The 72,089-nt window shown below is 35.0% G+C and overlaps 3 protein-coding genes across 11 annotated transcripts; 1 reads left to right on the top strand and 2 right to left on the bottom strand.

Annotated features, from left to right (window-relative positions):
• The first annotated feature begins 48,240 nt into the window (after positions 1–48,240).
• On the top strand, positions 48,241–50,531 carry LOC103485669 (magnesium dechelatase SGRL, chloroplastic). 2 transcript variants are annotated; one of them, XM_051082519.1, is made up of 5 exons: positions 48,241–48,532; positions 49,174–49,347; positions 49,430–49,588; positions 49,874–50,020; positions 50,127–50,531. In XM_051082519.1, exons 1-5 carry the CDS (start codon positions 48,392–48,394, stop codon positions 50,238–50,240), a joined length of 735 nt encoding a protein of 244 aa, XP_050938476.1. In that variant the 5' UTR covers positions 48,241–48,391; the 3' UTR covers positions 50,241–50,531. The 2 variants fall into 2 exon arrangements, with proteins under 2 accessions (XP_050938476.1, XP_050938478.1); XM_051082521.1 differs by having other exon boundaries at positions 48,252–48,532; positions 49,451–49,588.
• Positions 50,532–53,290: 2,759 nt separating this feature from the next.
• Positions 53,291–57,516, bottom strand: LOC103485668 (TOM1-like protein 4). 8 transcript variants are annotated; one of them, XM_051081917.1, is made up of 10 exons: positions 57,057–57,516; positions 56,348–56,519; positions 55,933–56,011; positions 55,600–55,698; positions 55,360–55,476; positions 55,113–55,261; positions 54,822–54,903; positions 54,465–54,550; positions 54,198–54,389; positions 53,291–54,121 (listed from the first exon to the last, which is right to left on the bottom strand). In XM_051081917.1, the coding sequence occupies exons 2-10, from the start codon at positions 56,455–56,457 to the stop codon at positions 53,578–53,580; spliced, it is 1,458 nt and encodes a 485-aa protein (XP_050937874.1). In that variant the 5' UTR covers positions 56,458–56,519; positions 57,057–57,516; the 3' UTR covers positions 53,291–53,577. The 8 variants fall into 8 exon arrangements, with proteins under 8 accessions (XP_050937874.1, XP_050937869.1, XP_050937873.1 ...); XM_051081912.1 differs by having other exon boundaries at positions 55,360–55,479; positions 56,348–56,505; positions 57,057–57,509; XM_051081916.1 differs by having other exon boundaries at positions 56,348–56,505; positions 57,057–57,470.
• Positions 57,517–59,573: 2,057 nt separating this feature from the next.
• LOC103485667 (uncharacterized) lies at positions 59,574–60,960 on the bottom strand. The gene is made up of 2 exons (XM_008443362.3): positions 60,041–60,960; positions 59,574–59,766 (listed from the first exon to the last, which is right to left on the bottom strand). Exons 1-2 carry the CDS (start codon positions 60,787–60,789, stop codon positions 59,700–59,702), a joined length of 816 nt encoding a protein of 271 aa, XP_008441584.1. The 5' UTR covers positions 60,790–60,960; the 3' UTR covers positions 59,574–59,699.
• Between the last annotated feature and the right edge of the window lie 11,129 nt (positions 60,961–72,089).

The following is a 72,089-nucleotide window of genomic DNA, read 5'->3' as shown; positions in this document are numbered from 1 at the left end:
AGACGCGTCCATATGGCCTTCACGCATCCTTCCTGCCCCTCGTCGGTCTGCCCCTCGCTGTACCCCTACCTGAAAAGTTAAAGAAGAAAAAGGGTGAGTATAAACATACCCAGTAAGGGACCCACTACTGGGCCCGTTAGGGAACAACAGTTAACTTCCTATTCGGGGGTACCCTACATAACAGTCTAGTGGTTCCGTAGAACGCACATATCAGTCTAGTGCTCCCGAAGGATGCACATATCAGTCTAGTGCTCCCGAAGGATGCACATATCAGTCTAGTGCTCCCGAAGGATGCACATATCAGTCTAGTGCCCCCGAAGGATGCACATATCAGTCTAGTGCTCCCGAAGGATGCACATATCAGTCTAGTGCTCCCGAAGGACGCACATATCCGTAAGGCACACTACCCCATAGATGAAGCTAACCGTTACCCCTCAGTCCAAATTAAACTGTCTACATCAGTCACATCTCAACGACATTCATATTACAGTCCCGCCATAGGCTTTGTCAGTCAGATAGTATAGGATTAAACATCTACACCCACAGTTGCTTTATGCATTACCGATTCGCACACCAATAGGGAAACCCTAGGTCCAATCGACTAACCAACCAAAACCGGACTCGCGGTCCTTCCCCGTCCAAACTCCATGAACCACATCCAGACCAGTGTTTAGTACATACTAAACCGTAACTTTAAGGTCCATCAACATATAATTTCAATCCACAGATAGCAGTCACAGTATATTTTCATCAGACAAAAATATAATATCAGTACTTAACAGTCAACACGCATACAGATATTCAGTACCGTATATCAGTACTTAACAGTCAACACGCATACAGATATTCAGTACCGTCACTAACATGTAATCCCCTGTGGATTACTACGGCTTTAGCCTGGACTCGGGGTCCAGTAGTAGGAAAACCCTTACCTGAAACTCGGTTATGCCCCTCGATCGAAATCTACGCTCAATAGATCCACCTAACGAAACACGAGGTTTTAGTTGATGACTTTAGTAGCAGTTGTTTTAAAAAGGTCATCCGTTGACTTACCCCAGGAAAGGAAGCTATCTCCAACCAGGTCTGCCGCGGAACCCGAGAACTTAAGCGTCAACTCTGCACTACCTTCAAGGGAGAAAAGTAGGGCCATAACTTAAATCAACATTCAAACTCGAATCGGACGAGGTAACGTTAGGGAATTCATCAGAACAATCCTTACCGAAGACTCACCGTGAACCGAATTTAAGGAAGGAAGGCTTAGGTGGCTCGGCTCGGCTCGGCTTGGACTCGGCTCGGCTCGGCTCGGCTCGGCTTGGTTCTCGGCTCGACTCGGCTCGGCTCGGCTTGGCTCGACTTGGCTCGGCTCGGCTCGGCTTGGTTCGGCTCGCGGCTCGGCTCACTCGGCTCGTTCGGCTCGCTCGGCTCGGCTCACTCGGCTCGGCTGGCTCGAATCGGATCCGTGGCTCGGGTCGGGTTGCTCGAATCGGATCCGTGGCTCGGGTCGGTTTTCTTCCCTTTTCCTTTGCTCCGCCCGACAACGCTCGAGTGAGAGACGTCGACGGCGGACGTGGGTGGCTCTCCTCGGCGTTCAGTGCTACGTCGGGAACACCGATTGAAGCGAAGCCGTCGACGGTGACAGAAACGGAGGAAGAAGAAGAGATGACGGCTGCCGGCGGTTGGGGGCGAAGCGAAAACGGATGGAGGCCGCGGCGGACGGACGTCTGCTGTCGTCGGTGGGGGCTGTAAGGAAGAAGAAGGAGAAGAGAAGGAGAGATGGTGGCGCTGCGGTCGGAAGGAGAAGAGAAACCGGGCGGCGGCGCTGGCGGAACGGAGAAGAAGAAGAAAAATTTTCGGGGGGAAAGAGAGGAGAGACGGCGCGCGAGGTAGGGTTTTTTTTTTAAAAAAAAAAAATTTTATTATATATATATATATATATATATATATATATAATTCTTAATAATTTATAATATTAATAATTTAAATTAAATAATAATATATATATTAAATATAAATAATAATGATAATAATAAAGTAATAATAATAATATATTAATAATATTAATATTAATAATTAATAATTTATTTTATTGTTTTATAAATAACAATATTTCTATAATATTAATTTATAATAATATTTATAATATTAATATTATAACAATTAAAATAAATATTAATAATAATAATATTTATAATATTAATATTATAACCAATAAAATAAACATTAATAATAATAATATAATTAATATTATATTGTTATTATATCGACTTGCATTTTACATAAAACGAGAAAAATTTTACCTTAAATTTTCGGGGCGTTACACATGCATTGTATCGTCTTTCTTCTTTTCTTTTTTAAATAGATGGTGTATAAAGAATCTTGAAAAAAATTAGTTAGACATTTAAATTAGAGTAACCAAAACTAAAAGATTGTGTATAAAGAATATTGAGAAAAAAAAATCGTCTTTCTTCTTTTTCTTTTGTAGGCAGATGGTGTATAAAGAATCTTGAAAAATTTGGTTAGGTATTTAAATTAGAGTAACAAAAGCTAAAACGTCGTGTATAAAGAATAATAAATAAAATCGTTCATACCAAATTTTGAAAAAAAAAATCGTTTAGATTTGGGGGTAGCACAATCTAAACGATCGTGTGGGCAGATCTAAACGATCGTGAAGCCAAATCTAAACGATCGTATACCAAATTTTGGATTTTTTTTTTTTAGATTTGGAACCCCAAATGTAAACGATCGTGTATGCACATGTAAATGATCGAGTAGGCAGATCTAAACGATCGTATACCAAATTTTGGAAAAAAAAAATTAGATTTGGAACCCCAAATGTAAACGATCGTGTATGCACATGCAAATGATCGAGTAGGCAGATCTAAACGATCGTATACCAAATTTTGGAAAAAAAAAATTAGATTTGGAACCTCAAATGTAAATGATCAAATGTAAACGATCGTGTAGCCAAATCTAAACAATCGTGTACCCAATTAATTACGTTACCAAATATATTACCCGCATTGTTGACGGGATATTTTTGTTATTTTACACGGTGGGCTTCTAAGTTTTTTTTTTTTTTTTGTTCAGAATTGTTCTATACAATGTAAATACTTAATCGTTTTTTTATATTTATTAAAAGATCCTTTTATTAATTTCAAATTACTCTAAAAGAATTTAGTGGAACAGAGGGTTGGATTTAACTAACAATTCTTGGAGATGTGGTCGAAAGTTGTCCGATGGACGTCATAGAAAGTAGTGGTTGGAGAGGTTGGCCCACGACGTGTCAATGTGTCATTGTAGAATATGCTTGCAAAAGGTGGTGGCTAAACTTTTTTCATACAAAGAAGGGAAGATTAACTATTAAAATAGTCGAAATTCATTTTCTTTAATTGGTTTCTTTTTAGCATAAACCAATTTATTTTATAAAGTGATTTTATTTAAATGCATTTTAGGTGGTTGTCTAAGTGGTTGTCTAACCTATCAATTTTATTCTAAAGAACATTTAATTTCTAGAAAATATCCCAAATAAAGCACACATTTTACTTCATGGGTAAAAGTCTATATTTTTAAGCATAAGCATGAAATGAGAATCATACCGCTCACAAGGTAATTTTTTCTTAATATTGACTATGATGTAATTCATTGACTTTAAACTTTTTGAATTAAGTAGGGATTAAAAAATGAGAAAATTTACAACAAGGTCAAGCTATTGGCTTATGTACTTAATATTATTGGTTGATCAATTGTGACACATTTTCAGATATAAATGAATACACGGAAAGATAGAATGATTGTGAATACGAGCAATTGCGTATTAGTGCTAATAAGTATATAGGCGATGGAAAAAAGGGAGAAAACGATGCAATCCAACCAATAAGGCCTTCGTTCAATACATCGTCGGTGTGTTTATTTTATTATTTATCATCTCTTTGTTACAAAAATATAATTTGTTGCTCAAATTAAATACAGGATGTACAATAGGGTTAACAGTTTTAGTGATCGGGTGTACATTGTTATGCTTTTGTTATGCAAAGTGGACAGCCATCCACCAACCGAACAATTTTTTCAAGAAAAACAAAGGCTTAGTTCTTGTACAACATATATCTTTCTACGTGTTAATCACCAATGGAGATGTTCAAAATCTTCACCCAAGAAGAGTTGAAGAAGGCTACTAACAGATATAATGATAGAGTTGTGGGTAAAGGTGGGTACGGAACCTTTGTCTTTAGACGATGCTTTGTTAGTTGCAATTAAGATATCAAAATTAGTTGACCATGGTAACGACCCAACTATTTATACTAAGTTGAGGTCATTAAATAAAATTTTCTTAAATCAATATGAAAAATAAAATAAATATAGATAATCACAACCTTAAGTACTCATTAAAAACCATAAATAAATCAAAGTAAGTAGAAATAAATCTCAAAATAAAATCCTAGGTCGGCCCTATCTAGTTTTTAAAATGTTATAATGAAAATGCATAAATAATGAAATCAAACTAAATACATAAAGGCGGAAGCAAAATGTTTCCCTATGGCACGCCATGGTCACTTATTGTCATTTGTCAGCTTTCCTCTGCTTTTACCTCTATCCTACCTGAAAAATTAAACATTAAAGAGTGAGTATAAAAATATATTCAGTAAGGGACCTACTAGTAGTCCCACTAGATGTTTATTAATTTTCTATTAGAGTTCTGTAAAGTGGTACCCCTAAACTGGCACGTTCCCAGACACGCGCAATCTGTGATCCCGTAAGAACATCTTGTAACGCCCCGAAAATTCGAGGTAAAAATTTTCTCGTTTTATGTAAATTTTTCGGAAATCTAAAATGTTGGTGTAAGTTGATATAATAATAATATAATATTAATTATATTATTATTATTAATATTTATTTTATTTATTATAATATTAATATTATAATTATTATTATTATTTAATATTATAGTAATATTATTATTTTAGAACAATAACATTATTATTACCTAATATTAATTTATTTTTATTTAATATTAATATTATTATATATTATTATTTTTACTTTATATTATTATTATTATTATTATATAAGTATTAAAAGTTATATATATATATATATATATATATATAATAATAATAATTATTTTTTTAAACCTAACCCTAAACCGCGCGAGCCCCCCCCCCCATCCATTTTTTCCTTCGTTTTTCTTCACCGCGCGCCGCCTCATCTCTTCCTCTTCATTCTCTTCTCCTTCCGATCGTGTCCGCCACCACCTCTCTTCCATCCTCTCCGTCTCCGTCCTCTGTCCCTATCTCCATGTCCGTCGGCGTTCTTAGCTTCGCCGGTCGTTCGCCGCAGCCACCATCCGCAAGTCGCGCCGCCTGCCGTCCACCTACAGCCGACGTTTCTCTCTCTCTCTCTCTTCGTTTCTGCCACCGCCGGCAGCCTCTCCGTTCTCATCTCGTGTTTCCGACGCCGACAGAACACAGAGGGGAGCGCCGTCGTCGCCGGAAGGAGGAAGGAATACACGAGCCGTGAAGTGAAGCCGACCCGAGAACCCGTTTCCAAGCTGACCCGACACGAGACCCATTTCCAACCGAGCCGCGAGCCACAAGCAAATCCAGCCGAGCCGAGTAGCGATCCGAGCCAAGCCGCGAGCCGCAAGCCGAGCCGTGAGCCGAGGCAAGCCAAAGACCAAGCCGAGTCAAGCCGCGAGCCGAGCCGCGAGCCGAGACAAGCCGAGGACCGAGCCGAGGCCCAGCCGAGCCGAGCCGAGTTGAGCCGAGCTGTGAGCCGAAGCCAAGCCGAGCCGAGCCGAGAGTTGAGCCGAGCCGAGCCGAGGCCAAGCCGAGCCGAGCCGAGTTGAGCCGAGCTGTGAGCCGAGGCCAAGCCGAGCCGAGCCGAGAGTGAGCCGAGCCGTGAGCCGAGGCCAAGCCGAGCCGTGCCGAGAGTGAGCCGAGCCGAGCCGAGCCACCTAAGCCTTCCTTCCTCCACTTCGGGTCGCGGTGAGTCTTCGGTAAGGATTGTTTTGATGAATTCCCTAATGTTGCTACATCCAATTCGAGTTTGAATATTGGAATAAGATATGGCCCTACTTTTCTCCCTTGAAGGTAGTAAGGAGTTGACGCTTAAGTTCTCGGGTCCCGCGGCAGGCTTGTTTGGAGATAGCTTTCCTTTCCTTGGGTAAGTCAACGGGTGTCGTTTCGGACCTTTCAAAACGACTTCTACTAGAGTCATCAACTAAAACCTTTGTGTTTTCGTTTAGGTTGATCCGTTGAGCGTGGATTCGATCGAGGGGCATAACCGAGTATCAGGTAAGGGTTTTCCTACTACTGGACCTCGGATCGAGGCTGAAAACATAGTAATCCACAGGGGATTACACGTTAGTGACTGTACTGAATAACTGTATATGTGTTGACTGTTAAGCACTGTTATTATATTTTGTCTGATGTAAAGGTACTGTGACTGCTAATTGTAGATTGGGATTTTATGTTGATGGACCTTGAAGTTACGGTTCAGTATGTAGTAATCATTGGTCTGGATGTTGATCATGGAGTTTGGACGGGGAAGGACAGTGAGTCCGGTTTTGGTTGGTTAGTTGATTGGGTATAGGGTTTTCCCTAATGGTGTGCGAATTGGTGATGCGTATAGCAACTGAGGGTGTAGTTGTTTAAACCTATACTACCTGACTGACAAAGCCTATGGCGGAATTGTAATATGAATGTCGTTGGGGTGTGACTGTTGTAGACGGTTTAGTATGGACTGAGGGGTAACGGTTAGCTTCATCTATGGGGTAGTGTGCCTTACGGATATGTGCATCCTTCGGGAGCACTAGACTGATGTGTGCATCCTTCGGGAGCACTAGACTGATGTGTGCATCCTTCGGGAGCACTAGACTGATATGTGCATCCTTAGGGAGCACAAGACTGATATGTGCATCTTTCGGGAGCACTAGACTGATATGTGCATCCTTCGGGAGCACTACACTGATATGTGCGTTCTACGGAACCATTAGACTGTTATGTAGGGTACCCCCGAATAGGAAGTTAACTGTTGTCCCCTAACGGGCCCAGTAGTGGGTCCCTTACTGGGTATGTTTATACTCACCCTTTTCTCTTATTTAACTTTTCAGGTAAGGGCACAGCGAGGGGCAGACCGACGAGAGGCAGGAAGGACGCGTGAAGGCCATATGGACGCGTCTGGTTTTCTTATCGCTTCCGCTATGTATTTTGTCAGAATATTTGACTTGTGATTTTGAACTGATGACTTGAGTTTTTATTTGAGACTTTTTATGATTGATTTAAAATAGGGCCCGAAACTGTCTTTTTGTAATGTTTCTAAAGTTTTTAATGAATCGTAACTGGTCCGTTTTAAATTTTATGTTGAATGGTCGACTTTTGGTATTTGGTAGTGACCTCAGCTTAGTCCGGAAAGTTAGGTCTTTACACATCTCTAGTCCTCGGTGAACCCAAAGGAACACCTAGGACAATATTGATCTTCGATGAACACAAGGAACACCTAGGACAAAACTAGTATTTAGTGAACCCGAAAGAAACACTAAGACAATCGGGCTGCGAGTGATCCCGTGTCGGACCACTCATATACATATCATCTCATACGGGACTGGTGATCCCGTTGGACTACTAAGTCATAAAAATGTTGTGATCCTAAGGGACACCCATGTGGGTACGACTCTAATAGATAAAGCTAATAGTACACCAAATCCATAGCATGTAGCATAACATTACATCATAAGCATGACATGAATATTAATCATAGCATTCTTAATCATGAGACTAATATTTCATGCATAAACATCAACATCATCAAATATCATCATCAACATATCTCAATCATAACTATCAGTCATCATAAACATAAACTCATTATGCATTGATGTAGCTAAGATGCATAATGGAAAATTACATGCAAGCTCTCACTTCAGTTCGAAGGTCTAGTAAGAGAATCTCTTACTTGGAGATTTGTTAATCCAAAGATATAATCCCAACAGTAAGGTCAAGCTTCCCAAGAAAAGTCCTAAACAGTAAGGGTAAATTAAAATACTAAGTTCATTAACTTAATTAAAAGTTGATTAAGGATCCAACAATCTAGTTAATTCAACTTACCCAAAGTTAAGGTTGAATCCAACTCAACTGTAATTTAGAAAAAAATTCCACAGTACCAACTCTCAATTGATCTAACCAATTCTTTAAGAAAAAACAGTTCAATTTATTACCAAATTAAATTATTTAAGGTCCAAAATTAGTCTTTGTGGGGCATTAAACAAAAACATAATCAAGCTTACCAAAAACAGGTGAAAAATACCCAAAAAATAACCTTCCAGCTCAAAATAGCTTGGATAATGAGGAAATCGATTTAGCTACGACAAGAAACGGCTGGCACGCTCGGCTAAAGGGGAGAGGTGGCTTGCGGCTTGGGGAGGGTGAACCGACTTCGGCGCGGCTTGGAAAAACAGGGAGTGTCTCGCTTCCTTGCTCATGTGGCTCGCGTTCATAGCTGGAGAAGAAGTAGCTCGCACACATACGAGTCGGATGACGAATCGGCTTGGATCAACGACGACCTTCGACGCGGGCTGGATGGAACTTCGACGATGGGTGCACGCGACGATGGACGGAGCCAAACAACGTGGAGGCGTGGCGAACACGAAGCGAAAATGGGGAAAGTTTGGTGGCGCTACTTGAAGCATGTGATGATCGGCAATCGATGAGGGAGGTCGGGGCTTCGAACGGACGAACGACGTACACACAGCGACCAACGAAGAAGATGCGGCGGTGGTCAGAGATCGTAGCGGTTAGGGTTTGCACTAGGATTTTGTCGTGATGAGGAAGAAGAAGATGAATAGAGGTGCACGAAAACGAAAGCCCTATTTACATAAAAATAATAATATTAAAATTATTATTATCTTCTTTTCCTTTTTTCTTATTTTTTTTCCAAATAAAACAACTTATTCTCTCTCTTCATTTAAAACCAACCAAAATCCCTCTTAAAACTCAAATATTCTCTATCTCCAATAACTCCTCCTATCAAATCTTCTTTTTATCTTCCCCAATTAATATATCCTTAAATAATTATATTATCTTCATAATATAATTATTTTCACTTCAAATTCAATTAATTATATAATCGTATATATAATTAATCATAATTCCCTCAAATACAATTCCACCAACCACAATTCACTTACAACAAACAATTTCAACAATTAAATCAAATAACACCAAAGAGTTTCAACTTTAGTCAAAATTAAACTTAAGATAATTAAGATTAAAATTACGTTAACTTAGGGCGTTACAGACCAATCACAAACTGACGAGTTCATTAACGAACTTAGTGTTTTGACCCAAGTCAACCATGGCAACGTGGTCAAATTACTCAGATGTTGTTGTTTGAAGAAAAAGGTTCCTTTGTTGGTGTACGAGTATAAAACAAATGACACTTTTTCAACACATCCATAATAAAACCAACCGTGCTCCACTTTCTTGGGAATCTCGATTAGAGATAACTTCATAAATTGCTAGCATTCTCTCATATTTGCACTCTTCCACTTTTACTCCAATCATCCATAGACCTATCAAGTCCATTAATACACTTTTAGACCATGATTATACTGTAAAGTTATCTGATTTTGGAGCTTCAAAATTGGTTATATTGGATCATATTCAACCATTGCACGATGGTTCAAGGGACTTGGATATTTTAGATCTCGAGTACTTGTTGACAAGCGAGTTAACAGAGAAAAGTGATGTGTACAACTTTGTAATTTTTACTTTTTGAGCTTATTACAAGAAAGAAGTGTTGATTTATAAACTTGATTTTGGGTTAAAAATATTTGGACCTAGCCCAATTTCTAGAAAGTAATTAATTACTACAATATTTAGAGAAATCAATTGTAAGAGATATTTATAGAAGATTGAAGAAATATCTAGAAAATAGGAGAAATGAGTGTAACTGTAAAAAATATTCTAGGGAGTAATTTGTAACCATTGGATGAAGAATGCGTTGGCAAAATCCTAGTCATACATTTAGGGGTGTCTATTCCACCACTTGTATCAAGCCAAAAAAATTAGAAATGTCTAATAACACAAGAAGCCTTTTTCCTCAATTCTCTCGTCCAGATTTCCTCTAACCTCCAAAATTCCATTCCAACAAAGTGGTATTAGAGTTTAAAGATCCTTTTCAAGAAGATGGCAAACAATAACATGATTCCATTCCAAGTTTTAATGCTCAATAAGAGCAAATATGATAATTGGAGTATATCAAGATGAAGGCTCTCCTTTGGCTCACTGGATGTGTGGGAGATTCTATAGAAAGGATACGTCGAACTAGAGAATGATTGCGGTTTTTCTCAAGCACAAAAAGATACTTTAAGAGATTCAAGAAAGAGGGACAATAAGGCTTTCTATTTAATCTATCAAGAATTAGATGATGATGCATTTGAGAAAGTTTCAAAAGCAAAGACAGCAAAAGCAGTATGGGAGAAGCTTCAAACATTGTACAAAGGAGTGGATCCCGTAAAAAAAGGTACGTCTTGAAAATCTAAGAGCTAAGTTTAAAACTTTGCATATGAAAGAAGGGGAAGTCATCTCATACTATTTTTCTAGAGTGTTAATCGTCAAAAATCAACTTAAAAGAAATGGTGAAACGATTGATAATGTTAAAATCATGGAGAATATACTAAGATAGTTTGATCATATTCTGGTCATAATCATCAAAGAAAAAAAAGGACTTGGAGGTCATGACTATTGAAAAACTCATAGGTTCATAAGCATATATAAAGAAAAGAAAAAGAAGACGGAAGGAATTGAGGACCAATTACTCAAGTTATGAGTTGATTCTATTAGTGAAAGAGTAAGTCCTAATAAGAGAAGTGAGCAAAGATAAGAACTTGGTGGACATTGAGGAAGAGGACAAAGACAAGGACGTAGTTGGAGGCCTAATGAAGACAACAACAATAGCAACCAAATAGGAACAAGAAACTGAACAAGAGTTCGTGGACATGGAAACTCAAGTCAAGGTATGATAAATCAAACATTAAACATTTTAATTGTTAGAAGTTAGGTCACTATGCATCCAAATGTAGTGTTCCTAGAAACAATAGAGTTCATGTAACGACTTAACTCCTTATACTAAGCCGAAGTCATTACTAATTAAAAGATAAGTAAAATTTCTTAAATTTAAAAATAGAAAATAAAAAAAAACCTCAAATACTCATTAAAAATTATAATCAAATATATGTAAAGATAAAATTAAATAAAATCCTAACTCGAATCCTATCTAGTTTTAAAGAAGAATAAATAAAATAAAATAAAGTAAATGCATATGATCAATGACATAAGGCGAAAGCAGAAAGATCCCTATGGCTCGCCATGATCACTTCTTGTCATTCACTAGTTTCTCTCTACCCTTACCTCTACCTCTGCCTGGAAAAATATTAAACAAGAAAGAGTGAGTATAAAAATATACTGAATAAGGGACCCACTACTAGTCCCGTTAGGTGCCTGTTAACTTTCTATTAGAGTCCTATAAAGTGGTACCCCTAAACTGGTACGTTCTCAAACACGTGCAATTTGTGATCCCATAGGAACATATATGGTCTGTGGTGAACCCAAAGGAACACCTAGGACAACTGGTCTTTAGTGTACCTGAAGGAAACACTAAGACAATCGGGTTGTGAGTGACCCCGTCGAATCATTCATAATCATGTCTATGTCTATGTCATACTAGACTAGTGATCCCGTCAGACTACACAATCATAAAAGGTGGTGATCCCGAAGAACATCCATGCGGGTACGACTCTAACAGCTAAAGTTAACAGCACAACCTAAACATAGCATGTAACATAACATACATCATCATAAATATGACATATGTATCATCATCAAAGACATAACATAGTCATCATCATCAATATACTACCAGTAATAAACATATTAACAACCATCGTCATTAATCACCAAACGTCATGACAGTCATTATCAATAGCATCAAGTCATGCATCTTAGCTAACATTAATGCATAATCATATAATACATGTGGTCTCTTAAATTCAGTTCGAGGGTCTAGTAGTAGAATCTCTTACCTGGAGATTAGCTCAAACCAAAATTATCCTAACAGTCACAGTTAAGCTTCTCAATAATCAAGTCCTAAACACAAGTGAACCCAATAACTAAATTTAATAAATTAATTAACAGTCGCCTAGGGACCAAATTCCAAATATTTCCACTTACCAAAGTCGAAGTTTAACCCAACTTTATCCTTGGTTTAAGAGAATTCTACAACACAACTCCCAATTGATCTATCATAAAAATAATTCAATTAAATCCATAATTAAATTATTTAGGGTCCAAAAATCAATATTTGTTGGGCACTAACCAAAACTCCACTCAAACTTACCAAAAGTAGGTAATAAACCAAAAATAAGCTTGGTGGTTCAATATGGCTTGGCTAGGGGAAAAACTGGCTAGGTGGCTCAGTTGAAGAGAAACATGTAGCTCGGTACGACAGGGAAATGACTCGACTCGGTAGGGAAAACAGTTCAAACGATTGGGGCGCAGCTCGGACGAAGGTGTGCGCATGGCTCGGCAAAGGTGCGGCTTAAACGCACTGGAGATGCGGCTTGAGTTCGGGTTCACGGCGATTTCCAACGGTCGATAACGCTCAGCTTTGATGGAATGGCGGAGACAGCCAACGAGAAAGCGAGGCGACGACGACGAACGGATAGAGCAGAGCAACTCGGGTCGAGCGATCAGCTGAAGATTGTAGATGGCTTGATGTGTAGAACGCGACAATGCAGTCGACTGTTGGCTAACAGACAATGGCGAATCGAGACAGAGACAGCCGACGACAGAGGAGGTGACGGCGGCGAAGGCGGCTAAGGTTTCTTGGAGTTGTTTGAGAAGGAAGATGGTGAAAAGCCACCACGCATGCCAATTTCCTAATTAAAGAAAATTAATAATAGTATATTATTATTATTATTATTATTATTTTTCCCTTTCTTCCTTTAATTTAATTCCCCAAAATTTCATACTCTCTCTTCATTAAATCCCACCAAATCTCCTCTTTAAACTCAAATTTTCCTCTCTCTCCAATCCAACCACTTTTATCTTTCAAAAATAAATATCCTTACCTAATTATATTATCTACACAATATAATTATTTGAACTTCAAAGTCAATCAATTATACAATCAAATATATAATTAATCAACTTTTCTCAAATACAAACAATTAAATAATATCTAATAAGTTCCAATATAGTTCAACAATTAAATAACACCCAAAAATTAAAAAATTTAAATTTACAATAATTAAAAATAAATTACCTTAAATTTGGGACGTTATAGTTGAAGAGAAGACAAACTACAGTAAAGATAGAAGTTAAGAATGTGGCACCTTATCGACAGCTTCCACAAATAACGAATGGAACAAAAATAAAACATGATACTTGGACAATAGGGGAGCAATCACACGTGTGGAGTAAAAAGTATGTTCTTGGAATTTGATGAATTAATGAGTGGCATTGTATCATTTCACAATGAATCCAATGTAGAAGTAAAAGGAAGAGGTAACATTCTGATCTGATTAAAGAATGGTGAGCACTAACTTATCTAAAATATCTATCATGTGCCAAATATGAAGAGTAATATCCTAACTATGGGCCAACTCTTAGAGAAAGATTATGACATTAAATAAAAGGATAATAACCTTTCAATAAGAGAGAATGCAAGTAATTTGATTGCTAAGATGCCAAACACAAAAAAATAGAATGTTTTTGCTCAACATTTAAAATGATATTGCAAAATGCCTCGAGATGTGTTACAAAGATGCATCTTGGCTTTGGCATCTTCGATATGCTCATGTTAATTCTGGGGGATTAGAGTCACTCTTCAAAAATAGCATGATGAGAAGACTACCCTCCATATGCATCTTGGCATTGAAGTAAAACAAGAAGATAAAGGTATCTTTATGATCACACAAGAAGGCTACGCTAGGGAAGTGATCAAGAAGTTCAAGATGGATGATTCTAATTTGGTCAACACACATATGGAATGTTGAATCCAAATATCACGTTGCGAGGAAGAAAAAAGTGTGGATACAACACGCTTTAAAAGTTTGGTTGGAAGTTATCAGTCGCGTCATGGAGAAACCAACAACCACTCTCTTGAAGGCAACAAAGAGAATTCTCTAAAGGTACGATAAGTTATGACTTGTACTATTCTATTTATGATAATTGTGAGCTTCTAGAATACAGTGATAGTGATTGGGGAGGAGATGTGGATGACCACAAGAGTACAACTTGTTTTGTATTCTACATAGGAAACACTGCCTACACATGGATGTCAATGAAGCAACCAATTATTACTCTCTCCACATGTGAAGCAGAATATGTGGCTGCTACCTCATGTGTTTGTCATGCAATTTGGCTAAGAAATCTATTAAAGGAGTTGGTATTTTCACAAAAGCCAACAAGAATTTTCGTAGACAACAAATCAACAATTGCTTGGGCTTAAAACCTAGTCTTCCATATCTGGAGTAAGCACATCAATACACGTTATCATTATATTAGAGAGTGCATCAGAAGAAAAGAACTACAATTAGAGTACATGAAGACTCATGATTAGGTAGTCAACATTTTCACTAAGCCTCTTACGAAAGAATAATTCTCAACATTGGGAGACCTACTTGGAGTAACAAAATCAAGTTTAAGAGGGGGTGTTGAAATATAGACTTGATCTTGGGCAACAATATTTGGACCTAGCCCAAATACAAGTTTGATTTCTCGAAAGTATTATTACTACAATATTCTAGAGAAATCAATTATAGGAGATATTTAGAGAAGATTGAAGAAATATCTAGAAAATATGAGAAATGAGTTTAATTATAAAGAATATTATTTTAGAGTCATTTGTAACCATTAAACAAAGAATGTGTTGACAAAATCCTAACCATACATTTAAGGGTGCTAGCTAGTATAAATAGAAGAGATGTCCTATTCTTGTTAGATCTCAACTTGTGATGTCATCTGCTGCACTTAGGTCACCACCTGTAGTGTTAAACTCACCCTAAGCGAAGCTGGTGCTACACCTACCTTTTTGCCAAATCTTGCACAATGAGAACAAAAACAGTATTTATTCTAAGAACACAATTCATTTAAATTTGGAAAGAGACGGAATTTAATCATACTCGAGCAACTCTAAGCGCAATGTAAATCGACCATTGTACATTTCAATTCCTTTCTTCCTTTTAAACTAAACTTAAAGATTATTAGTTGGTAAACAAGTTATATTGTATAGTTTAATTACTATGCTTATTTGGAAATTTTGACAAATTTTTGTTGCGTTAACATGTCATGTAGATTGATGGAATATGTCACCACTTGCATTGCGTGAAATTAAGAACATTTTATCTTTGAAGTCATTCGTTTTACTTATATTAGTTAGTTAAGGAAACATGTCATGTATCTAAAATTGATCCAAACTAAAGTTAACTTGCACTTATTTTTTCACAGTAGTACTCTATTTTCTAGTTTGCTATTTTAACGATCCAACTTTTTGTACTATGTTGAGGTCATTACTCAAAACACCAATAAAAAAAGTCACTTTCTTAAAAGAGGAAAACTAAATTCTCATTAGAAATAAAACACTGAAACACTGATACATAAAAGCGAAAGCAAAACTGAGCCCCCATATGGCATGTCACGGATCCTTCTTTGTTGCTCACCAGCTTTCCTCTACCTTTACCTTTGCCGGAAATATTAAATATAGAAAACGGTGAGTATAAACATATACTCAGTAATGGATCCACTACTAGTCTCGTTAGGTGTTTGATAACTTCTCATTAGGGTCCTGTAAAGAAGTACCCCTAAACTGGTGTGTTCCCGAACACACACAATCTAATGATCCTGTAGGAACACATCTGGTATTCGGTGAACCGAAGGAACACCTAAGAAATACTGGTCTTCAGTGAACCCGAAGGAACACCTAAGACAATTGAGCTATAAGTGACCTTGTCGGACCACTCATATACATAAGATATCATGATAGACTGGTGGTCTTGTCGATCTACACAATCATAAAAAGGTAGTGATCCCGAGGGACACCTATATGGGTACGACCCTAAGAGATAATGTTAACAGAACACCCATCTATAGCATGTAGCATATCATAAACATCATAACAGGACATGAATATCAATCATAACGTTCTTAATCATGTGATTAATATATCATGCATCATCATCAACGTAAATCAGTCATCATCATCAACACAATATCAGTCATCAGCATCCACACATTATGCATCTTAGCTATATCAATGCATAATGGAAAAATTATATGGAAGCTTTTAACTTCAATTCGAATATCTAGTAGGAGAATCTATGTAACGCCCAAAAAATTAAGATAATTTTGGAATTAATTATCTTAATTTTTTGTTTAATTAGATTTAATTTATTGGGCATTATTTTGAATTCATTTAATAAGAATTATCTGATTTTTGTGGGAATTGGAATTAATTAAATATTTGTTGGATGAATATTTAATTAATTACATGTTTTCGAATGGTGTTTGTTGAGTTTTTGGTTAAGAGGATTAAGTAAAGTTGTGGATTTTTTAGTGTTGTTGAAGTTGAATTAAATTAAATAATTATGGATGTTATTAAATTAAATTGTAGAGTATAATATTTGTTGGAGATTTGATAATTATATGTATATATGTGGAAATATATATATAATTATTATGTTAAAGAAAAAAATTATTATATTTGTTAAAATATAATTATTTTAAAGAAAAGATAAATAATAATTAATTATTGTGGAAGATAATTAATTATTTTGGAGAAAGATAAATAATAATTAATTATTGTGAAAGATAATTAATTATTTTAAAAAAAAGATAAATATTGATTTTGGAGAGAAGTTGTTATGTGTTTGGGTAAATAAGGAAAGAGAAGAAATTGGATTTATTTAAAAGAAAAATTGATAATTATATATTGGAATATAATTATTGGAAAAAATAATTTATTGATTAAAACAATTGAGAATTTAAGTTAATTTGAGATTTTGGAGGAAAAATTTGATTTTTGTGGAATTGGATTTAATTGAGTATATATATGGATATATATATATATATTTAATTAATAATTATGATTCTTGTGGAATACGATATTAATTATTTGGTTTTGTTTAAATAATTAATATGGAAAAGTGAAGTTAATTATATTACGGAATATAATTATATTTGTTTGGAAAAGAAGATAATTCATGAGGGGAGAGATGATTGATTTGATTGGACGAAAAAGATATATATTTATTTAGAAAAGAGAATGATGGTTTAAATAAATATATATGTTTATTATAGATTTTGGTGAGAGAAAAATAATAATAATAAAGAAGTATTATTATTATTATTAATGGTTATAAAAGCCTAAGAGTTTGTGCATTTAAGGAATTTATTGAGAAAAAATAATGGGAATAAAGATATATGTATATTTTTGTATTATATATATATCCTAAAAGGAATAGAAAATAATAATAATAAATATTATTGTTATTATTTAGGTCTATAAATAGCATTGGAATGCTTAAGTTAGAAATAAAAGGCAAAATAAAAATATTTTTTATCTCCTTCATTAAGATAATCCTCTACTATCGTTGCCTCACTAGTTTTAGTTGTGATTGGTCTCTTTGGAAAGCTAGAGGATTTAAAGTGATAAATTTTCCCATCAAATATAAGAGAATTTTTCAGCCTTCATTTGAGTAAGCTTAGTAAGCTAAGGTAATTAAAATAATATTTTATTAATTTAATTTTGAATCTATTTGGGGTTTCTTTAAAGGTTCAATTGACAAATTCTTGAAGAATTAACTTAACCTTGGATTTTTCCCAATCAAGGTTGAATTGGTTTCAATCCTAATTTTTAGAAAGTTAATTAATTTGGGAGAATTTTGGATGTTAGAAAATTGCTAATTTTATTAGTTAAGATACTGAATTTTCCTTTTATGATTAGGATCAAATTATTTGAAGAATTTTTATTGTCAGCTATGAAGTACCTTGTTTGGCTAAAATCTCCAAGTAAGAGATTCTCCTACTAGACCTTCGAATTGAATTTAAGAGACCGCATGTAGTTATGATTGTGAATTGACGTTAGCTAAAATGCATAACTTGATGCTATTGATAATGATTGTCATTATATTGATGATTGATAATGATGAGTGATATTATGTGTAACGACCCAACTTTCCGGACTAAGCTGAGGTCACTACCAAACACCAAAACTCGACCATTCAACATAAAATTTAAAACGGACCAGTTACGATTCATTAAAACATTAGAAACCTTACAAAAGACAGTTTCGGGCCCTATTTTAAATAAATCAAAAAGTCACAAAATAAAAATATCAAGTCACCAGTTCAAATCACAAGTCAAAATATTCTGACAAAATACATAGCGGAAGCGATAAGAAAACCAGACGCGTCCATATGGCCTTCACGCATCCTTCCTGCCTCTCGTCGGTCTGCCCCTCGCTGTACCCCTACCTGAAAAGTTAAAGAAGAAAAAGGGTGAGTATAAACATACCCAGTAAGGGACCCACTACTGGGCCCGTTAGGGAACAACAGTTAACTTCCTATTCGGGGGTACCCTACATAACAGTCTAGTGGTTCCGTAGAACGCACACATCAGTCTAGTGCTCCCGAAGGATACACATATCAGTCTAGTGCTCCCGAAGGATACACATATCAGTCTAGTGCTCCCGAAGGATGCACATATCAGTCTAGTGCTCCCGAAGGATGCACATATCAGTCTAGTGCTCCCGAAGGATGCACATATCAGTCTAGTGCTCCCGAAGGATGCACATATCCGTAAGACACACTACCCCATAGATGAAGCTAACCGTTACCCCTCAGTCCATACTAAACTTTCTACATCAGTCACGTCTCAACGGCATTCATATTACAGTTCCGCCATAGGCTTTGTCAATCAGATAGTATAGGTTTAAACATCTACACCCTCAGTTGCTATATGCATTACCGATTCGCACACCAATAGGGAAAACGCTAGGTCCAATCGACTAACCAACCAAAACCGGACTCACTGTCCATCCCCGTCCAAATTCCATGAACCACAACCAGACCAGTGTTTTACTACATACTGAACCGTAACTTCAAGGTCCATCAACATAAAACCTCAATCCACAGCTCGCAGTCACAGTATATTTACATCAGACAAATATAATAACAGTACTTAACAGTCAACACGCATACAGTTATTCGGTACAGTCACTAACGTGTAATCCTCTGTGGATTACTACGTTTTCAGTCTGGATTCGGGGTCCAGTAGTAGGAAAACCCTTACCTGATACTCGGTTATGCCCCTCGATCGAAATCCACGCTTGACAGATCCACCTAACGAAACACGAAAGTTTTAGTTGATGACTTTAGTAGAAGTCGTTTAAAAAGGTCGGAAGCGACATCCGTTGACTTACCCAAGGAAAGGAAACTATCTCCAACCAGGCCTGCCGTGGAACCCGAGAACTTAAGCGTCAACTCTGTACTACCTTCAAGGGAGAAAAGTAGGGCCATATCTTAATCCAACATTCAAACTCGAATCGGACGAGGTAACATTAGGGAATTCATCAAAACAATCCTTACCGAAGACTCATCGTGAACCGAAGTGGAGGAAGGAAGGCTTAGGTGGCTCGGCTCAGCTCGGCTTGGACTCGGCTCGGCTCGGCTCGGCTTAACTCGGCTTGGTTCTCGGCTCGGCTCGGCTCGGCTTGGTTCTCGGCTTGGCTCGGCTCGGCTCGGCTTGGTTCTCGGCTTGGCTCGGCTCGGCTCGCGGCTCACTCGACTCGGCTCATCCGGATTTGTGTGGCTCGGACTGGAAACGGGTTCGGGTCGGGTCAGCTTGGAACCGGGTCGGGTTGGACGAAAAACGGCAGCACGGTTCTGAGGCTTCTTCCTTCCGGCGAATGACGGCGGCGGCGATTCGCGGACGACACACGAGGGATGCGGGTGGCTGCTTCGTGGAGCGGCGACGAGCGGCGGTGGCGTTGGCTGGGATTCGACGGACGACGACGAAGAGACGGGTTGCGGCTTGCGGATGGTGGCTGCGGCGAACGTCCGGCGAGGCTACGCACACCGACGGAGATGGAGATAGGGGCAGAGGACGGAGACGGAGAGGATGGGTGATGGTGGCGGAGACGAAAGCGGAAGAGAAAAACGGAGAAGAGAATGAAGAGGAAGAGATGGCCGGCGGCGCGAGGGAGAGAAAACGAAGATGGAGGGGGGGGGGCCGTGCGCGCGTTAGGGTTTGTTTAAAAAAAAAATAATTTTTATTATATATATATATATATATATAATTCTTAATAATTATATAATATTAATAATTTAAAATAAATAATAATATATATATTAAATAAAAATAATAATAATAATAAAGTAATAATAATATAATTAATAATATTAATATTAAATAAATAATAATTTAATATTATGTAATAATAATGTTATTGTTTAATAATATTACTATAATATTAAATAATAATAATAATTCAAATATTAATATTATAACAAATAAAATAATATTAATAATAATAATATAATTAATATTATATTATTATTATATCAACTTACACCAACATTTTAGAATTCTGAAAAAAAATTTACATAAAACGAGAAAATTTTACCTTAAATTTTCGGGGCGTTACAATCTTCCCTCCTTAGGGAACTTTCGTCCTCGAAAGTTTTATTCCTCGAACAGTTCGGGATAACGGGACCTCATGTCATCTTCACGCTCCCATGTAGCCTCTTCTACCCGGTGATTCCGCCATAAGACTTTAACTAGGGGAATTTCTTTATTTCTCAACGTCTTCACCTCTCTAGCAAGCACCTCAACAGGTTGTTCAACATAGCTCAAGTTTTCATCAATCTCTAGTGGCTCGTAATCCACTACATGGGATGGATCTGGCACGTACTTCCTCAACATAGAAACATGAAACACATCATGGACTGTCGAGAGTGATGGGGGCAACGCCAAGCGATAAGCTACAGGGCCAATCCGCTCCAGAATCTCAAACGGCCCAACAAAACGGGGACTCAGCTTTCCCCTCCTCTCAAAACGTAAAACACCTCTCATAGGTGCTACTTTTAAGAACACTTTATCCCCTACCTCAAACTCAAGGTCCTTCCGCCTCACATCTGCATAACTCTTCTGCCTACTCTGAGCGGTATGCATGCGTGATCTAATCTTCTGTATCGCTTCGTTAGTAGACTGAACTAACTCAGGACCCATCAATCTCTGCTCACCTACCTCACCCCAGCAAACCGGGGATCTACAACATTTGCCGTACAGGGCTTCAAACGATGCCATGCCAATAGTAGCCTGATAACTGTTATTATAAGCAAATTCCATCAAATGTAGGTGGGAGTCCCAGCTACCTGGAAATTCCAATGCACACGCTCGCAACATATCCTCCAAAGCTTGGTTCAGACGCTCAGTCTGACCGTCAGTCTGTGGATGGAAAGCTGTACTAAAGTCTAACCTCGTGCCCATAGCAGTCTGCAAGCCCTTCCAGAATTTGGAAGTGAAACGGGCATCTCTATCAGAAACAGTCGACACTGGTACTCCGTGCAATCTCACTATCTCAGACATGTACAACTGTGCCCACTTACTAGCAGTATAGGTGGATTTACCCGGAACAAAGTGCGCTGATTTAGTAAGTCTGTCCACCACAACCCAAATCACTGTAAAACCCCTCAGAGTTCTCGGTAGCCCTGTAATGAAATCCATGGACACGTTTTCCCACTTCCATTCCGGTATGCTCAAGGGTTGTAACAAACCCGCTGGTTTCTGCCTTGGTGCCTTAACCTGCTGACACACCAAGCATTTACTAACAAATTCTGCTACTTCTCTCTTCATGTTACGCCACCAATAAACCCGCTTCAGGTCCTGATACATCTTTGTACTACCTGGGTGCATAGAAAATGGGGAACTGTGAGCCTCAGCTAATAATTCTGTCTTAACCGCACCATCTGACGGAACACAGAGGCGTCTCTCAAACAACAGTACACCATCAGAGGATAACGAGAACTCAGCCGCTTGCCCTGCCTCTGCTAGGCCACGTTTCTCAACTAGATAAGGATCGTTACTCTGAGCATCGATGATCCTTTGCCTCAAAGTCGGCTGTACTGTCAACTGGGCTAACTGCATAGTAACTGCACCTACTGACACTGCAATCTCAGCCCGCTCGAGATCCCGATGCAATGGGGTCTGTCGGGTAATAAGTGCTGCTGAATGTGATACCTTCCTACTAAGAGCATCAGCTACCACATTTGCCCTGCCTAGATGATACAGTATCTCACAATCGTAATCCTTCACTAACTCGAGCCACCTTCGCTGTCTCATATTCAATTCTTTCTGAGTAAAGAAGTATTTCAAGCTCTTATGATCTGTAAATATCTGTATCTTTTCACCATATAAATAATGCCTCCATATTTTCAAAGCAAAAACCACTGCTGCCAACTCTAGATCATGTGTAGGGTAGTTCTGCTCATGACTCTTCAACTGACGAGACGCATAAGCGACCACCTTACCCTGCTGCATCAAAACACAACCCAGACCCTTCTTGGAAGCATCACTATAAATCACGAAACTGCCAGAACCATCGGGTACAGTAAGAACCGGTGCGGTAACTAGCTTCTGTTTAAGGTTCTGGAAACTGTCCTCACATGCCTTGCTCCAAACAAAAGGAGCTCCCTTTCTGGTCAACTGAGTAAGAGGAGTAGCTATACGAGAAAAGTTCTCCACAAATCGTCGATAATAGCCCGCTAAACCCAGAAAACTGCGAACCTCACTGACTGTGGAAGGTCGGGTCCAACCGGTGACTGCCTCTATCTTAGCTGGATCCACAGAGACTCCAGCCTTAGAAACCACGTGGCCCAGAAAGGACACCTGCTTCAGCCAAAACTCGCATTTCGAGAACTTTGCATACAACTTATTATCCCGAAGTGTTTGCAAAACCATACGTAAATGCTCCTCGTGTTCGGCCTCCGTCTTGGAGTATATCAAGATATCGTCGATAAACACAATCACAAAAGTATCTAGGAACTCCCTAAACACTCTGTTCATCAAGTCCATAAACACTGCCGGAGCATTCGTCAAACCAAAAGACATCACAATAAACTCGTAGTGTCCATACCTGGAACGAAATGCTGTCTTCGGTACATCCTCATCCTTAATTCTCAGCTGATGGTATCCCGACCGAAGATCAATCTTAGAGAACACTGTGGCTCCCTGTAACTGGTCAAATAGATCGTCAATCCTGGGCAAGGGATATCTGTTCTTTACGGTTACCTTATTCAACTCCCTATAGTCAATGCATAGACGCATCGATCCATCCTTCTTCTTAACAAATAAAACTGGCGCACCCCAAGGTGACACACTCGGTCGAATGAATCCCTTGTCAAGCAATTCCTGTAACTGTACCTTCAGTTCTTTCAGTTCTGCGGGGGCCATCCTGTAAGGGGCTCTGGATATAGGAACCGTGCCCGGCTCTAACTCTATGGCAAACTCAACCTCTCTGTGCGGAGGTAACCCTGGAAGTTCCTCAGGAAAAACGTCCGGATAGTCCCTCACCACCGGTTCTGACGACAGGGATACATCTGCCCCTCTAGTATCCACCACACTCGCTAAGATACCCCAAGTACCCTGACTGAGCAGTTTACTGGCCCTGATGGCTGAGATTACCTGGGGCAACGACTTTGACCCTCCTCCCTTAAATTTAAAACTGGCCATCGAGGGAGGGTTAAACGTTACCTCCTTACGTGAACAATCTATGCTGGCGTGGTTAGCAGCCAACCAATCCATACCCAGGATTACATCAAAGTCCAGCATATCCAGGACTATCAGCGTTACCTCAATCACATGGCCTGCTATCTCAATCTGGCATGCTTTCACCTTTTCCCTCGACAACATACATTCCCCGGAAGGAGTAGATACTGATAGAACATGGTGTAAGGGTTCTACCTCTAAGCGGGCATGGGACACAAATGCGGACGAGATAAAAGAATGCGACGAACCCGAATCAAACAAAACTAAGGCGTAATGCCCTAACACTGGGAGCGTACCTGTCACTACTGTGCCTGCCTTCTCAGCCTCAGTCTTGTTGGTAGCAAAAACTCTACCCTGGTGTGGAGCACCTGCTCCCTGATTCTGCGCGATCCCCGTGAGTCTCAACGGGCATCTATCAGCTGTATGACCCTCTTGCCTGCACTTAAAGCAGGTCCTGGTCCCGAATAAGCAACGGCCCAGATGGTGCTTCCCACAAGTGATACACAACGGCTTTCCTCTGGCAGCCTCCCCTGCCTCAAAAGGTTTCTGCTGGAAGCTGCGAAACTCACCACCTGATATGAAATTCCGCTGTGGGACTGGAACAGGCTGCTGCTCAGCCTTCCTCTTCTGTCCCGATGTCGAACCTCTACCAGCGGTCTTAGACGAGTTGGCCCTCTCCTGTAAACTGAGATCCACTGCCAGGCGCAGTGCATCGGCATGAGTAGCGGGTCTGAAAGCTCGGACCAGACCCTGAATGTCCAATCTGAGGCCTCTAACAAACTTATCAGCTCTGGCCGCCTCGGTCGCTATCATCTCGGGAGCGAAGCGGGATAACATGTCAAACTCCGCATCATACTGCTCCACTGTCATGTCACCCTGCTCTAAGTTCAGAAACTCCTGTCGCTTGGCATCTCTCAAACTGGCAGAGAAGAATTTCGCATAGAAACTCTCCTTGAACTGCTGCCATGTGATCTGACTCACATCACCACCTAGCATCCTCTCTGTAGTCTCCCACCAGGCAGTACCTCTGTCAGTCAACATAAAAACAGCACACTGAACTTTCTGATCCTCAGGGCATTTCATGTAACGGAATATGATCTCCAAGGACGATAACCACATCTGAGCCCTGGTGGGGTCCTCCAAAGACCCATCGAACGTCGTGAGATTATACTTCCTGAAATCCCTCAGGTGCTTAGCCTCTGCTGACAACTGATCCGGCACAAACTGGGGCGCAACTGGTACTGGAGCCGGAGCTGGAGCTGGAGCTGGCGCTGGAGCTGGCGCTGGAGCTGGCGCCGGAGTTGGAGAGGCAGGCTTCTGCTGCTCCCGCATCTGCATAATCATATCTCTAAACCTCTGCTCCATGGCGGCTAGGTCCGCATGAGTAACTGGCGCAGCCGGGTCAGGGGCTTGGGCTACAGGCTGCACCTCAGGTTGAACGCGTCCTGCTCCCCTTCCTCGGCCTCCTCGGCCACCCCTACGTGCACCTCTCCTTGGTGGCATTTCCCTAACAACCACCAACGATTCCTTTAGTCATAAATGGTAATTGAATTTGCAGTTTAACTTAGGTAAGGTAATGCATGTAGAGTTATACATATACTTTCATGAGAGCGTACCTGACGAGCGGCAAGGATCGTTTCAGCCATAAGGACACAAAACACAGACTCACATTATAAGTCAGTCTACAGAACCTAACTTAGGCTCTGATACCAACTGTAACGACCCAACTTTCCGGACTAAGCTGAGGTCACTACCAAACACCAAAACTCGACCATTCAACATAAAATTTAAAACGGACCAGTTACGATTCATTAAAACATTAGAAACCTTACAAAAGACAGTTTCGGGCCCTATTTTAAATAAATCAAAAAGTCACAAAATAAAAATATCAAGTCACCAGTTCAAATCACAAGTCAAAATATTCTGACAAAATACATAGCGGAAGCGATAAGAAAACCAGACGCGTCCATATGGCCTTCACGCATCCTTCCTGCCTCTCGTCGGTCTGCCCCTCGCTGTACCCCTACCTGAAAAGTTAAAGAAGAAAAAGGGTGAGTATAAACATACCCAGTAAGGGACCCACTACTGGGCCCGTTAGGGAACAACAGTTAACTTCCTATTCGGGGGTACCCTACATAACAGTCTAGTGGTTCCGTAGAACGCACACATCAGTCTAGTGCTCTCGAAGGATACACATATCAGTCTAGTGCTCCCGAAGGATGCACATATCAGTCTAGTGCTCCCGAAGGATGCACATATCAGTCTAGTGCTCCCGAAGGATGCACATATCAGTCTAGTGCTCTCGATGGATGCACATATCAGTCTAGTGCTCCCGAAGGATGCACATATCCGTAAGGCACACTACCCCATAGATGAAGCTAACCGTTACCCCTCAGTCCATACTAAACTGTCTACATCAGTCACGTCTCAACGGCATTCATATTACAGTTCCGCCATAGGCTTTGTCAATCAAATAGTATAGGTTTAAACATCTACACCCTCAGTTGCTATATGCATTACCGATTCGCACACCAATAGGGAAAACGCTAGGTCCAATCGACTAACCAACCAAAACCGGACTCACTGTCCATCCCCGTCCAAATTCCATGAACCACAACCAGACCAGTGTTTTACTACATACTGAACCGTAACTTCAAGGTCCATCAACATAAAACCTCAATCCACAGCTCGCAGTCACAGTATATTTACATCAGACAAATATAATAACAGTACTTAACAGTCAACACGCATACAGTTATTCGGTACAGTCACTAACGTGTAATCCTCTGTGGATTACTACGTTTTCAGTCTGGATTCGGGGTCCAGTAGTAGGAAAACCCTTACCTGATACTCGGTTATGCCCCTCGATCGAAATCCACGCTTGACAGATCCACCTAACGAAACACGAAAGTTTTAGTTGATGACTTTAGTAGAAGTCGTTTAAAAAGGTCGGAAGCGACATCCGTTGACTTACCCAAGGAAAGGAAACTATCTCCAACGAGGCCTGCCGTGGAACCCGAGAACTTAAGCGTCAACTGTGTACTACCTTCAAGGGAGAAAAGTAGGGCCATATCTTAATCCAACATTCAAACTCGAATCGGACGAGGTAACATTAGGGAATTCATCAAAACAATCCTTACCGAAGACTCATCGTGAACCGAAGTGGAGGAAGGAAGGCTTAGGTGGCTCGGCTCGGCTCGGCTTGGACTCGGCTCGGCTCGGCTCGGCTTAACTCGGCTTGGTTCTCGGCTCGGCTCGGCTCGGCTCGGCTCGGCTCGGCTTGGTTCTCGGCTTGGCTCGGCTCGGCTCGGCTCGCGGCTCGGCTCACTCGGCTCGCGGCTCACTCGGCTCGGCTCACCCGGATTTGTGTGTCTCGGACTGGAAACGGGTTCGGGTCGGGTCAGCTTGGAACCGGGTCGGGTTGGACGAAAAACGGCAGCACGGTTCTGAGGCTTCTTCCTTCCGGCGAACGACGGCGGCGGCGATTCGCGGATGACACACGAGGGATGCGGGTGGCTGCTTCGTGGAGCGGCGACGAGCGGCGGTGGCGTTGGCTGGGATTCGACGGACGACGACGAAGAGACGGGTTGCGGCTTGCGGATGGTGGCTGCGGCAAACGTCCGGCGAGGCTACGCACACCGACGGAGATGGAGATAGGGGCAGAGGACGGAGACGGAGAGGATGGGTGATGGTGGCGGAGACGAAAGCGGAAGAGAAAAACGGAGAAGAGAATGAAGAGGAAGAGATGGCCGGCGGTGCGAGGGAGAGAAAACGAAGATGGAGGGGGGGCTGTGCGCGCGTTAGGGTTTGTTTAAAAAAAATAATTTTTATTATATATATATATATATATATATAATTCTTAATAATTATATAATATTAATAATTTAAAATAAATAATAATATATATATTAAATAAAAATAATAATAATAATAAAGTAATAATAATAATATATTAATAATATTAATATTAAATAAATAATAATTTAATATTATGTAATAATAATGTTATTGTTTAATAATATTACTATAATATTAAATAATAATAATAATTCAAATATTAATATTATAACAAATAAAATAATATTAATAATAATAATATAATTAATATTATATTATTATTATATCAACTTACACCAACATTTTAGAATTCCGAAAAAAAATTTACATAAAACGAGAAAATTTTACCTTAAATTTTCGGGGCGTTATATTATGTTGATGACTGTTGATGTTGATGTTAATGCAAGATATATTAATCACATGATTAAGGACATTAAGATTAATATTCACGTCTTGTTTATGATGTTTATGATATGCTACATGCTATGGATGAACGTTCTGTTAACTTTGTCTATTAGAGTCGTACCCACATGGGTGTCCCTCGAGATCACCACCTTTTAATGACTGTATAGTCTGACGGAATCACCAGTCCAATATGACATAGACATGATTACGAGTGATTCAACCGGGTCACTCATAGTCCGATTGTCTTAGTGTTTCTTCCGAGATTACTAAAGACCAGTTTGTCCTAGGTGTTCCTTTGGGTTCACCGAAGACTAGATATGTTCCTACGGGATCATATTTTGCACGTGTTCGGGAACGTGCCAGTTCAGGGGTACTTCTTTACAGGACTCTAATGGGAAGTTAAAAGACACCTAGCGGGACTAGTTATGGGTCCCTTACTGAGTATATGTTTATACTCACTCTTTCTATGTTTAAATATTTCAGACAAAGGTAAAGGTAGAGGAAAGTTGGTGAGCGACAGAGAAGGATTCGTGACATGCCATATGGGGACTCAATTTTGCTTTCGCGTTTATGTATCAATGTTTCAGTATTCTGTTTTTAATGAAAATTTAGTCTTCCCTCTTTTCAAGAAAATGTATTTTGTTATTGTTTCTTTTTAGTAATGACCTCAACTTAGTATAAAGAGTTGGGTCATTACAATCTCTTACCTGGAGATTTTATCCAAACAAAATATTCCCTTGATAGTAAAAGTTCTTCAATTAATTTGATCTGAATCATAAAAGGAATTTTCAGTATCTTAATTAATAAAATAACCAATTGGCTATCATCCAAAAATTCTTCTAAATCAATTAACTTCTTAAAAAGATTGGGGTTGAAACCAATTCAACATTGATTGGGAAAAAATCAAAGATTAAATCTTAAAAAATTAGCCAATTGAACCTTTAAAGAAACCTCAATTAGATCCTAAATTAAATTAACAAGTTATTAATTTAATTACCTTAGCTTACTAAAGGTTACCCAAATGGAGGTTGAAAATTTCTCTTATTCTTGATGGAAAAATTCATTACTTAAATCTTCAAGCTTCGACAAAGGGACCAACACTAGAAGAAATATGAGCTTTAATGTCAGTTGAAAATAATGAAAAATGAACATTAATGTCGGTTTTGAAAAAGCAGATGTTTAATGTCGGTTTTCCATCGACATTAAAGAGAGAGCTTCAATGTCGGTTTAAAACCAACATTAAACAATCTCTTTTTTGAAAAATGACATCAATGCCCCATTTTAATTTTAATTTAAATATTTTTATTTTGTAATAAAAAACTTTTTCTCTCTCATACTTCACTCTTGCTCAATCTGGTCCCGGGTTCTTCTTCTCCTCTTAATATCATCGCTTAATCTTTCACTTTCTTCTCCGAATATCTATCACCCCTTTTTTCTCTAAATAACCATCGCTACCATCATTATGCTTGTCGCCACCATTGTGCTCATCGCTGCCATTGTGCTCGCCGCCACTATTGTCGTTGTGCTCCCCCACACATTCTAAACAAACTTGCCCATATTTCACTCCTTCTAAACAAACTCGCCCACGTCTCCCTCTCACATTCTCACCCGAGACTATTAAAGTCACTCCTACCTTTAACATTCACAGTGTCTGCACCTACCTTCAAAACAAAATTGCTCGCATCTCCATCCCTCTCACATTCTCACCTCTTCATGAAATCACAGTTGCTATTGGTAAGGTTGCCCACATCCGCACCCACATTCTCAAACTCACCCGCGTCTATCTCATAAACTATCTCATTCTCCAATTGGTAAGGTCGCACCACCGCTCATTTTTCATTTCCACCCTAATGTTTTCCTTCTTTTTTTTTTTCTCCTTTTGTTGTTTTATTGATTTATTCTGTTGACCCATCTAGTATAAGTTCAAAATTAGCATGATTATTGTATTGTATTTGATAATATTAGGTATCTCATTCCAATTTCAATGTGACTGATGATAGCCTTACCGAATTGTTTGTTGGTTTGAAATTTTTTAGAAGAAGAAGCCTTTGTTTTTGTTTTATCTTCTTCACATGTTTGATAAATGATTTTTGTTGTTACTCTGATGTGGTAGTCTTGTTAACACTTCTCGTGCATTTAGTGGTTAGTTTCTTGACTTTGGATTTGATCGGTTGGGAGCAAGTGAACCAGAGGTAATTGTGCAAACATTAAGTTTCAACCTCTTTCTGGTTTCTTGTTCTGTTGTACCTCATTGCTTTATTGTTCAAACATATATGATAATGGAGCAAACTTTTTGTGGGTACCTTTGATTTCTCACATTAATCCTTCTAATTTGGTAGACTTTTGGCATATCTTTAGTTCATTGCTAGAATATATATATGATGGAGTACGTTGTCTTGGGTAGGGCGCATTGGTTTTGTGCTCTTTGGAATATTTGGTTGTGAAAAAGTAGGAAAGAACATCCGGTCTAAATAGGATTTGCTTTGTGGGATGAGATTTGAAATTTTATGTATTTTAGCATGGCTTCTCTCTTTGGGTGCATTATTCGAAAATTTCTTTTGGAAATTATGTTATTTCTTTTTGCAATGATCAACAAATATTCGATGTTTATATGTGGTGAAATGAATTTTAATTCATAATCTTTACTTGGATTTGAAATTACAAATAGTTTAGACATTAATGATGGATGTAACGCCCCAAAAGTTAAGATAATTTATTGGGCATTATTTTGAATTCATTTAATGAGAATTACTTGATTTACGTGGGAATTGAAATTAATTAAATATTTCTTAGATGAATATTTAATTAATTAGAGGTTTTGGCATGTGGTGTTTGTTGAGTTTTTGATTAAATGGTAAGTTAAGAGAATTAAGTTCAGTTGTGGATTTTTTAGTATTGTTGAAGTTGAATTTAATTAAATAATTATGGACGTTATTTAATTAAATTGTGGGGTGAAAAGTTTGTTGGAGATTTAATAATTATATATATATATATATATTATGTTAAAGGAAAAGATAATTATATTTGTTGAAATATAGTTATTTAGGGAAAAGATAATTGTATTTTGGAGAAAGAATATTTAGAAAGGGAGAAAAGGTAAAATAATTAGATTTTGGGAAAATATAATTATTTGTAAAAGGATAATTATTTTAATTTGGAGAGAGATAAATAATAATTAGTTATTGTGGAAGATAATTAATTATTTTTGGAGAAATGTAAATAATAATTAATTATTGTGGAAGATAATTAATTATTTTGGAGAAAGATAAATAATAATTAATTATTGTGAAAGATAATTAATTATTTTGGAGAAAGATAATTAATAATTAATTATTGTGGAAGATAATTAATAATTAATTATTGTGGAAGATAATTAATTATTTTGTAGAAAGATAAATCTTATTTCTAGAGTGAAGTTATGATTGGGTTAAGATAATTCATGTTGAAAGTTATAAGTGATTTATTGGAAAAGAATTGATTGATTAAATTAAATGAGGATTTAAGTTAATTTGATATTTGGGAGGGAAAAGTTGGTTCTGGTGGAATTGGAATTAATTGAGTATATATATATATATATATATATATATATTTAATTAATAATTTGGAAAAGTGAAGTTAATTATATGATAGAATATAATTATATTTGTTTGGAAAAGAAGATAATCCATGAGAAGAGAGATCATTGATTTGATTGGACGAAAAAGATATATATTTATTTGCAAAAGAGAATAATGGTTTAAATAAATATATATGTTTATTGTAGATTTTGGTGAGAGAAAAATAATAATAATAAAGAAGTATTATTATTATTATTATTATTGGTTATAAATGCTTAAGATTTTGTGCATTTAAGACATTTATTTAGGAAAGATAATGAGAATAAAGATATATGTATATTTTTTTTGTATTATATATATATATCATAAAAGGAAAAGGAAAATGAAATAATAATAATTAATATTATTGTTATTATTTGGGTCTATAAATAGCATTGAAATGCTTAAGTCAGAAAGTAAAAGCAAAAGAAAAAAGTTCTTCATCTTCTTCACTAAGATAACCCTCTGCTATTGCTGCCTCATTAGTTTCTTTGGAAGCTTGAGGATTTAAAGTGATGAATTTTTCCATTAACGATAAGAGGATTTTTCAACCTCCATCTAAGTAACCTTGATAAGCCAATAAAATTAAATTAATATTTTATTAATTTAATTTTGGATCTTTTTAGGATTTCTTTAAATGTTCAATTGGCTAATTCTTTTAAGATTTAAATCTTGGACTTTTTCTCAATCAAGGATGAATTGGTTTCAACTCCTTTTGTTTGAGAAGTTAATTAATTTGGGAGAATTTTTGGATGTTAGCCAATTGCTAATTTCATTAATTAAGATACTGAGTTTTCTTTTTATGATTAGGATTAAGTTAATTGGAGAATTTTTACTGTCATCTAAGAAGTACTTTGTTTGGCTAAAATCTCCAGGTAAGAGATTCTCCTACTAGACATTCAAACTGAATTCAAGAGACCGCATGTAATTATGATTATGCATTGATGGTATCTAAAATGCATAATTTGATGCTATTGATAATGACTGCCATTATACTGAGATTATGTTGATGACTGATGTCATGTTATGACTGGTAATATGTTGATGATGATGACTGATGTTATGTTAATGACTGGTAGATTGATGATGATGACTGATGTTATGTTAATGACTGGTAGATTGATGTTGATGATTGTTGATGCATGATATATTAATCACATGATTAAGGACGTTAAGATTAATATTCATGTCATGTTATGATGTTATGTTATGCTACATGCTATGGGTAGGTTGTTCTGTTAACTTTGTCTATTAGAGTCATACCTGCATGGGTGTCCTTCGAAAAGAAAGGAGAATCATTCCTAATCTATGTCCTCCATGTCAATAGTCGTCGCTTAGTAGACAGAGCAAAAAAATTATGTAGCTATTGTAGATACCATATGTTATCCATTTATTCTATTTTATTTTGATTAAACTTGATTTAAACAAATGAAAAAGATAAATTTGAATCTAACTTTTTAAATTTGAATCTAACTTTTTTCAAAAAAGAAAAAACAAATGAAAAGAAAAATAAGAGAACAAATCTATCATAATTTTTCTCTCATCTCACGTTTTTTCCTCTCTTTTCCCTAACTTCTTTCAATTATCTCATCCATATCATTATTCACTTCATCCTCTCTCCCAGAATTCTTCTTTTTCCCTCCTCACCATTCTCCCAATTTCTTTTCTCACGACTATTCATCTATTTTGTCCATATTCTAAGAAAAACTAACTTCTCTTCCTATAAATTGAAATCTCAAAAGAAGATTATACATGCATGTAAGGGTATTTTCCACTAAAAAGCTCTTGCGCATACCCAACTCTCAATTTGCTTTTAGTTGTAAGGGTTGAAAAAAGGGAAGCAATAAACTTTTCCAAAACTTGACTAGGGGATACGTATGTGAAAGAAAGCGACTCCAACATATTATTTATTTTCTAGCTCTTTTTACAAATAGTTTCGGTAACTGACAGGTCTAAATTAAAATATAAATACCTGTTCAGATTTGTTATAAAAGTATAATGTGTGCTTTCGTAAAGAGAGAAAAAGACTTGTATGATTTCTTCAAGGAAAAATTCCTTCCCGTGGACTTAGTTTTCACTCATTTCATCTACCTTGAGTTCTTGCACTTCATTCACCATCAGATTGCTTGGGTTATTAGGCTTGAAATTCAAATTAAAACCCAACAGAATTGGTATTAGAGCATTAAAGATATCAAGAAAGCAATTCTTGGAGTTCAAGATTCAAAAATTCAAGCAAAAATGACAGTAGCAAGGTATCCGATTGAAGTTTGATGGAAGAGTGATTTGGTTCATGGAAAGGCAAAATCAAAGCTGTTGTCGGATAGCTGAAGGCTCGCAAGGCTCATTGGATCCATAAACCTACCGAAATACAGTCACAACAACAAGGAAAAGAAGATTGGGAATTGGCAGCTTATGAAACCTTGGTTTTGAATTTCGAAGACAATATTCTAAAGACAAGTTATTGACCAAGATAATACCTACAAGATGTGGTCTAAGCTTCATTTGCCACTAAAGATCTTCCAAATAAAATGTTCTTGAGAGGGAAATTCTTTACAAGATGGACTCCTCGAAGACCCTTACTAATAACCTTGACGAGTTCAAGAAAATAGTTTCTAATTTCAACGATCTTGGAGAAAAGCTAGGTGATGATAATGAGGCACATGTCCTTTTAAATTCAATACCCGAATTCTATAGTGGTAAAAAATGCTTTGAAATATAGTAGAGATTCTATTACTACAGATGCCATCATTTCAACATTAAGCACAAAAGAAATGGAACTTCAAGTAACCAAGAAAGAACTACGAAGTGTAGAAGGTTTGTTTGTGAAGGACAAGAATAAGTCAAGTCAGTCCAACAATAGAAAACAACACACAAATAAGGGTCATAAGGCCAAGACCAAGCTGAGATGCAACTGTTGCAAGAAGAAATGTCACCTTAAGAGAGATTGCTACTGATTGAAGAGCAAAAATCAAGAAATAGAGAAAAAAGACAAAAAAAAAAAAGGTGGGAAAACAGCCCGAGGCTTATGTAGTTAAAAGATCCTACTTCTATTATGATGCTTGCTAACCAAGTGAACCCTCTAGAAAAGCATAATTAGGTCCTTAATCCTGTTTCACTTATCTCATGACATATTTTAGGCCATGGTTCTGTTATTAATATTATCATCATAACAAACAGAAACTCATGTATACGTATTATAGATCTGAGCCCAATAAATTAACGTTATCTCCTTAACAACAAATTTACTCACCCTAATGCTTGAGTTTTGAGAGAGTAATTGTCTCGCAGATAGAACATATCAACTTTCTTCTAATTAAGAGTAGCACTCTGTCTAGAAGATCGACCAATGAAACTTTGTGGATCTACCTAACGTCAAGATTGTAGACGATGGAGAGAATTCTTTTTGAAGAAACAATGATATTTCTTCAACCAAATAGAAAAGAACCTTATTTATAGACTTATTTGTGGCCATTCGAAAAGTCATGTTCTTTTCTATAATTTAGTTATTAATAATTTTTATGAAGTGATGCATCCACTCATGATCCATCCATTCATGAAAAAACACAAACAGTTATTAATTTTTATGAAGTGATGCATCCAATCATGATGCATCATCTCTTGAAAAAACACAGTTAATAACCATTTATTCCAACAGGTTCAACACTTATAAGAAACTAGATGGAGAACCTGTTTATATCAGCAATAATGAAATTTGTGTTTTGGTTGGTGAGAAAGTAAATGATATTTGTTATGTAAGAGGAGTAGGGATGGTTAGTGAAGACTACACAGTGACAAAGACAGCTTTTACATAATCTGATTTTTGGCATAAAAGGCTATCGAAGCACTCTCAAAATAGGGGATACTAATTCAAGGCATTAGTGAACAAACTATCCTTATGTGAACATCGTATAATTTGCAAGGCTACTAGGAAAAGCTTTACCAAAGCTCAAGATACTGCCAAAGACATCCTAGACTATGTTCATTCATATCTATGTGGACAAGCATCAACTCCAAGCCTAAATGGCTCAAGGTACTTACTATCTTTTATAGATGATTGTTCTAGAAAAAGTTGGGTCTAGTTTCTTAAAACTAAAGACCAAGGGTTTAATAGATTTAAGAAATGGAAACTCGTGATTGAAAAAACAAACATCTAGGGTAATCAAATGTCTTAGAAAAGATAATGGGCTGGAATTTTGTTGTGAAGAGTTTAATAAATTTTGGCAAGAAAATGGAATCGTGAGGCATAGGACAGTTAGGTTTACACCTCAACAACATGGGTGATTGAAAGGCTTTATAGAACCATTATGCAAAGGGTTAGATGTCTATTGTTTGATACTATTCGATCTTAATGAAAAATCTTAGATGTTTATTGTTTGATACTGTTTACACCTTAAATAAGTGTCCTTATACATCCCCAGATTTCCTAACTCCTGCGGAAATGTGGTCCTTGTATCCACATAACTTAAACAATCGAAAGATGTTTGATTGTGTTGAATTTGTCCACCAAAACATAGAGAAACTTAAAGCTAGGGCTACTATATAAATGTATGTTAGAAGGTTTTTCATAAGATGTTAAAAAACTTTAAAATGTGGCACTCTAATGAAAAAAAGCTTATAATCAACAAAGACATTCCCTTTAAAAAAGAATAAATTTTTATGTAAAAAGGATGAGAAAACTGAACCTTCCACTATTAATTTTAAGACGCATAAGTCTACTAAGCAAGCTATGGATCTTATCTCTCAAAATGAGCCAGAATAAGAAAAGTAAATAATAGGGGATACAAATAGGTTTTGATGATGTTCAACCTTATTTGAGTGAATACTCTTTGGCTTAGGATAAACAAAGAAGAGTTATAGTACCTCCAGCGAGGTATTTTGAAATGAACTACATGAACCTAGTGCTTAATGCTATTGTGGCTCCTAATGACCTAGAGCCAACTACCTTTGATGGGGCTACAAGTGACCCTAATGCTAGAAGTTGGATAGAAGCCATGTAGGAGGAAATGCATTTACTAAATGTGAATGACACTTAGTCCCTATGTCTCTTCCTAAAGAATGCAACCCAATTGCATCTAAGTGGATTTTTAAACTTAAAGAAGGAAGCACCATCGACCCTAAGCCTAGATATAAGATTAGGTTGGTTGCTAAAGGTTTTACACAAAGGGAGGGCATTGACTCTTCAGAGATATTTTCTCCAGTGTTAAACAAACCTCTATTAGGCTCCTTTTGTCTATGGTTAAGTAATCTAGAACTAGTTCAACAAGATGTGAAGATTGTCTTCCTTAATGAACGTCTAGAAGAGACAATCTACATGGTGTAACCTAAGGGGTTTGAAGTAAAAGGGAAGGAACACGTCTATTGCCAACTCAACACGTCAATCTATGGACTTAACTCAACAACTACATTGCTAGCATTAGGTTTAAAAGAAGTTCCTATGACACATATGTGTGTATGTGAACACATCTTCCTATAAGGATACAATGTACTTACTCATATATGTTGATGATATGCTTCTAGGAGAAAAAATTAAACTAGACTTGACACATGTCAAAGATCTCCTAAAGAGAGGGTTTGACATGAAGGACATGGCTAAGGCAAGCTAAATTCTAGGGATTGAGTTCCTAAGGAACAGAGAGAAGTCCACCCGAAGTATTAGTCAATCTAGTTACTATGAGAAAGTAGTCAAAATATTCTTATTCTCTTTCTTTATGTTTTTCGAGCAAAAAGTGTGTTTATTTGAGTGTTGAGATTTCAATCAGTTTTCAGTACAATTCTTAGTTTTTTGGAGAAGGAAAAGATGATGGACAGGAACAGAAAATTTTTGTAATTAGCATTTGTTTTAATAATACGTGATTACTATATGATGTCTATCTGATTACTTTTTTCAACTTCATCCTGATCAAGAAGAAAAAGATGAAGGAAATGAACATGATGAATGTTCACTTGATGTAGTACATAAGGTAATTGGAGTAACTGGATTTCGTTGTTAATCTATCACGTTGATCTGATTGACATTTGATTACTTGTCTTAGGTCACTGAACAAGACCAACAAAACGGAAAAAAAAAATTGAAAAAAAAAATCAACAAAACGATGATGGATGGACAGTTGATGCTTTACAATAAGTTGACAAGGTTAATTTTAATTTAAGTGATTACCATCTAATGTCCATCTTATTTCTATTTGATTGCATTTGATGGAAATATTTGCAATTTATGTTATAAAATCTCCTTAATTTGTATATAATAGATTGTTTATAAACGTAAACTTCAACGAAAAGGAAATAAAGAAGATATACTAGTAAGTACCTAATAATGTACATAAATGGTTTTGAAACTTTTTTACTAGACAATGATTGTTTTGTATGTTTTGTAAACAGAGTGAAGAAAGAAGAGAAGAAAGAGATATGATAACAAAAAACAAAAAATGATAAAGAAAAAGAAAGGGTAACAAAATTCTCTATTTTGATAAGATGTAAAATTAATACACTTGAACTAAAAAACTTGTTTTAGGTCCCTGAATAAGAAGATGAAAAAGATAAAGATGTTGAAGGAAAAGATCAGCAAAACACTGAAGGATGTACGGTTACGGTTGATCAAATACTTGATATTGCAAGGTCATTTTCAGTAATTAGTTCTGATTTAAATCTAATTGATTACCATCGATCACCATCTGATGTCCATTTGATTTCTAATAGCTTGTTATGTATATAATAGCTTGTTGAAAAACTTCAACCAAAAGGGACTCAAGAAGATATAGTATAGAAAAACTATCCATTGTAAGTACCTAATAATATACACAAATTCATTGAAACTTTTTCATTAATTAATGATTGTTTTGTATATTTTGTAAACATGATGAAGAAAGCAGAGAAGAAAATGAAACGGGAACAAAGAAAAGAAATGATAAAGGAAAAGAAAAGGCAACAAAATTCCCTATTTTGATAAGATGTAAAACTAACATACTTGAACTAATAAACTTGTACCCATCTGATTTAGGTCCATAAAAAAGAACAAAAAGTTAAAGAAACCGAAGGAGAATATCATCAACGAAATAAAGTTGATCAAATACTCCAACTTGGCAAGGTGACTTTTAGTAATTAGTTCTGATTTTAATATAAGTGATTAACATCTCATGTCCATCTTATACCCATCTAATTGCATATGATTTCTCTTTTGATTTTTTTTTTTTTTTTTTTTTTTTGCATAGTTAACAATTTTTTTTTAATCTACTTCATTTATATTTAATAGCTTGTTAAAGAACTTAAACAAAATGAAAATCAAGAAGATGAAATAGTAGAAAAAGAATCACTTGTAAGTACCTAATAATAAACACATTGATTTAAACTTTTTCATTAGATAATGATTGTTTTGTATGTTTTATAAACAAGATAAGACACCAGAGAAGTGAAAACATGGAAAAAGAATGATAAAGGAAAAAAGAAGGTAACAAAATTTTCTATTTTGATAAGATTTAAAATTAGTACATATGATTACCTTCTGATTACTATTTTATACCAATTTAAAATTTATTTTATATTTGATTTAGGTGGTTGACAATAGAATGAAAACAAGGTAGTCTTCCCAAGAAGCAAAGCTTGAAGTTGTAGAAAAAGAAAGACTAAAAAGAAAAAGATAAAACGAACATTGAAGGTTATTGGTTTCAAATTTGGAAAGAAACAGAAGTCTCCAAACAAGACCCATAATACAAGAAGCAGCGTTTTTTAGCCACCTCATTTAGTTTATATTTATCATAATAGAACTCAGACATAAAAAAAAAAAAAAAAAAAAAAAAAAAAAAAAAAAAAACCTTTATGAACTCCATAGACTGACGGTTACTAATTTTTGTGTTTTTGTTGATATTAGCACTAATATTTTGTAAATCAACCTTAGAACATTGAAAAAATGTTGACTGAGTTCACTAATACTTTGTTGCTAAAATCTCTTTGCAATCGACAAATGCATATTTTATGTTCTGCCTACAAATCATCAATCATCAAATTGCAATACTGGAAATAGAATCATAAAATATCACAATAGAAAATGAGACAAATTGAAATACAAATTGACATATGATTAACATATGATTGAAAATTGATTAACATATGATTGACAATTAATTAACATGTGATTAATATATGATTGACATTTGATTGTCGTGTGATTGTCTTATAAGGTGGCCTAAGAAATTATACAATGTTTAGTATAATATAGTTTGTATTGATTTGTACGTGATTCAACAAAAAACTAAACCAGAAGGTATCACACTAACAAACAAGATATTGTAATACCTTTTTTCCTAAAACACATTGAAAAAAGTATTTGACATACGATTAGCATATGATTGAAATGTTATTGACATGTAATTGACACAATTCAAATAGGTTGATTTCTACTTGTTTTTCAATTATGACCAATATCCTTGCAATAAGTACATTGACCAGCAAATGCATATCTTAAGTTTTGCCTATAAATCATCAAATTGCAATACTGAAAACAGAATAAGAAGATATCACACTAGCAAACAAGACAAATTGAAAGAAAAATTGGCATTTGATGATCATATATGATTACCATCTAATGGACATAAATTAATTTTTACAATATTTTTACAAGTTTGTCTTAATTTGTACAAGATTCCCACAACACCTTCAAATAGGTTGATTTTTACATGTCATTCTATTATGACCAATGCCCTTACAATGGGTACAACTCTTGTGCTTGATGTTGCACTTTCCCAATTCACCAATTGAAGGGATCCTTTACTTTCAGGGTCGTCCTGCTAGACGCTTAACAATTGGAGGCAATATAATATAGTATCGTTCACTACTATAATACTCCATTCATTATGGTTACCAACAGGATGAATAACACCATTATAAGTTGACGCCAATGTACTAGCAAAATAATACTTTGATACAAAAGAATAAGGATCTAAATAAAGACTACAAATAACAGCAAATGCATGACCGCATGGTATTTCTTCCAAATCTCAAATACAACAAGTGCAACTTCTATAATTCAAAATAACCAAAACAGTTTTACCTTCATCAAATACTTGATGTTCAAACTCACTAATAGGACAAAACTAAAATTAAAACAAGAAAATAATTAATTCATAGACTTAAATACTACTCATAATAATAGCAACATATAATAATAAGATGGTAATCAAACAAAAATCAAATCAAATTGTGATATCTAATGTAATCTAATAGATTTAATTGAAATCTAACAGTAATCTAATAGTAATTGCAACAGTTGTGATAGCAATCAACAAAAAGAAAAAAATAACTTACACTAAAGCTTCGTGATATCTCAACTAGCTTTCTCGTCTCTCTTTCAGCCCATTTGGTCAAAATACTATTCAAAGAGGATGACGATTTACTTCTTTCATAAAACCACTCTTGGAGTAACCGTTGAATTGCATCTAACAATGATGCAATTTCTATCATTTTTCAACATTGAATTCAAAGACTCAGAAATATTTGTTGTCATCATTTGATATCTTCTTTGCCTAGAGTATGCACGAGCCCATCTCTGAAAACCAGCATTCTTAAGATATTCTCTAATAGTTGGGAATATTGACTCCACCAATCCAATATTCAATTCAAAATCATTAATTGTATAAAAATTTGCACACTGGCGAAAAAGTTTTTCTATCATAGAATCTTTAAATGAAAGCTTGAAATTGTTTACAAACTGTTCAAATCAAACATAATATTCATCTGATGGAAAGACATTCAAAATAGATTTAGCAATGCTTATATGCCTATTGGAAACAAGCACTAATCCTTCTCAAGCACTAATTCTTCTCGAGCTCTAAAACAAACCATTAATTTCTCAAAAAATCACGTCCATGAAGTATCATTTTCTAAATCTACTATACCAAAAGCAAGGAGAAAAAGTTTACTATTACCATCCTTTGTTGATGCAGTCAATAATGTTCCAGCAAATTCACACTTTAAAAATATCCCATCAATAGAAATGTTCAATCTACAATATGTCCAACCTTCAATTGTGACCCCATAGCTATGAAAAAAATATTTGAAATGACCATTTGAATCTACTTTTTATTCAGTAAACGTCCCTACAAAGACAGTAAAAAGATTATTACTAATAGATTACTTATAGATTACTTACAGATTACTATAAAATTCATAAATTACATGATAATGTAAAAGAAAATAACAAACCTTGATTTATCACTAGCATCTCCTTTCAACAACTTCATGATGGATTCATTTGTCCTTCAAGCTTTATAATAACTAACACTAACCCCATAATTCAATTACATGTGATGTACAATATCCTTTGGTATGGAATTATTGTACCTATATCTAAAACTCTCAATCATACGATCACTAATAAATTGTGAAAATGTGTGCTTCTGAGAAGGACGAACTATCATAGAGCAATTATGCTCACTAATATACTTTTGAATCATCCACAATTCACTATGTTAATAACATGATGCCTTAATAAACCATTGAAAACTATCTTGACTACATACCAACTCTATAGATTTTGAATTTGTGACCTTATAGTTCTAAATTCAAAATTGTTCTTAACAACTATAAACTGCAACAACTTCAACAAAATTTCCTTACTACCAAAGAAGTCTTTCTCCTTCAACGACAATGCAGAAGACATATTATCAACGTGAAAATCTTTAAAAACTTCTAATTCACCTCCAAAATCAGATTCACGTACAGAAGAAGAAGAAGCAATTGAAACCTTAAAAAGTGTATTAAGAACATCCACAATTAGAGGATATTTTGTAAATTGATCGTTCTTAACCACAATAAAAAGCCAACATATATCTTTATCTTCAAGAATCTTAATAATGTGTTGAACCCCCGTAGTAACCAAATTCATTAAAACTAAATGTTCAATAGGTTAATTAATCAGAAGTTCGGTTTATATGAACTTAACAAAAGACTAAAAATCCATCAGTTTTTCCACTAATACACCAATAGTTTGGTACCCTATATAACATTGTTGATCATTCACCACAAGAAAAGGGACCTATTATGAAAGTTGATTCCATCCCAAATTGAATGGATGAAAGAAATAAATGTCATCAAATGTCAAAAAGTGCATTTTTGGCGAGAAAAAACGGTGTTTTTGGATTTCACAAATACATGACAATTATTTGTTGTCATAATATGTAAAAGCATTAAAAAATTATTAAGTAACAAAAAAAGAAAGAAAAAGGACAAAAACCCTTCATCTCCTTTCACGCAAAAACCCTTCATCCCCCTTTCCTTCTTCAAACGTAAAATCCCTCCCCGTGAACGTCCCAGTTTCCAACCCCGTCTTCTCCCTAAACACTGATGGTAGTTGCCATCCTTAACTTCCCTATCTTCGAACGTTGTCGGCCGCTCCTACCGTGAACGTTCAAACGCTTCTCCCTTAACATCCCCGTCCTCATCTACGTCTCCTCTCCCTGAACGTTGCTGCTACCCTTCAAACGCCTCTCCTATCATTTAAACGCCGCTACTACAATTGAATGTTGCTGCTCCTTCAAACCCTTCGAACATCGTCGCTCCCTCAAACCTTCGTAAGTCTTAGTTTTTTAATACCTTTGCGTTTTCACCACTTCTTCTTTTATCTTTTTATTATTATTCTGATTGAGATTGTGGTTATGATGTTGAGATTGAGATTGACATTTTCGAATACTGTCGTTGCCTCCTTTTCTGTGGATTTGATTGAAGAGAAAGTTTAATAGGTTTTAAAACAAAGTGTTTTCTCAATTTAGAATATTTCGAGTGGTGATCTCTTTTGTAATCTTTGTTACATTCCACATTTACTTATTGGTGTTCTCCATCCAATCTATTTGCAGAATTTTCTATCTTATGCTTCTTCTTCTTCTGCTTCCTTTTCTTTCCCTCGCTTTTGTTTTATGTGATATTGTAAATTGAGCTTTTACTTTCTTCATTATATCAATGAAAATCGTTGTTTCCTTAAAAAAAAAAAAAACAGATGAACTTCCACGTTCATTTGTTCCCTTTCACTTCAGTGGCATATGTATTTTATCACTTTGTTGGTTGTTTCTTATTAGAAAAAGTCTGCTCCCCTTCAAATGTTGTATTGCTTCTCCAGTTTGATGGGATGGGTAAGGTTGTGTTGCGCATTGGGTAGGGTTTTGTGATGGAGAATCGTTGTAGTTTTTTCTTTTCTGTTCTACAAAAAGGTTTTTCTATTTCTTGTTAAAAAAAAGGAAAAAAGAACAAAGACTGGTATGTTTTGCATTTGGATTATGTTTTGATACTCTTTGACTGCCTCTAAGGGAAACCATTAGCAGTTCTTATGCATTTTCTTATTTTCCATTTAAAGAGCATTATAAAATAATTAAGTTTTGAAGCATTCAGTCGCCTTTAAAAAACAATAATTGCCTCGAGGCAGCCAAGTAGAATCAATCTTCACTAAACAGTTTTCTAAATAGGACAAAATCATAAGTAAAATGGTTAAAATTGAAAAATACTGAAAGATATATAAATAAGTGCGGAAGCTGAACTGTATCCCCATATGGCATGTCGCGGATCCCTCGCTGTTGCTCGCCAGCTTCTTAGGTTCTTTACCTTAGACTGAAATATTAAACATATGAAAAAGTGAGTATATAAATATAGTTAGTAAGAGACCCACTACTAGTCCCACTAGATGATCTGTTAACTTTTCATTAGAAACATAAATGTAGCATTGTGTGTCCAACGGAGCACACCTGAGTGAGTGAGACCGTACGAACCCCCCTAAATCGTGCGAGCGATCCCATGGGGACACCACTAGCCGTGTGAGTGATCGCAGGTACACACTCCACAATATGTATGTAATACGTAGGTACACCCATAATCATGCGAGTGGTACCATTGGAACACCCCTAGTCGTGCGAGCGACCCCGTATACATAATATAACTGTCCTCTAACTGTGCACATGACCAGTAGGTACACCCCTAATCGTGTGAGTGATCTCGTAGGAATACCCCTAGTCATGCGAGTGACCCCAAAGATAGGATCACAATACAGGTCGGATAAGAAACTTATCATATAAATAAACAAACACACCATAAACCAAAAGCATAGGACATCATCATAAGCATCATAACATAACATGAATATTAGTCGCAACGTCCTTAAGCATGTGATTAACATATCATGTGTCATAATAAGCATAAACATAACAGTCATCATTAACAACATATCATCAGTCATCGCCATCAAGTTAACCTCAATCATATTCTATAGCATCGCATTATACCTCTTAACTACTATCAATTGCATAATCGTAAATACATGCACTCTCTTAAATTTAGTTCGAAGGTCCAGTAGTAGAATCTTTTAACCTCGAGATTTATTAAACGTTTAGTCCCTATCTAGCACCACCGAAACTTTCCAATAGACAAAACCCAACATTGAGGTTGAAACCTTATTGACAGAATTTTACAGATTATTTTCCCAAAGTGTTATCCTATTGAACCTTAAGGGAAAAATCTAAATTAAATCCAAATTAAATTAATTAGAGTCCAAAATTTCTATTTACTGGGTAATTACCCAAAACCCATTAAACTTACCAAAACAAGTCCAAAGGTGGAAAAAAGACAAAAATCTAGTATGGCGGCTCAGAAACGGCTTGTCGGCTCAACAAGGGGAACGTGGCTCACGCATGCGCCTCGCCTGAAAGGATGGCTCGGGTAGAATTCGACCCTGACAGAAGACTCGACTTAGGCAGATGGCTGAGGAAGATGCGACTCACACACACGACTCGCCTTGGATAACTCGACTGGAAGCGCTTCGGGTATACAATGGCGGAACACGACTGAAGGAACGACTTGTTAACGGTGCGGCGTCGCTTGTGACAGTGAGACGAAATCGATCGGCTGACGAAGAAGTGACGACGTCGACACACGAAACCAAACCGTGACGGATGGAGAAACCCGACAGAAACGACGTGACGAAAGATGGCTCGCGTGAAGGGAACTCTGGCGTTCGTCAGCTGAAGACTCGTGGCGGTGATCGGAGAGGGTAGCGGTGCGACGTAAGTTAGGGGCTAGGGTGTTTCCTTTAGAGTTTGTGAAGAGGATGAAGGCACGTAGAACGAGAGGTTTATTTATAATAATAATAATAATCATATCATTATTATTATTCTTTCTCTCTCCTCTTCCAAATACAAACAAATCTTATCTCCCTTCATTTAAAACTCTCATCCAATCAAACTTTTCTCTCTCCTCCTGATTATCTCTTATTAAATGATAATTATATTTTCCGTTATATATGACTATTACTTTAAATTTCTTTTTCTTTCTCCTCAATATCTTTCTCCAAAATATCACTCTTCAAATAAATCTCTTTATCTTTTTCCAAAATACAAAATCTTCCCTTAACAAATTATATAATTATTCTTTTCATTTTCCATAATAGCGTTATATGTATATAAATCCATATATACATAAAATTTCCAAATCTCTAAAGAAACCACTTCTCTAATTTTATTAAATAAGCACCCAAAATTACTTAATTAAACTCCAATTTCTATGAAAGAACAATTAAATCATTAAAATAACGTCCATTCTTTGGAACCTCATTAAACCAAATTAAGGTAAATATTTTAAAAAATTATCTAAATTTCGGGCCGTTACAATCTTCCCTCCTTTAAGGAACTTTCGTCCTCGAAAGTTATAAGTTATAATCCTAAATAAACTTCGGGGTGGGGAACTTTCTTGTTATACTAAATAACATTCTCCATCAATAATTCAAAATCTTTAATTAAATATACATACCCATGTACATATATTTAATTAATCCAATACATTAAAAAAATTACATAGCTTTACTTAAGCCTCATGACATACAATTAGATCAAATCCCAACAAACAGCAGAAATCAAACCTCTAAGTCATTAAATATTCATCCAACAAATATTTAATAAATTCAACCCTCACAAAAGTCAAATAATTTCCATTAAATGAACAAAAATAACTCCCAACAAGGAAAAAGTCTAACTAAACAAAACTACGAAAATAAACTCTAAAATTATCTAAATTCCTGAGGCATTAAAATCATTTCTGTGCAGCCTTCTCGACCTCTTGTAGATTAGTAGCAGCAACACCTTTCTTTCAATCAAGATGAAAGAAAGGTGAGTTACCATTCACAAAATGCCATAAGGGATTAAGAATTGGTGATATTTATTCTTAAAAGAGAGATTCATTCCGCCGCTAACCAAGAACTCTTAAACTTTTTAAAAAATTAATTGAAATTAATATACCACTATTGTTATGTAGCACAAGCTGTTAATATCGTTTTAACTTCTCAATATTGTTTTCTTTTTTTTCCCTCTCTTCTTCAATACAAGTAAATAAATAAATAAAATTGCATATTTTAGTAAAGGTATATTAATTCTAATAAGAATAGAGAGAATAATAGAAGCACTAAGAGATTTTTATACTTAATGTTTTAACGAAGTTGTATGTTAATAGTTTAGTATGTACTAATAGTCAAATACATTTTTTATTTGACTAATTATTGTTTTAACATATGTTATGAGATATTTTTATTTGGAATTTTGTGGGATTTTGTAGAATCGTATGTTTTTAATTTAAAACTTTGGTTTTTATTTTAAGTGCTATGAAATTTGGTGTAAAAATCAGATCAGCAAGAGTATTTCTTTTATATATCTATATATATATATCTTTTTTAACTTTAAGGGTGTTTATGAAGTTTTTCAATAATTTAGAGGTATTTTTTAAAAACAAAATTTTAATAGTTTTCATCCAAAACTAACCGAAAGTGAAAGTTTAGAACATTTTTTAAGCTTTTGAAAATTTAGGGATATTTTTTACACAAGTTACAAAGATCGGACCCATTTTTATAATTTAGCTTAAAGAAAAAACAAGGGGCATTTGCAAAAGTAGCAAATTTAAAAGTAGATAGCCCTCTGATAATTTTTGGATAGTTTTCTGATGGTCGTCTAATATATCTAATTACTTGTCATATTAGTCATATTTGAAATATGCGTAAAAGAGATGGTACGACTCCTTTTTCTAATTTTCTAAAAAACAAATTGTCACATACCAATTGGTCATTGAGAACAACTGTTGCTGCACATAAGATGGTTGCAACTAAATCTTTTCCAAAACAATAATCAAATGAGTAATACTTTGACACATCTCGAACATTATCCATCTGTGTATATCTCTTCTCACCATTTATATATAGAAAAAAAATAAAAAATATTTCACAAATTAGAAGAAGCCAAATTTTACCAAATAAAAAATTATGATTAAACAATTTAATAGCATACACAATTGATCTGCACCTGAGTATTTTTGTAATCAAAATTTTTTAGCATAGATTTTTCATGGAAAAAATACTTAGTACCCACCAAAGTTTCCTTTGGAATATATACACACACATTGCAAAACACAAAAATGAGTACGTGGAAGCGCTAATTTTAGCCACGTCAGAATATTATCCAGAAGTTATCAAAGGATGTACCGGGATGATGACGTGTGACAACATTCAGACCCTCAACCAATCAGAAAAGAGGCAGCCTCACATTATTTTGAAAAATTGAAAATATTAGAAAAGAAGATGAATATTTTGTGGAGGAAGATGGGTGGACTCAGATTTTGTCCACATGAACCTCCATTTCCTCACATCCGTGATACACGACAATGGTTCGTTCTGATTCTGAAAGATGAAGCTGAAGAAGAAGACCCGTAAGTTGTTATGCGTCTTCCATGGCCTTTCATTGTGTTCGTTACTCTTTTTCACCGTTGCCAGGCAAACCCAACTTCAAATTAGTTCAAAGGAACAACCCTGCTCTTCTCTTTTCTTCATTCTCTACCACTCGGGCTTCTTACAACACTCTCGTCTCTGAGGTACCATTTTTCTTTCACTTTCCTCCTTTCCATTTGTTTCTTTTTTATGTGGGCTATGGCATTACTGCAAGTTTGGTAGGTTGAAGTTGCGAGTTTAATTGAAAGGGATCTCTGTGGGTGAAGTAATTTATTTGATGCTTAGAAATTTCCCCTATCTGATTCTGATTTGCATTGCTGTCCTTCGAGTTTGAAGGATTCTGTTGTTGATTATTGGTTGGGTCTCATCCAGATTGCTAGTTAAATTTGACCGAAGAAACTAATTTCCAAAATTTGTGTGTTTTCGTGTTGATTTTAAGTTCTGGGTTGCACTCAATTGTTTAAATTTTCCAATGATGAACTTGTAATGTGTTGTTGAATTTTCAGTAAGCAATGCACTTTATAATACTGCTGTAAATAAGATAAGAAATTCAGCAGTTCAGTCAATATTGTAAAGCATCCAAATAGCGAATCATCTGGTTATTTATTTTGTTGGTCCCTTCAAATCTTGAATTAAGTTCAGATTTAAACCTTTCTTGGATGGTTTGAACAATTATTGATTCAAAGCATCCAAAAAGCAAAGAGGGTTTTGTCTGTTCTTTCTGCTGCGTTATTTCTGTCAAATTTGAATTAACTCTGTCTTATGATGCATGGATCTTTGGTAGGCTGTTAGGATATTGGTTCCTCCAGCAAGATTTGAAGCTTCCAAGTTAAAAGTTGTGTTCAGTAGAGAAGTGACAAAGTCTGCAGGAATTATCCCGAGAACATATATTCTATCACATTGTGACTTTACTGCTAATCTCACCTTAACCATCTCTGACGTTATCAACCTTGATCAGGTACAAGTCCGTTGCTACTGTTTGAATAGAACAACACATTGATCTTTCCTTCTAATTTTTGGGTGTGAATGTACTAATATAGTTGAGAGGGTGGTATAACAAGGACGATGTGGTTGCTGAGTGGAAGAAAGTAAAGGATGAAATGTATCTTCATGTGCATTGCTATGTGAGCGGTCCGAGTTCTTTGCTCGACGTTGCTGCAGAGTTTAGATACCACATATTCTCCAAAGAATTGCCTCTTGTAAGTTTATCTTCTGTTGCCGCCTCTCCATCCCAATGTAATCGTTATCCTAATCGTGTAGACATTTTTTGAAAAAGTTTGACATGGAACATCTATACTCCAAATTTCTATAAAACAGAAGATGGAGAATTTGCCACCATTTTTTAAATTTGTCTACATTCAGAGTCTTAAACAAATAGAACTCCTAATTAGCTGTCGTAGAAATCCCAGAGACCTAGAAGTGACATAGTACAGCAATAGTTAAGATTGTTATAAGATTAAAAGCCCCTCTTCTTGTGAAACCAGGTGCTTGAATCTGTTCTGTATGGAGATTCAATTCTGTTTGGGGAGAACCCTGAGCTCCTAGATTCCTTGGTCAGAGTATATTTTCATTCTAGTTCACCAAAATACAATCGACTCGAATGCTGGGGGCCACTCAAGGATGCTGTACTGGTAAACTTGATAACATGTTAACAAAAAATTTCATTGAATACTTGATCTAGACAACTTGATATCTGTCTCTTGTCAATTTTTTTTCTTTTTTGTTCTCATTTTTCAGGGGAGGCATCATCATATTCAAGGACTCCTGAACGGAAGTAAGGATGTGTCCTCTACTAAAAAGTTGAGAAGCCCCAAATCAATCTTTCAAGCTCTCTTTGCTTTCCTTCTGTGAACTGCATTGCATAAACTGGTAAATTGTTATAATGTTAATCTTCAAGAAATAGCTATCTTTTAAAAGTTTAAACTTCCATTTAATGCAATTCTTTTGTGGAATGAGCAAAAGGGTACTCTTGTTTTGTGGAATGTATGAGTAACTCTTTGCTAAGGGAGAAAGATGCTTCTGTGGGTCAGTTTATTCTTTGACAAAAAAGAAATGCATATTTGTTTCTGCAATTCTTGTGTAAATGAGAACAATTCCTTGAAAATTGTTTGGTGGCTAATCTACTTGCATCTTGTTACCTAAGCTTTCACATTTTCGAAATTGAAATTCACATTTTTTTGTGTTTGAGATGGTTTGCCTTTAAACCTTTTATTTATGTTAATAGATCCAAATTAATAATCCTAACTTCCTCTGGTTGATCTAAATTAATATAAGGACGTGTTAGTTTCTTATTTCAAAGCTTCTTACCACTAAGCATAACTTAGTTATTTAGCATGAACTTGTACTAATAACTTTGAGGTCCAAGTTTCCATCATCCAACATAGATATTGTAGGAAAAAAAAAACGATCTTTGACCCTAATATTAAATTACATATTAAGCAGATTTTTTTAATTTATTACCTAATTTCAAAATTCAGACTAAGTATTAAAAACTTAAAAAGTTATGAAATTTGATAAAGAATCCAAATGGTTATTCGGGATTTTGAAAAAAACCATGGTAAAGAAATCATGATTTTTTAAAATAGTTTTTCAAATTTTTTATGGCAACCATGGTAAAAACAAGAGTTATTTTAGATAAAAATTAGATTGTGACATAAACTCAAAATAGTTTTTGATGAAATAAGTTGATTTGAGAAAAACATTTGAAACTTAACTTTTAAAAAATTATTTTTTAAAAGTTTAATGTTAAATTCTCTCGTTTATATTTGACTTCCAAAATTTATTATTAAAAAATTTCAAATAAATTATTTGTAGGATTTTAAAACTATTTATAGTACACATGCAAACTATGGTACTTTTGAGATTTGATTTAAGAAAAAAATATCCATTCTAAATAGATTTGTTTAGTGTCCTTATATCTAATAAGTTTGATATTTGAATTTAGATTAAAGTGAAATAAATTTTGACTTTAAAATTTTTTATTTGAATCCAAGATTTTCTATAAATAGACGAATTTACTCTTAGAATTTTGTGAGATATACTTCTTTTCTTTATTCTTTTTTGTTTGTATGTTTCATTATATGTATATATATATTTTTTTTCTTTTTTAACTCCTTGAAACATGAGTTTGCTTTGTTTATTTCGTTTATCGAATTTTTTTTATCTTTATGATCGATTTATAGAATTTCTTTTCTTATATATTTTGTTAATAATTTTATTTTTTATTGTAGAGATTTTTTATATTTTTTCTTATAATTATGGTGTATAAATACAAATATTTTTATTTGAATGTTTTCAATGTCTTAAACTCATAAAAAGAATTTTTTTTTTTTTTTTTTTTTGTTGAGAAGACATTCTTTTATAGTTATTTGCAAATTTTCACACACTAAGTACTTGACTTGAACATGCTTCGTTATATGAGTTTTATTTCAACACTTATATCTTAGTTTATAAAACATGTGTTTAGTGCGTAGTTGTGACTAGTCTTGATAAATGAGATGTATTTTTAAAAAATAGATTAATTTGATGCCTAATTTTTAAAGAAAACACAACAAGGATCTTAAAGTGATTAATCTCCTAATAAAGATATAACAAAACATTAAATAATTTGGAAAAGGATGCTAGAAATAACAACATTTTTATTAGAAAAAAAAAGTGTTAAAACTACTTTTACTATATATTTCATGATTAACGTCTATATATTTCATAATTAGAATATTTATTAACAAATTTCAAACTTTCAAGATTAATTAAAGAGTTAGATTAAAATTTTAGGAACTTAAAATTCACTTTCAATAGTCTAGACATGAAATAAAAACTTCTTTAAATACCAAGACCTAAAAGTATTAGTGTTGAAACCAAATGATCAAATAAAAACTAAATTCATATTTGATGAACAAAGAGAAAATTACATATATTTTTTGATTTTTAAAGATAGAATGTTCAAAAACACAGATGAAGACATGTTTAACGTTGTTGGGAGCAGTTCAAAAGGTTGGTTTTAACATTTTAAGGTTTCTAGAGATTGGCCAATTAAATATGGAATATTACGTAAAATGGTCTCACCTGAATAGAAATAATATTGACAAATTTTTATATGGCATTTGAACTCTATGATTCAGACTTGTATACAGTGCTAAGTAACTCCAGAATTTTAGAATAGTTTTCGTAACCAGTGTCATTTCTATTAAGCTAAATAAATTGATGGCAAAACTTCTCCATATCTTGGAATATAATGGAAAGGGCGAGCGACAAGGGGAGTAAGCATGTGAAGGGGTTGTCCAAGCAGCTCACCTAACTAGGCAGCCATGCACGGAACCCAAATGAGTCATGGTTAGAGTTTGGAGGCTTCAATCTTCGAAATCGAAGCCGGTTAACGAAACCCAAGGGAAGGAGCAAAAAATGGAGGCCAAAATCATCACTGTGAGGGACAGAAGAAGGAGAAAAAAATGCAGGTCGAAATCGTCACTATGAGGGACAGAAGAACGGAAAAAGAATGGAGGCCGAAATTGTCACTGTGAGGGATGGAAGGAGCCAAAAATAGAGAAAAGAAATCGTCACTGTAGGGACGAAAGGAGCCAAGAAAGGCGAGAAAGAGGAAAGAATGAGGAGTTAGGAGGGGTTGAGGAAGGATTTTCGGGGGTTGAGAGGGAAAGAGGAAGGAATGAGAAGGGAAGAAAGGAAGGAATGAAAAGGAAAAGAAAGGGAAAGAGGAAGAATGCGGATTGAGAAGGAAAGGAAGGATTAGAACCCGAATCCTTTCCTTCCCCTAATCTTTGCCCCAAACAGGAAAAGGATTAAGTTATTTTCCCCTATTAAAGGATTAAGTTCTTTCCCCCTATTCCTTTCCTTTCCTTCCCCCAAACAGACCCTTAAGTATACTTAGAGAAACCGAAACTTCATTTAAGAGTAAACAATCATAGATTGTTATATCCATAAAATTTTAAAATCCAAATTTACAAAATTAAGCTTTTTATAGTAATAATCATAAGACAATGCAGATCAATGGCTCACTCTAAGACCCATCCAAAGCAATATGAACAAATTCTAACGCCTACTTCCTTACAAAATGAATTTTGTTCATGATCACAAATATACAAACTCATCAAGGAACCAATCACCTGCCGAGAACGACGACGACAAAAAAGGAAAAGAAAAGAAAACAAGGTCAGTCTTCACTACTCGGTTCTCAGAATGGTCGGTTGGATTTCGAGGAAGATGATTTGGCCTTGGCAAAGTCCACCAGATCTTTGAAAAGGGCCTCTTCATGCTCCGCGGATCTGGTTGCGGTAGGACTGAGTGAAAGAGTCTTGGTATTCCCCACTATGTTGTCATAAGAACTATAATCGTTGCTCAAATGGGGCTGACCGCCTCCTGTAAAAGCTTTTTGTTGCTCAAAATATTGTTGTCTTTGATTATATCGGGAGGGTGGGGGAGGGAGGCCGCTAGGAGATTGAGCATCCCGAGGTGTTGTGAGGAGTGGATCGGCGGGCATGCTTCTTGGAGGTGGTTCGTCAAACAAAGGTTGTCTAGTGTAGAAAGGCGAAGAAGAAGTTGATGGTGGGTCTACTATCTTTGGAGACCCTTCAGGCTTGTACACATCACCGCTAAGATGATCAATCATTTCCACACTAGCCGTCTTCTTTGATGAGGGTGAAGGAAGTGGACTTACTCGAGATGATTGGCCGTTTGCCAATTTCCTGTCCCTCTCATAAATGTGATCCCTCGTTGGCCTGCAAATCATGTATAACAGTTTCAGAGATATTCTACTAAGAACGCATCGAAATAACAGGGGTTAGTTATGGTCACCTGCGAGATAACGGTGTAAAGTCATCTTCGGACTCATCATCCTCAGGGTTGATATACGGAACCGATGGAACGGGAGGTTCTGCTCTTCTAGCTTCCGTCGTAAATGTTCCTTTCGCAATTTCGTCATGGTAGCTGAGTACACGCTGCAGACTGTCATTCAATACCAATCCTTGACATAGCAATTCCTCGTCTCTGAAGTGAGAGCAAATAGCACAAGTCAGATATTAAGCCTGCAGTAATAAATAAAGCTGCCATGATATATCTTACGTCGTCTCGTTTACAAGTATCACAACACGGCTGTGGTAGGAACGGCATTGATCAACAAGATCAACAATCACTTCTTGCTTCAAAGCCTGCCATTTGTCAATATGAACAAATCAAAATGTTGACTGAAAAAGGATATATCCTGCAGCATTATGTCTCATTTCACCAACTGAAAACAAGTAAAAATATGCGATGTTCAGCAGCATCTATGGCTGAAAGGAACATCTGCCTTTATCTAACTCGTCCCACCGTTCAAAATTCAAAATCAATGGTAACATAACGATGTTTATAAACATATGAGTTTCTTCAAATTCTTTAAGTTCTCTCTTTTCCAACATGAAGAGTTATCTTGAGGAATACCTCTGGAGTCTTGGGGTCCAACGCACCAAGCATTTCCAGTAAAACATCTCCCAGTCCCTGTGCATTTTGAATTTCTGGCAAGCTGTTTTAAGTTCAAATTACAATAATCAGAGTCAAATCCAGAGAAGCAATGACAAATAGAAATGCACTACGAGACTTGAGGAAGATGAACAAAGTAGACGACATGTTGGATCAAAACTCCTGATGAAGGCACGCAAATTATTGAGAACACTAGATAGCCCCTTGCTTTTCCGAATGGTAGAGTCAGCAAAACAGGAATTAAAACTCTACCTTAAACCAGAGGAATCAGACTGGAGAGAAGCCTGAACAGCAAGATCATCATAAGCTGAAACAGGGTCTTCAATGACTGGCTGTGTCTGAGGTGGACTAAAGAATTGCTCAACGTTCTCTTCTCTTGGTGGAAATTGAAATCCAGCATTCTGTATTACATAAAACAATGAGAGAACTGCAAAAATATTTTTCAAAGCACTGTCGAAGGTTTAAAAAATTATATATCAAGGTAAAAAAACTAACTCACCTTCAAGTCATTGTAGGCTGCATAGTACTGTGGATACTTTCCCTTGGAACCACCACCAAATGCTGCTTGCCATGCATCTACCAAGGCTAATATTTTTTCCCGTACGGTTGAGTCAGGCTGCTAAATTTGAATTAAAAGAAAACACATTAAACCATTTGTCCTACTCTCCTGTAAAGATTTCAAATAACCAAACCAAACCAAACAACAAAGGTTGAGATTCATGCCGAGCTTAGTAAATACCTTCTTCTTTACAATTTTAACCATTTCATGCAGGATATTACGATCTACAATCAGCTTAAAAACAGTATCGCCACAATTTTTGCTCAGAGCCTCCAATGCCTGGATCAATAGTGTTAAAGGAAATTAAAAGAAACACATAGCATGGTTACAGTGTTAACTTTTGCGAGTATACACACACATATATTAACTTTTATTAAAAAAAAATAGCACATTTACAATTAACTTTAGGCAATAGGTTGCTACAAAAAGCATAGAACAACCCAGAAATCTGATATTGTTGTTTATGCCAAAGACTAACTTTCAGCAAAGATAATAAAGACGAAGAAGACTCACATAGAGCGCTAGAAGTTGTATTTTAGGATTTTTGCTCGTGAGACGCTTCTTGAGTATCTTCAATGCATCTTTCGCTTGCCTATAAATTTCCCATTCACAACCAAAGTTAACAAGAGAACAACAAAGAATACATATTCAGTTGAAAAGAATTTATAAATGATCGATTGCATTCTGTTTCAACAGCAGCAACTATGAGATGAGTCCAAGAAGTCAAATGAAAAACAAAACATTTAAGCAACGAAAACCTGCTTTCATTGGCTCCCAGTTCACAAGGGAGGTGTAAACAACTCATATATGTTAATCTCAAAATAAACGTTAAAATTCATGGAAAAGGTTCAATAGGAGGAAACATCCAATACGGGGGAAGTAGAGACTTAAAAAAATCATTAGTTACAAACAGAAACTTTGGAATTACCTAGGATCCATGTTAATAATATCACAGAGCTCAATATTTATGGCCCAATCAGGAGCGATAAGTACATCATTTGTTGCTCTCTCAGCGCAAGCAGCAGCATTTGTAGACATATTCCTATGAATCTTTTGCGCCCAATAAGCTCTTCTCTCCTTGATCTCCTGAGAAACACAATCTAACAGGATTTATAAAATTCAGCAACAAAAGTGACCTTAAGAAGTGAAGTAAAGAAAGTCATATCGTGGAAGAGAAGTCTATCAGAAATCATTGCCATCAATGGCTCCCCCTTTATACCTTTGAAAAAGTAGCAACTCTAAAAGGGGGCAAAAAAGAAAAAAAAAATCAAGTGATTATGCAAATGAATCTCAACTAGAATTAACACGAGGAGAGTCATCAACAAATTCCTCACAAATAAACAAGAACCCCATATCTAATCTTTCTCAATAAAGGACAGAAAAAAGAAGAAGACGAATGAGAGCCAAACAACAGATTATTCAAGTGGGCAGAGCACATAAAAATCATAACATAAACAATAAAGAAAACCCTTTTGCTATATAGACATAACGAAGCAACCCATAAAGCAGAAAAACAAAAGCAAAAGCAAATTTACCCACAATCTAAAAAGTTAACGCCAAGATCAACAAAAGAAATAGATGGAAGATAAAAAAAAAAAAAAAAAAAAAAGTTGGGTCAGGGAGAGAATGAAGCATACCTGCCTAGAAACAAGAGGGGAATGACTAATGTGCAGCCAAAAGTAAGGAGAAGTGTGTGTGTTGTTCCTTTTCGCTTTTCTTGGTTAAGGGGTTGCTTGTTCGATTAGTTTCAGACCCTTCTCTTTTTCAGGGCCGACTTGGAATTTTCACAGAGACCCACTAACAAAGAAAAGAATGAAAGAATGGGGAAAATTGGCAAACCCCGCGTTAAAACGCACATCGAAGTCCCCGTGACAGATGAAATTCCATAAATTCGATTAACCCCATCTGCCAAATGGCGACAAAGGAAGCTAAAAGAGAAGGGTTCAGTAAACTAAAACTGAAAATACGAAAGCATTATAGATATTATCGCCCCCACAGAGTCAAGACTCACACAATACAGAGTCTTTTACCATTTCTTTTTCTTTGGGTGTCTGGGTTTGACTTTACCGGAGTTTTCAGCGAAGGAGACTTTTGAAGAAGGGGTGATGAGATTTCGACCGTAAAACCGCGTTTTTCGTGCTGGACTAAGACTACCGGCCATGGGGTCCCACTTGGTTTACGAGTCCACGGCGTGAAATGCCGTAGTAAACTTGTTGACAACGTCAACTCCAAAGCTAAAGTGGGCCGACGGGCTAGATCTTTAATGAACTGATAAGCCCATTTTTGTGATCCAATAGTCGGCCCAAAATAACTGACCCAGCAAAATGTAAAGCTGTGGCTTTGTGAGGGAGAGATTTTAAATTTGAATTTGAATGGAGAGAGGAAATAGTTGAGTAAAGTGGAATTTATCCGTTGAGGTATATATACAGGACTATAATTTGAACTTACGTGTGACCTAAGTTAATGTCCAAGTCTCAAAAATATTGTTAAAATGTTGACGTTCATGATGGATATTTATAGAAAAATAATATGCATTTTACTTATTATTAATCTTCTCTCTTAAATTTTGGGGAACTACTCTCGTTTAGCATAGAATTCGAAAATTATTTTAGAATACAACGATTTTAATAGAAAACAAAAGGAATTATTCTTGTTTACGGTATAATATACAATTTTAGTTTCAATTTAAAATTCAAAATGTATACGATTGTGAATTTGAAAGTGCAACTATACTATATTTCTTTTTTGTTTTTTAAAATAGGTTATTTATTCTTTTTGAATACGTAAATAGAAAAATGAATCACGAAGCAAATGGTTTGTTTTCTTTTTCTTAATTTTTGGTAAAACTTTTGAATCCTTGAATTTTAGAACTAAAATAAAGGTATGGGTGGCGACCAATAAGATATTTGTATTCAATTTTTTTTTTTTAAAAAAGAATTTAAACTAAATGATTTAAAGTTTTTGAATTATGTATTGATATATATAGAATTAAGAAAAAAAAAAGGTGAATTTGATAATTCTAAATTTGTAAAGTATGATAGTCCATGTGAACAACAAACCTATAATATAGGATAATGAAACTCAGTTACCAAGAAAGAACTTTATTTGATATCCTTAGATTAAACAAATCTAACAACTTCTATTTGTTTTATTTGGCAAAAGTCTGAATGAGAGATGAGATGCATTAGTGATCCACTTATCCTAATCAACGACCTGAAACCTAACAAAAGTATTTAAACCAAATGTCCCTTAATATATTTCTGTTCACAATATCTTCTAATAATGATTTAAAGTGACATCATAGCATAAGAAAATTCAAATATAAATCTTTAAAAAACAAAGATTTTGATATATTTGTAATATTTTTAAAAGTATTGTTTATATATATAAATATTTTAAATTTAATTAGTATATTTGAGCAACTATTGTATAAAATATAAATATATTATTATTTGGAAGTCCACCCAAATGAAGCCAAGAGATTCAATTTTCGGGACGTTGTGATCATTAATAAGTTTTTGGGGGGCCATGTTGCCCATGTTTGCATTCATTCTTTTTTATATAAAAATATTATCACTGTATTAATTAATTAAATAAAAGATTAAAAAGATACGATACCATTTGTCAAAAGATTTTAAGAAAAATACACCAATCCAGGCTAACCATCTTTCTGCCTCTTCAAACCTTTCCTTTTTCCTTCTTTTTCTTCAAGAAAATATCTATTTATTCCCATTAAGATTTGTACCTTTAAATTTTCAAAATAATTATGGTGTCTTCAATCAACTCCATTATGATTTAACATCGCTAATATGTAAAATACATATTGGCCATGTCAAAATATTGAACTACGTTTATGTATTCGAAATTGACTGTACCAAGTCAAAATAATTTAATCGTTAAGTATTACATGGTTTAATTGGATGGGCAATAAGAATTTTGGAAAAGTGGAGAGAAAAAAGAACCAGTTAATTCCTGGTTAACAATATATATATATATATATATATATATATATATATATATATATATATATATATATATATATATATATATATATATATATATAACATGAAGATTAAAATATAGATGAAGAAAGAGAGGATAAAGACAAGGAATCTTTAAAAAAAAAAAAAAAAAAGTAAAAAATATAAACAAGCTTAGCTGCAAAATTCAGCTGTGATTTAGTGGGAATTATACCAAAACATTATTCAAAGGAGATTACATATTAAGTATATATAAGATTCATTTCATTTGAATACTCCGTCTCCGATGAATCTGTTGTTTTACTCTCGATCTTTACTTCTCATTGGACTTATACAAAACCAGCAACTTCCTTGCGATTCAGAGTTCCTGTTCATCAAATTCATATCAGAATCAAACAAACAAAGTCAAAAATTTTTAATTATTGCCCTCTATTTGTCTAATTGCTATTCATCATCAAAACTCATTCATCATATAAAGCCAAAAAGAAAAACGAGTTAAGATAACAAATCCAACATTCAGATTGTCATCAAAAATTCCAACAAACAACCAATTATTGGCTGACCATTTCAATCCGGAATTGGGTTTTTTAAATTAGGGCTCATCAATTCAATTCAATTCATCAAAATTTGTTTGATTTTACCTGCTGTTGCTTCTTTCGCTGCTAGTACTATTACTACTACCGCTACTCGTCATACTTCCACCGGAGATACTACCGTCGTTTTCACCGCCCGATACCGACGATCTCTTCCTCCACCAATCTTTATCCACCGGCGGTGGCTTAGGCGAAACTCTCGAGCTACCACTCAATCCAGAATCAGTTCTAAGATTATTCTTCTTTTTGGCCGAAACTTGCCCAAAAGGCAGTGGGAAGAACATTTTGAGATAAAACCCACCGCTATCGACGCTTCTACTTCTGGTAACAAGTGCCCTAGTTTCACCTCTGTTCTTGCTAGGGTCTCTTCGGAAGGAAGTTTCAGAGCTGGAATCGTCTCTTGAAAGCGAAGCAACAGCACCATCTTGTTGGCGCTTCGAATTAGTCAAGTGATGTTCAACAAGATCTTTGAGGGAGAGCTCGTAAGATGATTCGGGCATATTACGAACCATCTCCATGAGCTCCTGTTGGCCTCTGGCTATGGCTTGGGTTCGGGAAGTTGGGGAAAGGCTACGATTACGATGGCGGTGAAATTGGGGAGTGGTTCGAGAATTGGAAGCCCAAAGGGTGGGTGAAGAAACGCCTGATTCGGATTGAGAGTCATCGTCGATTGCAGCAGCACTGTCCCAGCCTCTGAAAATGATGCAATCTTCGGAGTTGTGTTCTGGAGATTTATAATAGGAATCGGGATTGGGAGGGATGGGTTTTGGTGGGAATTTGGTGTTGATATCGCCCATGGGGTTTGGATTTTGGTGGGGGAAACGTGGAGGAAGGAATTTAGGGAGAGAGGAGGAAATGGTTGGAAATGGCGTTTGTTTGTGGTGGGTTTGAAGCCAGAGAGGAGAGAGGAGGTGGGTATAGGGGAGAGATGAGAGGGAGATATTTGTAATTTTGGGATCAAGTTTTTCCCCTTTTTTTTTCCAAAAAAAAAAAAAAAAGGAAAAGAAAAGAAAAATCTTATTTGGTATGGTCCCTGTGGGTGTCTATTTCACGGTAACATGGACTAGTTACCGTCGGTTAGGTTGTAAAGTTAAGGTACGGGGATAAATAACAAACATCCCACCCTTACTCTTCACAAAAGCATCTTCTTTTTTTATCACCCTTTTTTTAAAAAAAAAAAAAAATTATAATTAATTTGACCAATTTTACCCTAAATAAATAAATATATATATATATATATATATGCATCTAGAATGAGATGAGTTTTTAATTTTAGGATATTAGGAGGTCATATCAATTACAGACGATTATTCGCTTTAATAAATTAAAGGATATTCAATTAACTATGTAATCAAAATAAACAATGCATTAAGCTTTTTAGCTAAACTAAGTTTGCAGCATTCTAAGCTAAACTACAAATCAATTACTAAAAAATCTTTACTATAAATTGGCCTCAATGTTGCCAAGGGCTCAAATGTGGAGTATGTATTGGAGTAGTTGGTATTATAAATTGTGTGATGAAATTGACAAATAAAGAAAATAGTGCGTTAGTTATATCTAGGTGCAGAGGTTAACTATTTTATCATTAAAGAAGAATGCTTAAAAAACATAATAGATGTGTCTTTTACATATAGAGCACACATCGTTAAACTCTAAGGTTAAAACGAAAATAATGCAAAGATGAAAAATACTTAAATAACTTAGGTTGCTACATCATTCCAACGACTTTTTATCGGAAGAAATTAGAGTGACATGAGCAACATTCTTTCTTTGTGGCTTCTTCCAGAATTTTTTTTTTTTAATTTTAATTAACCAACAATTGTTGTAATCATTAATGTAAATTAAACTATGAAATCATTTGTAGTCATTGTTCCTAACCTAGAAGTGTTGTTATAGTCCTAAAATTAGGACAAATTGATATAAATTCAGTGCACATTCCCTTTTTCTTATCCCCTTGCTTACTAATCTTTCGTAATTGTTTCGATTTTGATACGAACACTTCACATATGTGAAAGAAATATTGCTATCCAACTTGGATTGTCTCTATAGTAGAGAACTTATTTCTACTAATATGGTAACATATATAATGTGGTAATTGAAATGTTATTCAAATCGTGGTTACAATGTTATGTTTAATAGGTTGAAATAATAAATCAACCCTAAAACAGAAACATATTAACCTAGTATAGAGGGATCTGTATTTTTGGTATTTAAATTAATATATTTTCTTATTTTGAAATCCTATTGAAATATGGTTGGATTATTTTCTTTTTCTTTTAAAGTAAATTATGATGAATAAAATGGTAAGACTATTTATTATGTATAAAGATATTAAAATGTGAAATTAAAAAATAATACGTTTTGATATATTAAATTATTTGATGTATATTCTCAATCATTTGAATTGCGTACATATATATATATATATATATAACGGAAGTGGATGGAATAAATTTTTTAAATATTCTTTTAAAAAAGGAACTTGACTCTTTTATAAAAGATCTATATATATCCTCCCTTTTTTTTTTCTCTCTCTCTCTTTCTTTCAATAGAGAGATGGAGGTGAAGCTTTTCTTTGTTTTTTTTTTTTTGTTTTGTTTCAAATAATGATTTAAATGGGAGGTTGTTGATTAAAACAAGATAATTTTACAAAAAAGAAAGAAAGAAAGAAAATTAGGAAAACTGCAAACAGAAGCATGAAATATGGAGGAGTTTTTGGAAAATTGAATTGGAAAAAAATCTGTTGGGATTTTAAAAAAAAAAGAAATTGAAATTAATTTATTATCAAATGGTCCAACAACGTGTCCAACGACTATAATTATTTATGATTTATAATTTATAATTTAAAAAGAAAGAAAAAAGAAATTCTAGTTTACTTTCTTCCCTCTCAATTCTTCTGCTACTCACTACTCGGCCTTTCTATATAAAAAGGCAATGATTATAATATGTATCCAATGATCTCTACACAGATTTTTATATCTTTAGCACTTTTGAATTTTCTCTTCTATTCCCATTGCAACCCGCATACCATTTTGAAGGGAAATAAAATTGAAACTAAACAACACTTACCTTTTCTTTTTCTTATTAAGTACATTTAATATTCTCAATTTTATGCCTCAAATGTATTAAAAATACTCAATGAGGAAATTCGTTTAAACATTTTAAATATTGTATATATACCCTAAATCATATCTCCTAACACATGCAACTATCAATATATAGTGTCATGATCATATGATTCTCCTTCAACGTATAATTCTCGTTATGACATGGTATGGATATTTTCACTCTCATTACTTATGAACATCTCACTTTATATGCAAAATCTCGCTTTAATGACCATGTCTCGCAATACTTCATATGTCACGACACAACAAGTTCTCACCCACAGTGTATCTCATTTGACATACATACAAGGGACTCGAGCAATACTAAATAGAACATATTTCTAGAAATTTTGAAAGAGCAATCACAACAACAACCTAAAAGCATCATCAAAGACAACCCTAATCATTGACTAAATGAACCAAATAACACAACACAAACAAATCAAATTTGGAGCATGAAACTAAGGTACCCATACCACTCATTGTTGGAATGTCACACACAATGTGTATTTGCAAACTCAAGAACAACCAGAAAGACAAACAATAAACTTAAATAAACTGAATACAAGCTTTGTTAGTTTAGTTTAGTGACATAACACCTATATGTAGAGGCAATATACCGATGCATGGTAAGATATTTCTACTATTATTATGTCAAAAAGTGTACATGCTATATGTATATGTAAATGAAAGACGAGCAATGACACATGAATATCTCAACTCTCAAGAAAAGCGCTTAGGCTCCCTCTAAATGTAACACCTTCAGCCGAGAATACTTAGCTTCCCCCTAAACATGAATATCAGTAAGGTTTCTTTTAGGCGCCCTTAAGAGTGAGAATGGGAGGCCCTGAACTAGAAGGGAGTCCTTTTGAAGAGGAGCCCTGTTGATAAGGATTGTGATGACTAAGCGTAGATAGGAGGCGTTCTGCGAAAAGGGATGCGATGGAAAATAAGGTGATACAAAGAGAAGTGTTTGAGCTTAAGCGCTATCGTGTTAGAGTAAGCGACGTGATGAGGTTGGCAATAGCAAATCTAGAAAATAAATTGACAGGGGGTTAAAAGAAAAATATGGAAAATAAACTACATATGTAAGATTTGAACTTGGGTTAGAAAAGGGGCTAACAGTCAGAGTAACTACTAAACTAACTATAAATATTAAAAATTAAGTAGTTTTCTTTATATATATTATATAAAGACAATAAAGTTGAAGGGGGGCTCGAGCCCCCTCGAGCCTATGCTAAATCCGCCAGTAGAGGTTGGTTGACGAGGAAGAAGCATCCATTGACACTAAGAACTAGGCGTTTGGGGTAGTAATGCGGGAAGAGGTACCTATGCGCATGGTGTTTTGTTGAAAAGACTAGACGACTCTTTGAAGAAATTAAATGTTTGTTGCTTCGGGAAAAGAGTCTCGCGAATTGAGCATTTCACGAAGATAAGGTTGACATCTCAAGAAAAATGCCTAATCACGGAGTGACAACTGTCTTACTTGTTGAGCTTGGGTTGGCTACCTAATGCAACTAAGAGGTGAAGTGACATGTGTAAAGCACAGAAAGAAACCATGGATGTGAATTGTCATTAAGACCAAAAGAAAGAAAGAGAAATGCAATTCGTTTTGAGAAATTGTTAAGGGAAGGCTTTAAGTGTTGAAAAGGTCGTTTGAGGGAATCACTAGGCAAGAAGAGAAAGCCGAAAGCAAATGAGGAAAGTGTGAAGGCTAAGTATTTTGTGAGTGATCCTTGTAAACAAATGAATGGCTTGCGAGTGTTTTCCTTATAAATGAAGGTTTCATGTGTGAATAAACAGTTGTTTTATCGATAGTGTTAGCACTAGGGATTCTTGTAAATGAAAGAGACATTTTTTCAAACGATTGTGTGAAAAGCATCCTTTTGTAACCTTATGTTGATGTTATTGTATGATATTGTATTTTACTGTAAACTTATGTGTCGAAGGTAAGCTCTTGAACTAAGATTTCTTGATTGTTATTGAGACAATTGTATGATGTGCGGTGCGATTAATCTATCACAAGACACTGGTGGAGATCTCAAGTTTAACGCGAGACGCTGGAGAAAGTGAGTCCCAGGTCTAGGCTAGTAAATGTTGGTGAAGTGAATCCCAGATCTATATGTGGAATGAATTTTGAGAGGCTGGTGAAAGTGAATCCCAGGTCAATCGCGAGACGCTGGTAAAAGTAAATCTCAAGTCTAGGTGATGAGATGCTAGTGAAAGCGAATCCCAGGTTTGAGAAAAGAATAAATGCTACGAAACACTAGCAGAAATCTCAACTCAATCATTAGACGTCGGTGAACTGAATCCCAGGTTTAGGTGATTAGATGTGGATGGGAGAATTCCAGGTCCCGATGACGAATGGTGAATGTCGTGATGATTGAAACCCGTGAAATTATTCGATATTGTTGTGGTTGTAATTGATGCCATAAACCTCGTGTTTATAATTTGAAATATGTTGGATGTTGTTAATAGTATGAAACTGTTGTATTTCCTAAAAAGTTATTTCCTAAACTCATCACTCACCAAGTCTTCGACTTACATTTTAAGTTTTTCCTTCCCAAGTTGTCATGCGTTGAAGCCAAGTAAGGAATGGTGGTCGAGTGTGGAAGCTGAGTAAAGGAGGAAAATGTGGATTATTATGTAAACTTGTGCAGGGTGCAAGCCGTGTGTTACTATGTTACGTTTAAGGAGTCGGGAGGTAATAACTTTACTCCTTAACACCAAGGGCTACAACTCAGTTCTAAAGAGGCATCGAGGGTAGCCTCTCAATTTTGTGAGGCCAAAGACAATGAGTGGAGGAACTGAGTCAGACAAAGAAAGCCCTAAAAATTGTCCCTGAAATGGTTGCTCGGCGATCAGGGAGAAGGATGAAAATGAGGTTCTTATACTCCTGAACACCTTGAGGAGAAGAGCAGTACCTTGGTGGAGGAAGGAAAATGGATTAGAACTTAGATTTCAATTTTGTACTCATAAAGAAAAGAGTGTATTTGGAAAAGTGTGAACTTTGTAAAGTGTTAAGTTAATAAACAAAAGTTATGTATATTTTGCTGCACTATTACTTGTACTTGTTGCTTAGTAGCTGTATTCGTGTGAAATGTTGAAAAGACTAGGCAACTGAGTAAGATCTAAAGGATAAGTGTTTTCAGGTGCGATAAGTTTGTGAAGGTCTTTAAAGTTCAGAGTAAGAGCTTTGCTATGAGATGAGTGAAAGAAGTTATTTTGCTCACTAGATGTTTAGAGCATCATCTCATAGAGAGATACACAATGAGTTTCTAGGTGGCACGCCCCCATCTGGTCTTAGAAAGTGGCATTTGGGTGGGACATGATAGAGAACTCTTATTGATCTCAATTTTTCCATCTTATTATGAAGTCCTTTTCACTTAACAATCTAACGCTCCCCGGCCCTAAGTTAGAAGTTCCAGCTCCCTTGAGTTAGAAGTCTCATTTTCAAACGATGAAGAGAACCACAAATCACCAAAAATCAAGTCTTGACGCCTCAATCAAATATTATTTCATCAAACACTTCTTCACCCCAACAACACAAACACTACACTCATTTTTTACACGTCAAGTGTCTAGAAAACTCTCACAAAACAAAGATGTTCAATCCCAAAAGCCGCAAACCTAGCAAAAAAACAAAACGATCTTAAAATGTAGTAGTAGAAAAGGAAAATTAGCCTATTGAAAATATTCCTTAATGGCAAAAACTCTTGCGGACGTATATAAATAAGGAAAGAAATATTGATGTAGGGAAAGGCAGTGTACGTTCCAACAATTTTCACAATAAATAATGTGACAACCACTAAACCTAAATAACCAGGTCACCTTAAATAAATATAGTCAACCCCAAATTCTAATAGATTAAAAGAATCCACCACGCTCATGTAAAATCTCAAAACCCATGTAATCGTAGCAACAATAGATGTACAAAATATAGGATAGTAAAAAAAGTCGTTGTCAGTATCATTTGTGTGCATAGTTTATAAACAAGAACTAAGAGATTGCAGCTGCAGACGGAACAACAAAAGTTAAGTTTCATATGAATGTCAAACCTACAATTAATGGTCCAAAAAAAAAGTAAGAAAGTAGGAAGATATTGCAACAACCATATGAAGGTGACAAGGATCAATAGAGAAAGAAAAGGAAAAACTTCCATTTTGGAGCTTTTAGGTATTGTTTAATTTTCTTTTTAGGTGATTATGATAATGTAGACTTGTATATATTAACCACATATTACAGAAATTATTAAACACAATCAAAAGTAATGTCAACCACAAGTTCGTAAACATTATCGATGGAAATCTCATTATCATGGACATTCTTTTTACAACACTCAATTCAATTATTACTATTTGCACCATAAATCATTACATGTAAATTTCTAATTTAATTACAACACAATTCAACTAAGATTGTACCATAAAATAAGGAGTTGCTTGGTAATAGAATGAATTTGTAATATAATATAATTTAAAACTCGTATTTGAATTTTAGATTGAACGGTTTGTTCATTAATTATATTCGGACAGTTTTCAAATCCGAAGCTCTGTCTGACTGTTTACATCTACAAGCATCCCCTTGTGAATAGGTAAACACATACTCTAAAAGAAGAAAATGTAGATAGTAAAAGCCGTGACAAAGCCATTATCCCAAACCTAAGTATAATAAAAGCAAATGGTTACGCACTATCTCACAGAAACGAGTTTGAAAAAGAATAATATATGTATGAATATAATATATATTAAAGAACTATCCACTAAACGCGATAATAATACTCATCATAGCACTCTTGGAATAAAGAAATATAAAAGAAAACAAGTACCAATCAACAACTTCTAGATGGAGCGTCGGCCTGTAGGTCCCAATTTCTATAATATAAACTATAAATTGCATTTCTCCCCCAATTTTCTTCTTCTTCATCTTCTTCTCTCTCTCTCTCTCTCTCTCTCTTTTTCTTTCCCTTTGTTGTAAGTTAATTATCGTTAAAATATTTAGACTTTTTTAGTACTAAAATGCTTTGATTTCTTCCGCCTAAAATGTAAATTTCAAACGACCTTTAAATTTAAATTTATATAATCGATGTTCTCCCGTAAGTTATTTATTTATTTTTAAGAAAATTATCGCAAAAATATAACATTCCAAAACTTATTTATATTGAGTTTTGTCTTTTAATTGTTTTGTTCTATAAAATATAAATAGTTTGCCAAACTTTTATTTAAAAAATAGTCCTTTATTTTTTATATATTTTATAGAGAAATTATTGTAAAATAAACCGATAAAAGTATTAATTACAAAATATAGCAAAGTTTTATATTCTTTCCATGATAAATATTAATAAAAGTCTATGTTTATAATTTGACGTTAATTATGCAAATATCTGTAATGTTTCAAGTTCACGATTCAAACTAAGATTCTGCGACTTGATATCTTCTCATCTTTGTTTGTTTTGAATGTTTTAAAAAGTGAAAGTTGTCCCCCACAAATCAACACATCTCTTTTCAATATGTTTTGCCTTCACTCACATGAGTCATAGGAAATTTTTTCAAAAGATCATCTAACATAGAATTGCTTCAAACTAAAAGATACTTAATTTTGGAGATCCTATAATTGAGTTAGTGAATAGGAATATGCATCTTGTTTGTATAGGCAATAAGTTTACCAATTCTTTCAAGTCTTTCTTAATCTTACTAGATTGCTCTCATTGAAACGTGATATTTGTTCATTCATATCTCTTCTTAAGTTTGGAACATTAAACAATCATGCTAAATAAATTTAATGGATTGAATTTTGATCTTTGTTGTTAAACTTGAACATTTTATCTACACTTATATTTAAATATCCACATGATCAGATTTGAGCATTTCTTTGATTTTTTTTGTTTGGTAAGTATTTCAAAGACATGCTATTTAGTGTGGTAGTTAAGTTTTTTTTTTCTTAATTAAGTAATTAAATAAAAAAAATTTAAAATTGCACGATGAATTTTAAAGTTTAAATTCAAAAGACCTAAAAATAAAGTTATAACGGACTCGGAACTTAAATTTTAGGATAGAGATTAAACTTTATTATATTACTTGAACAAATATCATACATGTATAGATATGAACTTTATAATTATACATCAACTTACAAGAAACGTAATTAATGGCTTAAGGATTGAAGTTAAATATATATATATATATGTGTGTGTGTATATATATGTATATATATTTAAAGAAAGGTTGAAGTTAAAACATTTTTCCCGTCTAGTGCATATAAAGTTTTATATGGAAGATTGTGATATTCTCACAAAAATTAGAAAAGGACAATTGAAAATTGAAATATAGAAAATTTATTTTCTAAGATAATATAAATGTAAATAATAATAATAATTAATGTGGAAATAAAAGATGGAGTGGTCAACGTCAAAGTCGTTGTTGAGAGTTTGTGTAGGTGCATAAGGCTTCATTAATGGCTCAATCAAATGACTTGGGATGTCAATTTTTAGCCATTTGTAAAGCCTTTAACTTTGCCTTTTTGTTTATATGTACATTCTTGCTTTGATTACTCAGTCCAATAATCTTTCTCTAATATATATATATATATATATATATATATATATATATATATATATATATATATATATATATATATATATATATATATATTAAGTGTGTTTAAAATCATAAGTTTTAGTTTGCTTTTCATCATTGTTGCAATGATCAGCCTGCAGCTCTAATAGCTGTCAGGACAAAATTAGTTTCATCATTCCATCATTTCAAATATTTATATCTATTTTTATACTTAAATTTACTTTTGTTTATTTATAGGTCATTTTTAAAATCTCCAAACACTAATTTATACCACCGATAAACTCGATACACTTGATTGATATACTATTTTATAATGATATGTTTGGCTAATGTATTGTTGATAAACTTGATGATGATGAACTCTTTTATACTGGTGATACATTTGATCAATATATTGTTGATACACTTTATTGTTTTATTGTCGATAAATTTGACAATGATGCACTTGACTGATATACTATTTATAGAGTTGATAATGATGCAATCACTTACAATACTTATTTACTTGATTGATATACTATAGATAAATTTGATAACGATGCACTTGATATCTTTTAGGTTTATTTCACCTTTTGTTGGAGGCTCAAACAAAGGCACATCAGGACCATTAGTAAATTAGGTTATTTTTAAAAAAGCCATGATCAATTATAACAGCCAGTTAATATGAACGGGCGTAGACTAAGGAGAGGGAAACAACAATGAGAAAATTGTGAAAGCTTCATTCGACCATAAACATGAGTTATTTAGAGATACATTTATGGTCCAATCGAGTTAATTTTTTACATGTTCTTGTCACAATGATCTACAATCGGGATGGTGGGGATTTTGTTTGGAGCTACCTACAGTCAGATACAATATGTAACTAGTTGCTACTTTAAGTGAGACGTTTGTAATTTTCTTATTTATTATAGTTTTTGTTTATTGTCAAGATTGTTCAAATTGAAATGTATATGCGTACGTCTCTAGTTGTGATGATGGAGAACTCGTTGTACCTAATCTTAAGATTTTTTTTTTTTTTTGTATTCCTCAAGAACATCGTTGATGTTGCACAATACTCCAAGTGGATGTCAGATAACAAGCTCTGTAAAGAGTCCCATTCCTCCATCTCAAGGGATAAACAACAATCTAAATGTCTAGTAGAATTATGCATTTATTTCATTGTATTACCTTAAGTATCAAAATGTGTTTGGTTGAACATCGTACCACACTGTTTTAAGTTTTTTATAGGTTAACTTGAAAAGATTCCTTGGGCCAAGAGATCTCCACTAGGAGATTTGATTGTTACAAGTGTAAGAGTTAAGTGTGTCATGTTGAAATAATAAATGAGGGTGTAAACGCTATTAATAAATATACAACTTCACTCCTTAAACTTAATTAATTTTTGTATGTAGTGTTAAAAAACTTATCTAATAGATGGAAAACATTTTAAAAAGGAAATCCGGTAAATTAATTTTGAAACTCGTGGAAATATAAAATTGGGTCTAAGATTTGCAAAGTTACGTGAATCTCAGGGATCTCAACTCAGCTCGGGCAAAATCGTATTGAGAAAGTGCTAAATAATAGGATCTTTTTATGCTTTCTCTGTACAAATTTATCCGAGTGGAACACCTAAATCAAATTAATTTCTATTCTTTTAGAGGAGAGGAGCTTGGGTTGGCTACAGTTATGCTTTCAATTTGAAGAACAAAATGTTGGGATAAAACTATACTTTTAGGATCAATTATCCCTTCTTGTGTGAATGATAGGAATAATTTACTCAACTAGAAATTTTCAATGATAATCAAGTTCGAACACAATTATTTTTAACGTGGAAAAAACCCCCAAAAGTAAAAAACCACATACCAAAATCAAAATCTCCACTATAATCAACAATGGGTACGACAAGTTTTACACAATAACTAGAAGCATAAAAAAAATATATCTCTTAAGAATAATAATCAACAACAAATGACAACAATATTGAAGAAAAAAAATTTAAAAAGCTCTCAATCCAATTACTCACTATATTTGACTGTAGGTAACGTCAAATAAAATCTCCACCGATCAGATTATAGAAACGTGTGTCGAAAACACAATATCAAAAAATCAGTTCAATTATACCACAGATCAACCATCAACCAACTAAAGAGTCTTGCTGATCAAAAAAGTTTTTTTTCTCTGTTTTTCTTCTCCTCTCTGTCTTCTCTCTATTTTTCTTTAGGGTGTTCCTCACAAAAAAAATTAATAATAATAATTCACACTCAAAACCCATACAATATATATTATCCTTCTTATTTAATAAAAGAAAACACAAATGAATTAAATAGGGAATGCCACATACTTTTGTCTTCCACACTAAGAAAAAAAAGTGGAATAATCCATCAAATTTCTTCCTGTTTCACATTGAAAAGGAACTTGTCATCCCACCCTACACTT

Source organism: Cucumis melo, chromosome 3 (genome assembly GCF_025177605.1).
Source record: "Cucumis melo cultivar AY chromosome 3, USDA_Cmelo_AY_1.0, whole genome shotgun sequence".
Classification (NCBI taxonomy): Eukaryota; Viridiplantae; Streptophyta; class Magnoliopsida; order Cucurbitales; family Cucurbitaceae; genus Cucumis; species Cucumis melo.
Note: the sequence above shows the minus strand (reverse complement) of the source record. Positions and strands in the feature narration are given on the sequence as shown.

Bases quoted from the DNA above. Each gene is read 5' to 3' on its own strand.
- LOC103485668 (XM_051081912.1), bottom strand. From the start codon at position 56,457: ATGTCTACAAATGCTGCTGCTTGCGCTGAGAGAGCAACAAATGATGTA. The intron at 56,012-56,347 runs GTAATTCCAAAG...GGAAATTTATAG, and splicing joins ATTATTAACATGGATCCTAG to GCAAGCGAAAGATGCATTGA. The intron at 54,904-55,112 runs GTAGAGTTTTAA...AACTTAAAACAG, and splicing joins TCTGATTCCTCTGGTTTAAG to CTTGCCAGAAATTCAAAATG.
- LOC103485667 (XM_008443362.3), bottom strand. From the start codon at position 60,789: ATGGGCGATATCAACACCAAATTCCCACCAAAACCCATCCCTCCCAAT. The intron at 59,767-60,040 runs GTAAAATCAAAC...TTTGATGAACAG, and splicing joins AGCGAAAGAAGCAACAGCAG to GAACTCTGAATCGCAAGGAA.
- LOC103485669 (XM_051082519.1), top strand. From the start codon at position 48,392: ATGGCCTTTCATTGTGTTCGTTACTCTTTTTCACCGTTGCCAGGCAAA. The intron at 48,533-49,173 runs GTACCATTTTTC...GATCTTTGGTAG, and splicing joins ACAACACTCTCGTCTCTGAG to GCTGTTAGGATATTGGTTCC. The intron at 49,348-49,429 runs GTACAAGTCCGT...GTACTAATATAG, and splicing joins ACGTTATCAACCTTGATCAG to TTGAGAGGGTGGTATAACAA.